At 29.7% G+C, this 60,948-nt stretch overlaps 1 protein-coding gene across 1 annotated transcript; it reads right to left on the minus strand.

Annotated features, from left to right (window-relative positions):
- Nucleotides 1-36,626: 36,626 nt before the first annotated feature.
- On the minus strand, nucleotides 36,627-60,103 carry Iris (iris). The gene is given in 4 exon segments (XM_088191217.1): nucleotides 36,627-36,680; nucleotides 36,897-37,173; nucleotides 37,175-37,467; nucleotides 60,020-60,103. Coding segments are annotated over 4 exon segments (708 nt in total).
- Between the last annotated feature and the right edge of the window lie 845 nt (nucleotides 60,104-60,948).

Genomic DNA, 60,948 nt, shown 5'->3' on the forward strand with positions numbered 1-60,948 from the left:
TATAAACCGCAATTATTTTCCTAGCAACCTAATATTTACGAGTGTTTACCCCATTCAGTCTCTGTGCGAGAGCTATATAAATTAATTTAATTAGCTGCCTGAGGAAAGCGAGCAGAGGCAGCAGGTGGGTAAGAAGCTGGAAAAACGTGTTCGGTATGAAGTTTATTGAGGCAATTAAAGCCGCGTAAAGAATGGTAAGCGTCAACCAAACACGGTCTAATGGGCGCCAGCGCGCAAAACGTGAAACTTTCGGTTCGCATCCTTTTTATGGGCTCGCCTAATGCTTTTTACGGTTACGCCATAGAAATCCGGCGCCAAACCCCAAACCGTTAAATGCCTTAAACCGTTTGAGACGTGCGTCCCGTCGAAAAACTCCAAATTAAAACGATAAAGCTGCGGGCAGGGTCTGCCTTATGAGTTTCAGGCTCTATTGTTGCTTTTTTTAAAGGGCTCACTGTGCGTATATGTGTAAATCGCTAAAGCTTTGTGATGCTATCTAATAACGTTATAAAGTCAATCTTATAAAACCGTGTTTTCTTTTTAACTAAAAAGGCAGTGGCATATGCTTTTAAAGTAGGCGGCTCATAAATATTATATGAAAAATAAAAATAAATTCAATTTTCTATTCTCGAGTGTCTGTGTACGGCAGCTAAGAACATATACGGTTTGGCATAAGCCAAACCGTATATGTTCTTTATTTATGCTCTAGCACTTCTGAGTGAAATCTCAAGTATTTAAATTACAAAGTCAAAAATAACTATATCAATGTGCTAGCAAAAATATAGCTATAAAACAACATATATAATAATAATAATATATTTTAATGCACTACGCATCATATATATTATTTTTAGACATAACATATTCATGACATTTTTATAGCGATTTATATAAATATTTACGTATGTGCATCACACAATATATATCTAAAAAAGCAATTTTGTAAAGAATATTTTTGTTAGCGAAACTTTTAGTGAAAAGATTATTTAAATGCTTATGACATGAATTAAAAATTAGTAAATAACCACCATTAAGAGAATATATCAAAGTTTTAAAAATGTAGGGTCTAGAATGCAACTCGGGCTTTTTTTGTTGACTATTTCTTTCAATTAGGTTAATCGTAAGCAGTATCCAGTGAAATCAATAATATGATTTTGTAGCGATACAAAACACTAGTCAAGAGATATGGCAATCGCGCGTCTAAAGTTCCGCATTTTTTTTATATAGGACTTTTTAATATCGAAGTAAATTCTATAAGCAATAGGTGTGCTGGTGTGACAAGTTTTTCAATATGAACAGTCATTTATAATATGAACTATATCAGTACTTGATGATCTGAAGATGACATTAATTATTTAACTTATAAAATAGAGCAATGTGAAGTATCAACAATAAATAATAATATCGAAGCGACTCAATTATTATATAAATTAGAATAAAAAATAAAATGAGAAATCAATCGTAAAAAAATAAATCTTTGTAATTAAAGACTTATAAATATCTGAAAATAAATACACAGAAATTTTACTATGATTAAAAATTGCATAGCTAATACAAACATGGTAGCTAGCGCTTTTTGTACATCGTATAAATATAATTTTGAACATTTCAAAGTCATTGAAACCCACGGTAGATAACGATTCAATTTACATAATTATCCAATAGTAAATCTTAGATATCATAAAGAAGGTTTGGAATCGACCTATTATATATCACATAAATTAAACACCTTCATAAATTTGCATTCATTATTTAACACACACCTTCAATGCTTGCTTATCATTTTAGTATTATAATACTAAAATGTCTTTAAATGTAACCTAACAACAAGTCAAATATGTAAATTAAGCTCCTTTTTTTATCAATTTCTGTAGTTGAGTCTTACGACATAAAAGATACAGCTCAAGTTTCTCTATTTATCCGCAATATAACATCTAAAGTCCTAAAGAGGAACTTTTGTATTATTGATATTTAAGTACCAAATACGCGGAGAAAACAAAAAATGTATTAAAAGAAAATTTTGACAATTACAACCGATGGGAAAAAAAGTAGGACAGGTGTGAAAAAATTATCATTTTTAGAATATAAAAATAATCACAATGTACTAACGTGCCATTGCTTGATCCACCAAGAAGCGCTTTATGCACAGACATTTCCAGAAAAATTGTAAAGATTATGGAATTGGTAATTAAAATTGCAGCAGTGTGGCACCAGCGCTCTACCATCATCAATTCAAAGAGTTTATAATTGAAATAGATAAGCAAGACAAAAAAGTGCGCTAGCTTTCAAGAGGTAAAGCTTAAACGCGTTTTGATTTTTAACTAAACGAAAATAAAAAAAATAATGTACAATATTTGGAATTAATATAGGATCAGTACTTGCAGAAATTATATATCACATCACAACTAAATTTTATCTAGTAGAAATTATAAGGAAAATGAAACACTACTATTTCTATGCTTAAAGAAGTGATCTTATTTTAAAATAAATAGTACCTCTTTTTTAAGGATTTAAAGAAGAGATCCTTGATCCATTTAAAGAATTATATAAATATCTGCAAAAAAGCAATGCCCTTATTAGCACTGATTATTTCAGGACAGAAATATTAAATATGAGGAAATCTTTTGTGCAGAGGTTCCAAGAATTAAAAAATAGTAAGCAAACCCCAGAAATTGTTTTAAATCTGCTAATTGCAAAATTTTCTTTGTTTAATATTGATACAAGCACCTTTTAAATACAATTGGTGAATTAGAAGAGTGAAAAATAATAACTCTTGCATTGATGATTTAGAAAGAATTAAATGCAGAAACGATACAGTGATTATTATTATTTTTAACAAAATTGCATATGCTTTTCTATGTGAACAACATAAACCATATTGAGTATTTTGAGAAGCCAAATATTTTATGAGAATTTGAAATCGTGCCTGAAATTAAAAACTACAAGTTATACACCAAATACAAAGAAACTGTCCATGGAAATGCAAGGGCACTGTTCACATTAATTTGTAATTCATATTTAGTAAAAACAATATACATACCTTCATAATTTCAACTATAAAAAAACATATTATTGATATGTTTACTATAAAAAATATGTTAAAACTTTCATTATTCACTGAATAAACAATCAATTAGAACCCAAAGTTTATTTACTTAAATAAACAAAATTTGTAAAAAAATATTTATGGCTCTAGAAGGAATTCTAAACTTTTATGTTACTGATCTTTGACTCCTTTGGTCCAAGAGTATGGCGTAAAGATTCGTTAAAATCGTTAAGATTCACCCTTTATATAATCCTGACCAGGACTGTAAAATTCCGATAAGCTATTGCTTTATCAGTTTATTACAATCATTATGTAAAACATTAAAAAAATAATTCTATCGCTTTTAAAAGAATCTATGGGAAATAAAATTATTAACGAACGGTACAGATTCCACAAAATAAATTTTATATATTGACAGAGTATGGGTCTTTTAATAAGAGATATAGATAAAGCTTTTGACATGGCTTGGCATGCCAGTTTAATTCACAAACAATACAAGACAGTAATAATAAGACCTCTGTTTAGATAAATCACTCGTTAATATATTTTAATAAAGCATAATTTCAGTCATTTTAATTAAAAAAGTACAAGCATTTTTATGTTAGATATAGAAAAAGCTTTTGACAAGGTATGATTATCTGCTACACAATAACAACATTTGTAATACCGGACTAAAACACCCATCGCACACTATGAAAGCTTGAATACTCCACTAGTGAGCGATACGGACAAGGTTGGCGACCACTGCTTTAGAGGCTTACAAATACATATTAATGGTTTTATATCTTCAGCCAGATATACTTAAATTAGCACATAATACATTATTTCTTTATTTTTCTTTCACTTATAATGAAAATTCAGAAAGTGATTAATTATTATATTAAAATATATAAGATTTATAAAAAAATATTATTTGATGAAATACGGTTATTAAACGTTTAGAAATTGTACAGAGAGCAAATTAATTGTTTTTACAAAAAATAGATAGTGGAATATAAGAGTTAAATTAAGCAAAATCCGGGATCTTAATATTAGATGCCTTAGTGGTTACAATTCGTCCTCGAAATATAAATCTTTAATTTTTTTAATTTTCTGCACATTGAAACATTACCATTAGAAAAATGCCTAATTTGTAAAAATCCCGCTATTACATTTATTTTTGATCAGACTTCTTTTAAAAAATGCGTGAAAACGTTCATTCAAAACAGTCTTGCATAAAATATTTAAAAAAAAATGTATACCCTTAGGTATCGACTTGCGATATAAAGGCAATAGATGGCAACGTAAGGAAACCATCAAAATAGTTTATGCAAATGAAAACAAGGTCATCGCCATAACTTTTACCGAAGGTGGCCAACCTGTCCGTTTCGCAGCCGGAAGGGTGTGCAATTTTTAGGAAAATAACTCGTCAGTGTATGGCGCTTGAAATTACGACAGGGTCGTGCTCGAACTACAAATTCTAGCGTAAGTTCATATACTGGTGGAATCCAGACATTGACATACGGGTAAGGAAGCTACGAAAATAAACCAGGACAACCAGCCAGACCGAGAGAGCAACTACTGCTACACCCCGTTCGCCGAGTCGGCTGTAAACCAAATTCGTATGGACAACTTAGAAATAGTACACCCCTTATTTTAAAGCACTTTTTATATTGATGTGTATGGGAGATACGAGTGTAGGATTTTATGTCAGTGCCGGCTGTATTGGATGTGACCCATTTGTTTCTTGTTATGCAAACTATGCAAAGCAATTTAAAGTATCTTATGTCTATATATATATAATATAATAATATATATTGATCAATAATATACTTTTAAATTAATATTAATTGCAATTTTGCGGTAGCAATATTTAATTATTTTTTTATTAAATATATCAGTCATACTGATTCTGTGCATTATTTATTGTAAACTTAGTTAATTATTTTACTTGATCGTTCATGCTGTTTTTCTCTTATAATAGAACAGTCACTTAAAAGCACTAAGTGACTGTTAGAAAGCAAGAGACTGCAAGTCCTCTTTTCACATTATCTAAGAATCAAATTATAAATAAACATGCCGTACATTTTATTATAAAAAATGTTCTGCTACATAGATGGCTTATTTTTATATAGCTAAACAGCTTTAGTAATATTCTAGTTAGCTAATAAACTATTTTATGTTTGAGGAATGCGGATTTTTGACACGACTAATGCACTTCTTTGAGTTTACTGAATTACTAAGTTGACAAAAAAATAATATTCTTTTTAATGCACACATATCTGGGTTCCTAAATTTAAAATTTAAATGGTATTAGATGCCTTATTACAATGCATTAGTCATTATTGTAGAAGTGATTTTAAATCATGTTGACAAAGAGTGTCAGAACTCTCATATTCAACAGCTACTCCCAAAAGAGTTTTTCTACCACAATCAAACGCTTTTAAATAACTGACCTATAGAAATAACGATTTTTCCAATTAGTTCATATGTGATATAAGAGCAACAGCTCTGTAATTCACGTAGATTATATAATAGATTGAATACAGATTTTAATAAATATTAGGATAGGTCGCAACATTTCTATATTTACTGCATATATTAAATGTTATAATCAATTCAAGAATTTATTTTTGTAATTTTTTTATATGTGAAATATCAGGTTTCAAACCAAATAAGAGCTATATTATACAAAAATATAGTGTCTTTATCTAGCAATGATTAAGAGCGATTGATGAATAGCATTTATCAATAATCACACCACATATTTAATTATTGTATTTTTAGTTATCCTATCTGCAGTTTTTCAGAGTATCTTTAAAAAAACTTTGAGTTACACGTGTCACAAATGATTTATATTTGATAATTTTTTTATCATTTTCAACAATAAATGTTGTCATTATTATCTATAAGTGAAAACACATGCGAAATTGCAAAACATATGTTGTAACGAGCAAAGAAGATTAAGTTTAAGAAAGAAATACAAAATATATGGGTGGAATAACAGTTCATGTGTCACCCTATTATATTTTAAATATTTTCTTTCTGTGTAAGATAGGTTTTGCTCTTATATAAATAAACGGAATTAGCTTTTTAATTTTATGTTTCTAATACGTTAAAGTATAACATTGTTAAAGCAATGTTAATTATGACATTCACAGCAATTGAAATGCAGTGCAATGTTATATACTATTTTATATGAATAGAAGCAAAGTTAACCAAACCAGTTAAAGAGAACTAAAGCAATGTGGATTTATATGTCAAGCGACGAGACTAGAGAGTTGCTTATTTGATTAATATATTGTAAGAAGTTATTCTTAATATTCATTACAAATACAATATAACCATTGTCAATTTCAGATTTAGCCGATATCTAATGAAAAGATACAAGATTTCAAAAGTATTTTACAATATAAAACATATATGAATGTTTTATTATTGTCGCTTTTATATATTATATAAAGTTTTATTATTAGAAATATTGAATAAAATATTAAAACAAAGTTTTTTCACCGATCTGATTTTATTTTTTTACTTCAATCATTGTCATTTACTTATACATATGTATGATCATAAAATAAACATGCACCTTATAAGTAAATTTTAATCACATTGAGCGATAGTTTATCGTGTCTCATTCACTGTAATGGCAAAAGCAAGACTATTATTAAATTCTGAAAGACGCTTAACAAAAAAATTTTTAGGATCAATGAGATTCTGTAAATCTTCAGTCGTAACAAACTGAAATTTTCCTAATAATTGCAATGAGGTTAAGAGAATAAATACAAGACTTATATCTGTCTGTAAATTAGTGACATACATTATATTTTTTTATAGCTTAAAAACAATAGATGTTAATGTGCACAACTCAACTTAATTTTATTTTAATTATTCATAACAATATTCATACGCGAGACAATGAAAAGCTAGAAAAACCTAATCTATGATAGTGGATCGTAAAAATAACATCTGATTAAAAACACTAAAGTTCATATCGGACTCAAACCCAGGTCATTTGAGTATTAGTTATCACTGGTCTATCTTTCTGGTTAAACATGTGTTTAGTACATTTACTACCAACCACGTTCCATTGAAAAATTTTTAACATCATATTAGAGTTTCAAGGTTAATTCGCCCTGCAAGAATTTACTTGAATTCAGGGAATTTAAGACCTTAAATTGATAACTAGTAGCTTCCTTTACGTACATTATATTGCAATTAATGTAATTGCTATCATTATATTACCAACATAGAATTATATGTTGTGAGTATTTAAACTTTATTGCATATAAATCTGTAGTATAGTATATTGTTTTAATATAAATAAGTACATAAATACATACTCTCGCACATTATAACTTAAAAATTTTTGTTAATCAATAAAATTACACCAGGGAAAAAAAATATTTATTGTGTTACTTGTTTACATTATTAGTAAACGAATTTTTTACGGAGTAGTTTAATTTTATTGATTAACAAAAATTGTAATGTTTTAATGTAATACTTATTTAAACTATAACAACATAGTACAGATTTATATGCTATAAGTTTTTAAATACTCAAAATACAACTAAATAGAAAGATGATATTTTAATATTGTTTTATGTTGACATGAAAGAAAATTGCAAAATGTTTAAATTAATAAAGTTTATTTGAACTTTCAGTTAAATCAATGTGCTTTATTCATACATGAATACTACATACACATGTGTAGATAAGTTGTTCATTCGAACATTCAATTGGCACACGGCGTTTAAACTTTTTCCACTGGCACTGCATGAATAAGCGCATTGTGCAAAAGTTAATAACGTTATTACTTTCAGCTACGTACAATTGAAAAAGTTTTCGACTTCTCAACAATGCAATTATTTTTACTGGGGAGCGCGCTATATCCAACTCTCGAATAACAGTTTCGAATTTGTTCAACATTGAACGTCCGGTTGAAGCTTTTAACCGAGAGCCGATTTCCAATATGCTCTACTATTCCTATAATCATACTTTTTCTTTATTACACTTTCTACATAGAGCTCGTTTTTTCATATGGAAAAAGAAACTTTAACTTAAATTGAAAATCACAGTCGAAAGAGCACTATAAATATAAACTTATTTTATAATAAAAAAACATATTATGCTACATGGAAAACAATATTTATATTTAATATTTGTTCCAGGTAACCAAAATTTGATGTGGTTTTTTTATATTGTAAATCAAACAAGAGCTAATATTTACTTAAATAGCCACAAAAAATGGTTCATATATATGAATAATCACATTTACATTGTATGACTTTGAAATATATGTTTTTAAAACGATGTGTCTAAAAATACAAAAATTCGGAAAAATTTCTTCTTCATTAAAAATTGTCTGATTTTCAGGTAAAAGTTACTTATCTATCGCCAAATAATGTAAATATTAGAAAAAAATATCAAGAGCACATAAAGAATGTAGTAAGATTGGTTTAAATTATATTGCTAGAATAAGATTATGGCATCTAATCACCCATCGAAATCGTAAAAAATCAGATATATCCGAAAATTTTAATTGCAATACTCGAAGATTTAAAAAAACTTATTTAGGGTTATGTCTATATAGTTTAAGTGCTTTCTATCCTTTAGTTTTTGTGATTAAAATATATGCAATAAATCGGGTTAAGAATAGAAATACCTTGGTGAAGATTGAGTGATGTTACGAATGTGCTTATCAGTAAGTATGTACAACCCTAACACATGGTTTAGAAATGCCAAAAAAAACTATTGACCAAAAAATTCGTTTAACATGCAATAAATGAGCTAATATATAAAAAGTTGGACTATTTTAAATTGAGAAAGAGTGGCGCTTTTTGATAAGAGTACAATAAATTTATACGGATCAAATGGGGGGCACTACATTCTCGGCCAAGGTGGCAAAAAAACATTCAAAATACAAAGAAAAAGATTATAAAACTGTCTTAAAAACATTTTTTACATCTTCCATATGCAATTAAAAGCACGTGAAGATAAATTTGGATTGAAACTTCATAGATCTTTTTGCATTTGTTATTGGATGTAAGTAATTTTTCGCTCATTTTGATAAATGTGGCTTAAAAAAATGCAGTTAAAAATAACTTTAAATAATCAGTGCATTTATGTCAATTATTAAACTTCTCTTTACCAAAATATTATATTATTGCATAACTATTATTACCTTTTGTCAAACGCGTTTCAGCAAAAATGCCTCTCAAAACCGGATTACTATAATATTTCCTATATTTTCTATATCGAAATATTTTCTGGTCTCTCCCAACATCCCTTGTAAATAGCAGTTTATTTATTTTAAGACATCACACAAGTTCAGTGACTTTTCTCGGCAAGATGCGTTCATTTCCTCTCAGAGATTAATTGGACTATTTATTAACCAAACATTTGAATAATCACGACCACTAAGTTAAATATTCGAAGCCTGAAAGTTTTACCCCAGCACCAGTAAATCGAGAATTGAAGGGGTAGGCGGGATTAAAGGTTAACAATAATTTACTTCGACTCAGCCGAGGTTGAGATCACACCGGAAGACTTTATCGTTATTTATAGACCCAATGACCCTAATAAAGTTGTCTTCGATTCAATTTTAAAGTTTTCAGCCAAGCAATATAGCATAAGACTGCCATTCAACGAATTATTCCGTTTCAATCGTTATATATTTTTTTTGAGATTAAATAAACATACTTTTCTTACTTTGCATAACAAATTTATTACAATTCACTTTAGATTATTATTATATGTTTAATACAATTTTCGCAATATTTTATAAGAATTTTATTGAGAGAACATTAAAGCTTTGAATTACGGTCGGCCGTAATCCACCCTTGAATATTTAATAGGTATTTTTTCGTTAGAACGTTATTCAAATATTCCATCTCCTAAAATATGCAATAAAGACGAGAAAACCCATTCGCACTTGATTTACTCTCGAGCCGCATGCGTATGTAGATTTAATGCAAAAAATGAGTTTTTATTGAATAAGTGATATATTTCTCTTAGTATTTGTATAAGCATGATGTACAAACCCCCTTAAGACTGACAAGAGACCCTCAGAAAATATGTCTTGAATCCCTGATACTATAAAAATAAATACAATTTTATTGTGAAAAATTAAATAAAATATCATTGAACGTCTAAGAGATCATCATAATGAGATTCGAATGATGAAGCTTACAATGAATAAATATTGTGTTATATATATTGCTTTAACAAATTATTGTTAGATTGTAGGGTTGTAGCTCTAAGAAAGCATATGTAATATGTAAGTTATATTGATTTATTTCGATAAGAGACATTCATTAGGGCGCACTACTATTTTGCGTATTATATAAAATACATAAACATGACTTCCATGCGAACATCACAAAAGACTAATTATTGTCAGATCAGCAAGCTTATAAAGATAAAACTAAGAATACACAAGAGCGCCTGAAGAATAATATCGAACTGTTAGTAGGTATCGTCAACAATTGGTTGCCGTTCAAGTCAAAATAATAAATTAAATAAATCTGTAATAGCAAAAATAACGAACATAAAAAAGCGTATTATATAAAAGCTCCACCAATAAACTTTCAAAGCTCTCGGTTATCACAGATCGGCGAAAGATAAAAGGAGCTAGCAAATAAAGGGCTTTGGCGAGGATACTGCCTGTAAAAGAATAAAGACGAATCGTTTCGTATGTGTTTTTTCTTGGTAACGTTTCAGAAATCTCAATGTCCGCTTGGCAGATATAAATCGGACGTGTCTTGATATTTTTGCCTGAATTTCATGACACGTTCAAATCAGAATATGTCCATTTTTGAAGTAATTTAGCATTTTATCATCCTTTGAAAAGCTTTTGAAACGTAGTGATGAATAGAACATGAAAGGTCTGTCGCGGTCATAAAAATATATGGGTTCACTGTGGTGAAATCAAATTTTACATAGTTGTTTTATTTGAATTTAATAACGAAAAACGATGGTTTAAGGTTGCAGATAATTGTTTAATATAATGCGACTATTTGATTTGAACGAGCTATTAATATTGTGAAATCAAATACGTCCTAAGTGAAACCAAAACGGCGAAAAATAATGAATTTCTCGATAAGAAGTTCGATTAGAGCGTATAACTTTTCAGCGCTTTGTTCGAATTTAATTAAACGTAATATGACACTCGGCGTCTAACCAAACCGTGCTTCGAACTACAGTGTGATCCAATAACAAATTTTAAATGAGAAAAATAAATATAATTAAAATAATTATAAATTTATGTTGTAAAACTTGTCTTAATTTATTTGTTTGAAACAATTACATAGTAGAAAAATATCATGTAAATAATAAAGAATCTTAAATAACACAGCAATCTTACTTTCACTTTTCTTAAATCACCTTTGCTCTAATACACTATTTTTCACATAAAGTTTTTAATATATAAGACTATAATATATTTATAGAATTCCTAATGTTGTTAGTCTATTTCCCATTTCTTTTTATATATTATAATTTGCTCGTAAGACCAAGGTAGACGACGCTTTTTGTAAGTGTCAAGAAGTACGCATACACCCGATTAAGCGTCCGAAAATTTAGAAAAGGTCTACAAACGCGACGAGAAAACTAAAGCTTGACTTTCTTTTTTTTGATGTCACTACAAAGACGTGATCTATCGTCGCCATTGTTCAAAGACCGAACACATGCGCCGATGTCGTCACGCCGCGTTAGGCTTTTGGAAAATTAATAGACGTCTAGACTAGCCAAATGGGAAATTTCCAAAGGAAAAATCGTCATACTCGGCCAAATTTGACGTATTAGCAGATTTATGAGTTTTTTCTCCCTAATCGCTTGGGTATTATATTTTATATAAAACAAACATGACTTTATGTATAAAGTCATAACAAGCTTTGTATATAATTAAGTTCGGGTCTCTAGTTATTTAATTGTATTATATTATTACATTATAGTTAAATATATGTAAAATTATTAAATTTGTTATACATTTTAATGGTATTGCAATAAAATATATAATATGATAATTGGTTTAATATAGCTAGTATGAAGCGCTCCAGAGACATTCATTGTTTAACTCACTACCTGAGAGCTACAATGATTGGTCATCAGTTATTAATCCCACGCCAATCAACCTTAATATTCGGCTGATATACGTACTTTCACAACTGATAATAACTTTGATCAGATGACATATTGATACGCTGACGCCAATGGGCGCGTTCTGGCACCAACGTAACTTTCGACCTAGCCAAAGTAGAGCATCAACTCTACCTAATGACAGTACAAACAGAAACCATTGATTTAAATAAATTATCAAAATGCATACATAAAAAATAAAATTGAGTATTCAAAAATAAATAAGCAAATATTAATATTTTTCCAGTTGTTTAAAAAAATACTCAAAATTTTTCAGAATTTTTTATTGTCTAATATCAGTTTAACAACAAATATTAAAACACTAAAAATCGCGAGAAGAGATTTTTAAACTTTTGTTATTAGAGATGCTTGCGATAATTAACCAATATAATAAGCAAGTTATTCTATTAACAGTCAGATTTTTGAATGATAAGATTAAAATCACAGTGAATATATTCAACACAAAAAATCGTATTGATATTCTAATTTTGTTTGAATTATAGACGCACTGCCACTAAAATTATTGAACACATTGCAAACCAAATCAAAACAACCGTATTTAAAAAATATTGAGGAGAATGCAAAAAATTGTATTATAGTCGACGAAGATTCAACAGTTTCTAAAAACAGTAAAAAGTGTGCAGTACAATCCGCAACTAAACCAGTAATGACTTTTTTTAGATTTAAAAAAATTAATGTCAAGAACAGCAAAAATTATTTTCAAAACATTGGTAGACTGTTTAAGTGAATATGGATTTGATACTGATTATTTTGGAAAAAAATCTCATATCCTTCTGTTCAGATAGTTCATTGGCAATGTTAGGTTAGAAATCAGGAGTATTCACAAAAATAATCCAAAAGTATCCTAATGTTATTATATGGCATTGCTTGGATCACCGGTTGCAATTGGCACTAGATGATAATATAAAAAAATACAAGAGGTTAACCGTTTTAAAATATTTTTGGACTGAATCTATTCAATTTTTTAGCTGTGCAATAAAAATCAAACTGAATTGGAAGATAGCTGAAAAATATAAATAATTAAAATTAATCGACTGGGCAACTAATAGCCTAAGAGCTGCAACTGCTGTGGAGGGCTTACCCTGCAATATATAAACAATTTTCACAAATAACATCACATTAAGAAAAATAGCAAATAGTTGTTCAGAAGCTGAACGAGGCTTAAGCTTAATGAAAATAATATGTACAAGATTGAGATGCAGTCTTACCGTAGGCCACTTCTCGAATTTTATGAGTATCAATTTAATGGGGAAGCCTTTATCAGATTGGGATCTTGCTTCATATATTATTAGCTGGATTAACCATCATATAGCAGCAACAGATACCAAAGTGAAAAATAAAGCCAAAGAGAACGTGTCTGATAATGAAGAATTAAATTTTAATTTTATAACCATTTTAATTACTTTATTTCAAATAAAAAACCTAACTCTTATGATAATTTTTATTTTGATACTTATATGTAAAGTCAGAATACATAAAAAAAGCATATAATAAGTATCTCATTCACTAATTATAATAACTAGGCTTGGGTGCTTTCGTTACGAGTATAAGTCGGTAAATGGTTGACGAAAAACTATCGTCATGGTTTTTTAATACTTGTAGTTTAGTTATACAAAGTTAATACATTTCGAAAAAAATTCGCATGTGACACCAATAAAATTTTGATTACTAATAAAATAGTTAAAATGTAATAAAAATTTTAGAGATACATAAAGTTCCGAAAAATTATTTAAAACTTGAGTAAGCTGTATGCATATTTTAATTAAAATCAATTTTAAAATTAATTCTAAATGTTTTTTCTGTGAATAATATGTTGAAAATGACACTTCAAGTCTTACATTCAAAATAAGTACTTAAAGTTTGCGGGGCTGCTTAAGGGTCGTTTCTACAATAACAATATATTATTAATGAAAAATAAATAAGTAATAAAAAAATAAGAAAAGAGACATTTTAAAGTTTTTATTAGTTTTTAAATTATTTCAGTGTTGAAATTTTTTCTTGAGGGGGGTACCATTTAAAAGTTCAGAAACAGCGTTCATGCTCCTAAAAATTTGGTAAATCACCGCTGTTTTAATAATTACTATATTAATGTTAAGCAGCTCCGCAGCTCTTTAAATGCACCACGCGTTTGATAACTTACACGATAGTAAAAATTATATATACACTCTCGATATTTTAAAAAATCGATTTTGCTCGAGATAAGCCTTATCATAACCAGCGTTTTCGATTTTCGCGCTTGACATACACACACATACACAGTAAAATGTATGGTTAAGTCGTTTCAAAGGGCCATCCGTGTGCACCTTTTATGTGTACGTGCGTCACGGTTAGCAAAAAGAGGATAAAACTCGGCGGCGAGTCGTGTTTTTGAAAGGCTCTCAAAAGATCAAAGGCCCCAAAGTGGCTTAGATTTTTACAGTGAAGCGCAACATTTCCGGCCCGAGGCCCACTCTACATTACTGTCACACAGGGGTGCTCCAACGGGTAGAGTTTACGCCCGCGGAAGCGTCCGAGAGATAAACGTCTATGGTTAGGGTATAAGTATAATCTGCAAGTCGAAACGAAGGAGATTTCAATTATACAAATCCTTAAAAGATACATTAAACACGCTCCGATTCGCTACAGTGTCCATTAGCATTTTCCATGCGAGGAAAAAATATGGGTTAACGTTTTAAACGGCTAAAGCCGGGATTGGTAAATGTCAGTGTTAAACTTGACCCTAAACTGGATAATTTATTATATTTTAAACTAATATTGATACTATACAGCAAGTACCAAACTTTTACTCTATGCAGTTTATTTAATATTGAAAAAATAGTGAGTTGCAAATTCAGCCGTAAAACTTTACTTTATGAATCTTGATACTTACGTTGCATTCAATAGATTCTATTGAATGGAACGTAATAATTAGATTGAGTGTTTTGCTTTTTAAACTAGTCAGACATACTTTTCTCTAATTATTTACTGACAAAACTACTTTCACACAGGCACATAAGCTCTTAGACCTGAAAACTATGTAATATTTATTATTTTGATTGTATCATGCTAAATTAAGCTAATTTTTTACAGATTACTTTTTATTACAAAAGCACAAACTACACATAATGATTTTTTTCTTAAGTAAAATTTAATTTTGTGACTTCTGTGTCTCTCCCTAAAACTGATATTATTTTTAGTTTACTACTTTTATTAAGCTAAACTACTCTAAAGCATAAATATTTTGTGTAGCTTTTTTTATAGTAAAGCAGAAAGTTCATAATCGTCTACTAAATATTTTTGATGACTAAAACAAATTTCTCATAATCCGCTTACATTCTTGTAAAATAAGGTTTTGAAATTAAACTACGTTTGTTGTTGTTATGTAAAAAATACAACACAAATTTCGGTTGAAGCAATTAATTAAACTTGACAGGTATTCTTACACATTTGCATAATAAGTATTTTTACATTTATTATCTGTTCTTAAATATCTAGAAATAAATAATTGCATAAAAAAAAATATTTTATAATAATATACATATTATATTAACATAAAGTCAGACTTTTACAATATTATTCTCACGCGTCCCAAGAGATTAATTAAAACCGTTTGTTTTTATATAGTAAATACATAGAATATCAAAATAATTTTCGAGCAGTTCATAATTATAAAAGATTATATTAAAACTTTTTTAATTTAATGGGTAATAAATATAAACAACTTTTCTTTAAGTTTAACTTTTCGTTGAGTTTTTTTACGATACTGAATAAATATTTTGCATCAAATTAAATTAACAAACAATGTGTTTTTTAGAGCTACGATTTATTTAAATAATCCAAATGTATATCTTACAGTTATATTTCACAAGTAAAAATATAATTTAAAATTTTAGTTTGTGTAACTGTTTCAGTGTAATAATATCCAAATATACTTATTTAAATATATTTATTCGTAGATATATATTTTTACTAGTGAAAATATAATTGCACTGAAAAGCGTTAGAATAATTAAATGCTGCTTTAAAATGTCTATGCAACTCAATTTTACTTTAAATAATTAACTAAACCCATATTCAGTTCCCTTTTGGGCGGCCTTGCGAACGGTTGTGTTCAATCGGTCCCTTAGAGACAAAGCAGGTAGCGACAGCGCCGACTTGTGTAGGCGCAGGCAGGCGAAATTCCTTGCATTGTCTTCCACTGTTTGGGACGACCGTTACAAAAACGCCGACCAGCTGCGGAGCTACATCTCCAATCAATTCCCGCCAAGCGGCGGGAACCTTATCAGGTTGTACCTTTTTATTAAGAAATAAAATAATTATTAAATTGTTAAGGGATGGACAGGTACGTCCAGTACTTAAATTCGGCCAAGAGCCAAAATGGGGAATGGCAGGTCCCGAAAAACCCAGCCAAAAGACCGCGTGCGGGATCGGACGACAATCCGATTCCCATTAAAAATAAATTCACCGGCTTGAAACCGGTAGATAATGAACTGGGCGCTACAGGCGCTATTCTTAAAAACTCGCGCGTTCCCCCGATCATAATGAAGGCGGGAAAATCTCACCGTGAAACGGTAGATTTAATTAAAACGTGTATCGGAGACAACTTCGTTCTCAGATACACTAGAAACGGAAACGTTTCGATCCAGACACGTAGCGTGTCTGATCATGAAAAAATGAGAAATGGTCTCAAAAACACCATGAGGCCATTTCATACGTTCACGCTTAGCGGGGACAAGCAAAGAAAGGCGGTCATTAAAGGCCTCCACCTCGTCGAGGTAGACGAGATAAGAACTGACCTTGCCGGGCAAGGGTTCGAGGTGACGTCAGTAGTCGCCTTAAAAACATCAAAAGGAAGCGCGGGCAATTACCCGTGCTATCTTGTTAATCTTCCCCAAAACACTGATATGGGGAAATTTAAAAGTGTGGTAAAATATGTTTGCCACACAAAAATTTCTATTGAGAAATATAGAAACAAAAATGTAGGCACCCAATGTTTCAGGTGTCAAAATTTCGGCCACGCCGCGAGGAACTGCAATTGGCAACCACGATGCGTGAAATGCGCCGAAGAGCATCTCACCTCCAGCTGCACAAAGGACCGCGAGGAGCCGGCAAAATGCTGCAACTGTGGGGAAGCCCACCCGGCAAACTTTGGCTTTTGTAAAGCTAAAGTTAGCTACGTCGGAGCTATCTTGAGCTCCAAAACGAGAACTACTAGACGACAGCAGCAGCAACCAGCCCCAAAGAAGCAGGAAGACCGCCAGCTATCCGAGAGGGAAAAGAGGGCAGCCTTGGTGGCGAAAATAACACCCATCCCCCCAATGCCGATCAGAGGAACTAGGAAGACTCCAGCTGGATCAGTTGAAATTCCAAGTGGAGCCAAGATATCAGAGGACAGCCCCCCAGCCACCAAGCCAGAAGCCACATTCAGAGCCGTCAGCGAGCTGTCAGAGGTAAAAGAGTTGATGAGTTCGCTTATCGGACTCAAAAAACGGTTAGCAAATTGCAAATCGCAATTTGAAAAAATGGAAATCCTATTGGACTTCCTCGATAAATTAGATTAAATCTAATGGGTTTAAGCGTGGTCTTCTGGAATTCCAATGGGATTCGCCGGAAGGTGGACGAAATGATGCAGATGGTTCACAACTTGGGCGTGGATATTATAATGTTAACCGAAACCCGTCTAAAGCCGGAACATAATTTTAAAGTCGCTGGTTTTAACTGTTACCGTAACGATAGGCCTAGTGGAATCGGTGGAGGGGTCGCGATTCTTATTCGAAACGAAATCAAACACCACGAGGTGAGCATTCCCGAGACCGAGTGCCTCGAAGCGGTAGCTGTTTCGATAATTGTCGACAATAAAAAACTATTATTAATCTCAGCATACTACCCTAAACAAGGAGGACCATTTCGAAGTGATATTCGTAAAATTATCGCCTCTGGCGAACGCGTAATTGTGGCCGGTGATTTTAACGCAAGACACTCGCTGTGGAACTGCGATCGCGCAAACCAAAACGGAAATACTTTGCTAGATATTTTAGGAAAACGCGATATACATGTAGAATTTCCAAACTCGCACACCTTTTATCGCAATGGTAGGCCGTCAACGCTTGACATAGCGATTTGCAAAAACTTCCCAGGCATGGTGCTTGAAACCTTGCAACAATTATCGTCAGATCACTTACCGGTTAAATTTACAATTGGTATCAATGCTGAGAAAATAGATAGAAGTTATTATGTTTTTTCAGAAGCCGACTGGCCCGGTTTTAAAGAGCATGTAAATAACAGCTTACACGTCAACGCGTCCTTGTTCTTTCGTAACAAAATCCAAATAGATGCCGGGATAAAACAATTTACCGAATCGATATGTGACGCTGTAGCTGCTCATACTCCGCGTCGGCCCTTAGACACGTTTAAATTAAAATTAACGTCAGAAATTAAGGAATTAATCGCGACAAAAAATCGTCTTCGAAAGCGCTGGCAAAAGAGCAGAGACAAGGAGTTGAAATCCCAGGTAAATTCTCTCACAGCAGCGATCGCGCGTCAAATCTCAAGTTTAAAAAATCATTCGTGGTCGCGTAAACTCGAAACCGCAAATACGCAGGATAATAGCATTTGGCGTTTATCAAAAGCCGTCCGTCGGAAAAATTGCAACATTCCACCGCTAGTTACCGCTAATGGCGATAAAGCTACGACCGACGTAGAAAAAGCCGAAATCCTCGCGAACAATTTCGAAAAATCACACGGTTTGACTAAAAACATGAAACATGCAGAAACGGATCGCTACGTCATGCAGTCCGTAGAAAATTTTCGCGAACTTGAAATTTTAGAAGAAATTCCTCTTAAGGATCTACTGATTAAACCTTATGAAATCTGCCAAGCAGCTCATAGGTGTAAGATTAGGAAAGCCCCGGGAGCTGATAAAATAGAAAATATCGTATTAAGGTACTTGCCTCAGAAGGCGCAGATTTATCTTTGCAAAATTTTAAACGGCTGTCTTAAAATTGGTTACTTTCCCGTGGCTTGGAAATCTGCCACCATTTTTCCAATTTCAAAAGCCGGGAAGGACCCCACGCAAGCTTCTAGCTACAGACCAATTAGTCTGTTATCAACTCTCAGTAAAATCTTCGAGCGTCTCATTTTAAAAAGGATTTTACCTACGATAAATAAAACAATACCAAATTTCCAATTCGGTTTTAGATCCGGCCATTCGACCGCACACCAACTCACTCGAGTTGTCGAATTTATTTCGAAAAAATTTAATATCCGTAAGGATACAGGCATGGCTCTTTTGGACATCGAGAAGGCTTTTGACACAGTTTGGCACGATGGATTAATATATAAACTTCTTAAAGCTGAAACACCACTTCCACTCGTCCGTATAATCGATGACTATCTACGTGATAGAACATTTACGGTCACCATAAAAGGTGAAAATTCAAACCCAAGAAAAGTCCAGATGGGAGTTCCGCAAGGCAGTATTCTCGGACCTCATCTATTCTCCGTATATATTCATGACGTTCCCGTGCCACAAAATTGTCAACTTGCGCTATATGCGGATGACCTAGCGATCTATACCTGCTCATCAAGCAGAAAAATAATTGCCAGAAGACTGGAATTTGGCTTGCAAAAACTGCGAAATTTTTACAGTAAGTGGAAAATTAAAATAAATGATTCAAAAACAGAAACCATCATGTTCTCTCGCAGATCAAAAGCGGCCATGCCATCACGTATTGTAATGAATGGTGAGGCGATTCCTTGGGCAAGATCAGTAAAATACCTAGGTCTCCACTTAGATTCCCGTCTTAACTGGAAAAGACAATTAGAGAACATCAGACAAAAAGGTCTTTCAGCAATTTCAGCTCTAGCTCCCATATTTAGAAGAAGAAGTGGTCTCAGTAGTAAAAACAAACTCTTGTTGTATAAAACTATGATACGACCACTACTTACTTATGGCGCTCCCGTGTGGTCCAGTTTATCTAATAGCTCCTACAGAAAAATAGGCGTAATTCAAAATAAGTGTTTGAGAATTTCAGTAAATGCCCACCCCAGGATTAGCCTCAACCAACTTCACTTCAGAAGTGAACGTATGGAGAACATAAAGGACTTTTGCCATAGACAGACATTTAACTTCTATAGGAATTTAAAAAACAATAAGAGCACCAACACCTGTCTCACTGATATTGGCAAATACAACCTTAATGACCTACCGTTTAGGTATAAACATAAACTACCTAAACATATCTTAAGAGATGAACCGTCCGAGAAGTTCAACCATCTGCGTCCAGGTGATTACTGCTGTGATACCTGTAAGTCCCCGGAGAGTGTAGGGGCGCCAACTGTTCGATTTCGAATTCGTGCCGGAGGCGCTCGCCGCTAACTTCGGCACTCACGATTAAACCTTTATTATATGTAAACCTCTTAAGGCGAGTACATCAATTTTCCATTATTGAATATATTTTTGTTATTGTTAATTAGTTGTAAGCTGTTAATTTGTTAGATTGCTCGTCTAAGATTGGTGTGAAAGTTATTTTTAAATTTTTTAATTTATAATATAAAAATAAAATTCGCAAAGAGGTTTTTGTCAACTTTTCCTCTATAAATAAATGTAATAACATTGTAAAGTTAAACATAGATTATCTTGATTTTGTAGACTTGATTTCGTAATTAAGGAAATAACTAAGGTTAGGTATTTAATATTGTGTAATTGGATTATTTGTTTTTGAAAACATGTATACGAATTTGAAAATAAAGACCTTGTAAAATTAATTAATTATTTTTTAAACCCATATTGACGTAATGAAATTGTAAGAAATAAATGTTTTAGAATTTTCATTAAGTCAAATTTAGTTTAAAAAATTGTAGCTGGAGTAAAAAAATATAATCAAATTTAAAAACTAGCTAAAATATAATTAAACTTTAAGTTGATTTATATTGTGGCGATTCATACAAAACACCAGTCGAGAGACACGCCACACGCGCATCTGAAATCCCGTGAACTGTACCCACATACATAGCAGCGGTACTCCTACTGCCTCCTTTCACAAGTGAAATGGGAAAGCAATAACGTACAAATTTGACTTACTACAAATCAACCCTTTGACTATTTAATTATTTTAGAAAACAAATAGTGTGGTTCAACCCCTAAGGGACGCTAAAGGTAGGTTACACTCATCCTATTTTCTAAGTAATATATGCAAATACACTGACTTCTGACAATTCAGCTAGAACTTTACTTTCTTACTTAGATGGTGCTAAGAAACCAGTTCCTTTGTTTGAATCGTCTGATTTGTTCCTCAAATCTCAAAAGTTCAACCCGATCCTTTAAAAACTTTGACTACATTACGGCGGTACTATGACGAATTAGATTTTATATTATTATATCATATTTTTATAACAATAGCAATAAGTTTGAATATAAACTATATATATAAAGGTTATATTCCTCATCAAAAATATTACCAAGTATGGTATATGGTAATTTGTAATAGTTAAATTTAATATTTTTGGCAAAATGATCTTTTGTAGAATTTTTAATTAATTTATATAATACGAAACTTTTAAATATGTCACAAATAATTTTGATTTGACAAAATATTGGCAAATCATTTATTTTACTTTATTATCTATAAATAAAAATATATTTCAGAAATCAGTTTATTAAATAAATAATAAAAAACATCCTTTAATATTTTTCCACTAATGATAAAACAGAAAATATTTTTCTTGTTCAAAAAAGTTATTTTTTAGACTGTATAGTATTCAATGTAAAATAAAATTATTAGTATTATTAAATCATATATATGTATTAAATATGTAGGTCTAAATGTTTACACAAATGATAAGATTTAGGGTTTTCACATATTCAATAAATTCTCAATAAGCTTTAACGGTATTATTTACTTATCCGATTGAATGCAGATGTCGTGAAACATTTTAATAGCAGAAATTTAAGGGTCTGGAGCAAGACTTAAAAAAAAAATATGTATGGATTACTATCAACCATTTATTAACATCAAACGTTAGTTTTATTCAGAGTTTACGTAAAAAGCTAATGCCTATTGTATGATATTTCTTGAACCAACGCTGAACAGTTATCTGGCAAGCAGATTTTTTTACAATCTAAATTAAAATTTACTGCTGCGTTTTGGTTCAAGTCATTAAAAATGTTTCGTTATTACTCTGTTGACATTGTTTAGTGTTCTGAAAATACACAAACAAGTTTTACTTTAAATTAGAAAAATTTGAATAAAACAACATTCTTGTTAATTAATAATGCTAGCCCCGTTATTTACTACGCCTGTTTGATTCTGATAGCAATACATTTTTGATTGGAGTGAAAAATAAGAAATATATACGTATAATCGTATAGCTTTGGTTCGTCAACGATTTGCGTAATTGCTTAACGCACCGCTTAGTAATTCGATATTAGAACTTAATTAGTCAATTTGTTCGGGGGCAATTTAACTACACTTGCCCCGGTGTTTTACGCTCAGTGCGCTAATTAGCAAGGGCATATTTTGATAAATTCTGATATTAACTTGAGAGAAACTCGAGACAAACAATCCCAATAATTCTTGTTTGTTTGTCAGATCACGGTAGGTTTATGCGTAGGTGTTGTTGATTCGCCCTATTCAAGTGAGTCACGAAATATGAACACGAACGGGACAATGAAATTACATGTATACACACAATATTGTATTACAAACCAACAATGCAAATTATTATTCAATCAATTGGCAATTCGTGAGTGAATGCGTGGATGAAATGAATTTGGATTGAATGCTTATTGAAAATATATTTTGCTTGTGTGAAAAATATGTGCAATAATTTTCAAAGCTCATATACAACATCCGTCAAAAGTTTACTAATAACAATGCTATGTATGCATTGTATTTAAGAAGTTATATATTTTTCAAATATTAGTACACATTTAATAAAAGTAATAAAAAAATTCAGATAAGAAACAAAAATAAGGACACAACGTATGCTCAACTTTATATTGAGTTTATTTCCAAGACGTTAATAGGACTTCGTATATATTTAAATAAATATGATTTAAAGCAAAATACGTTACACAGAAAAAATAAAGCTCTGAAAATACAATAAGTGATTAAAAAAATTGCAAATAATGATAAGAGGTTGATAGACAATTTTAAATCAAGAGACTCTTAAAATAGTTTTTAACCATTTTTATAGATTTGTTTCTAGCTACAATACAATAAAAATAAAGTCATAAAATAAAACATTGACTGCTACTGGTAGTACCGATACCGGTAATACCGGTATTGGCGCAAAAACTGATCGGTAATAGAAAATGAAATACCGGTATTACCGAAAATATTTTTTAATCGACATTTTTGTACGATATTCGCGACGTGTACACATAAAAGTAATTAACCTGCTTTATTTCAGGCAAATCTAACGGTACCTAGTAGCTCCATGTAATTCTGCCGGCCCCTTTTTTCATGATAGGGAAATCAAAAGCAGGTATTGCATATACGAAATTCTTTCTACTATTTGTACATTTTTATTTTTATATCCAATCAAACATATTTTTACTCAAATAGCTCACGGAATATGCTTCACTAAACGAAGATGTTGAATATTTGCAATAAGTAAATATGAATAATTATACTTAAAAAATATGTTTTTAAAAAAAAACATTTTCAATGGAAAATAACGTTATGCTTTTCTTCTGTTACCAACAATAATATATTGTACTAGACGATATAATTTAAATAAGTTACAATTAAAATGTGCTGATCGGTATTTTTCTACAACAAACTTTATTTATAAATAAATATAAAAAATATTATTTAATTTGTTCTTGTTGTAACAACTAAATATTATTATTACCTAACATCATTGAGAATACACAAAATTTTAAAACACATACATATGTATAAAATAATTTGTATAAAAAACGCAAATCAACGATATTTTAAAAAAACAATGGCATATGTTAGGCAAAATTGTCTGGGACTAAAAAGGTTATGCAGTATTCACATATTTTTTATTATATAAAATTTACATAGACATATAAAACTCAAATTTATATAATGTTACCTTTAACATGAATATGAATAAATAAGTATACGAGACACTAATCTTTCGAAAATAAATATAATTGGGATATTCTATACATATATTACATGTGCAATAATTTAAAAAAATATATAAGATAATCACACTTCAATTTTACAAATATCATTTTTTATTTATTTTTTCAATTAAATTAAGACCATCGTGGCCTAACAGGTTACCCCAATGCGCCACGATGGTCGAAAGCAAATTATAAATTTATAAAACATAAAAAAAACGTATATATATAAATAAATATAACAAAACTTAAACATAACAAAAAAAAATTATAAAATATTAAAATTAAAAGATATAAACCGGATCAGATCCTCGTAGCTAACATTAAATAAATCAATTTTCAATGCCAGCGTATTAGGGAGCCGTATGGCCACAGCTATAGGCGAGTCGGCAAGTGCGGATGTCCTAGCCCTAACTGCCATCAAAAGAGGTCTCGATCGTGATTCTCGAAAATGTTCCGGAACCCAAAACTGGAATTCCTCGAGAATAGCTGGATTGTCGACAGCACCTTTTAGTAGTTTGAAAAAATGCTTAGCGACATACAGCTTTCTGCGAGAATTCAGCGAATCATATCCCAACGCTCCTAAAAGAAAGGCGCTGGGATATAAGAACGGATAATAACCAAATGTCCTTTTGTAAAGGTATCTTAAATACCTTTTTTGAATTTTTTCTACTAAAAGGGAATATTTGGCTATTCGGGGATTCCAAATTATAGATCCCGATTCAAGAATGCTACGAACTAAGGTGTCATAGAGGATGCGAATAACTGACGGATCGTCAAAGTGAAAGGCATTCCTCATAACAAAGCCGAGCATCTTGGAAGATTTATCACAGACGTCGTGTATGTGTAGAGAGAACCTCCATTTGCTCTCGAAAGTGATTCCGAGATCTTTAATGGAAGTTTCTCTAGTCAAAATGTTACCACCGAGATGGTAGAAATAAGCTGATGGCGAACGGGATCGAGAAAATGACACAGTATGGCACTTTCCGACACTAAAGGGCAGACGGTTAACGGAAGCCCATCTCCACAGAGAGTCTAAATCACTTTGTAGAGAGAAGGAGTCCGCAACAGATCGAATGCATTTATATAATTTTAAATCATCTGCGTACAGAAGAAAACTTGAATTTTTAATTGCTGTATTTATGTCATTAATAAATAACACAAAAAGCTAAGGTCCCAGATTGGATCCTTGAGGAACCCCCGAAGGGGAAAAATATTCTTTTGACAATCGGCCACCATAGGTTACAAACTGTCTACGATTGCTTAAATAACTCGAAAATAACCGAGTTAAATTATCTGAACAACCGAGGTTCGACAATTTTTTTAATAATAACGTATGACAAACTTTGTCAAAGGCTTTCTCAAAATCTGTATACACGACGTCTACTTGAATTCCGGCATCGAGAGAAGTTGTCACCGTTTTGGTGAACGACAGAAGATTAGTAACAGTGGAACGGGCAGGACGAAACGAAAATCATAAACATAAATCATTTAAATATGTTTTTAAATAAAATATACAGAAGTTTGAATCAACAGATTTACAATTTCCTATGCACTCCTTTCTCATTCTTTCTGTATTTTGTGCTGTCACTTAAATTTAAGATGAATTCTATCGTAGTATTTAAATACATAATATTGTGTTTTAATGGAGTTACGCAAAATATTTTCAGTGTATTTTCTGGTATGAATATAGCAATATTTTTAGATTAAAGATATATATTGGCTATTGCAAAGTTTTTAGTTGTAAATTAGTATAAAAATGTGTATTATATAATACTAATACAGCTTTATTTTGAGTGATTTGTAACTTAAAAAAAGTAGCAATACTAATGTTACTCCACACCTAGCAAGCATATAATAAAATGGGTGTGATTAAATATTTGTATAATAAGATTATTTATTTTGGTAAATTCATTATTTCAACATGCCTTTTAGAGCAAAGTTCAAACATGTTTTTATTAACAAATATATTTACCACTAAATTTATTTTTTACATTACTACCCTATCCACTTTGGAGAGGCAGTGGCAAAAGATTGTCTACGTATCGTATATTTAATTGACTCTGTTTTATTGTATTAATTTTAATTTATTTTTATTTCTCAAAATATCGTAATACTTGTTTACATAAAATGTCATGTTTTTAAGTTACATTATATTAAAATAGTTTCCAATCGGGACCTTCTACTGTATATCTTCAAAATAAAGATAATATATAGGCCTCTTTTTCCGTTATGCCGTTATTAGGCGATATATCATTAGGGGGTGAAAATTGTCCCCGGCGAAGATATTGCGCCGTGTCACTTGATGGTTATTGCGAAGATTATGCAATGTGGCACTTTAAGAGCTCTCGACGGTGATATATCGGCGGCGAGAGGGTTTAAATTAAATTTTTATACAGTGGTCGTATGTAAATTTCATACAAAACACACGCGGCACGAACAAACATACCTATGTATGCGTGTGATTTATGCAAAGTCGCAGACGGACAAACGAAATTTAAATTGTGCCGCTGTCACGATTTTACATTTTATAGCAATTCTTCCGCAAAATTGAAAAATTCCACACAACAACGCAAGTGTCAATGCAGATTTATGGTACGTTTTCGAATCGAAGCTTCAAAATTGTAATATGAAACGATGATTGAATGTATCGGTATCAAAAAAGTTTAAATAATAATAAAATTTATAAACTTGTTGAATGACTGTATTATAAGTTTATTTTTAATTTTAATTAACTGTATATATTTAGTATTTATGTATTATAATAATTGCAGCATATAAAAGGGAATTTGCAAAAATACTTATCCTAGTTTTTTATTATTAGATTAGAAATTTAAATTAAAAATTATAATTGTAATAAAGTATTATTGTTAATTATATGGCATAGATTAACACTAAGCTTTGGTCATTTAAATATAATATAATGTGGTAGTTTTAAATATATAAACAGTTTTTTTTCAGTCATAATTTTTATTTGCAATTAAAGATATTAAAAATGTTATATTTTAATATTTCAGTAATGCAAAAAAAACGAAGAATTTTTAAAAAAGAAAAATAATAACACAATTTGCGTTGTTGTGTGTAAGTTTACATATTTCACACGTGATATTTTATCTGTATTGAGAAACATTTAAGCTATTATACACTAATTATTTAATGTATTAATTTATAAACATATATATTACAAACTTGTAAATTTTAGAAAGCATACAAGTTCAAATATAGTTAGTCAAAAAACATTCATCAGGTGTTGATTTACCAAACTATTTTTTTTCTTTATTAATGAGTTATATATTCATTGTCTGATGTTACTAAAACTTCTTAGACTAATATGCCCTTAAGTATTAATCATACGCCCACTTGCAAATTATATGCATGTACGTACATAATTAGATTCGGTCGGTTAAAGAGACTGGTTAATTGTTAAGTTGTACGTGATTGCTTAGTTTCGTTTTAGGCCACCGCTTCTCCGCACTACGTGTCTGAAATACGAGCCCGTTGTTTAATTTAACGATCCGATATATAAAGTTTATGACAGTGGTTTTCAATTAGGGACCTATTGGAAATTTATCGGCCCTGCCGAAACTTTTGCGTCGCCCCTCAAGAAATCGATTTTCGCTCAAATGCATATGATAGCGTTAATTGCGGGCATTAACCGCTCGAAAATTCTGCATAAATTTAAGTCACTTTAATGTTATATTTTTTGTGTTTAAAAAAATTATAAACACTCTTGTTGAATAATCAACACGAGTGATAAGCTATAAATAGCTGTGTGTATGCTATATTTATGTAATATGATGTGGCAAGTTCGACGTTGCTGCATGAGAAATGAAGAGTTAATGAACAGACGTTAAACCAAAAAACTTTAACCTCAGACCCGTCCGAGTAACTTCATTAAGAAACTTTAATTAAGAAACGGTTATTTTCATGCAAAATATTTTTTTGTTGTAGTATACGTACGATTATTTAGTATTTAGCAAATTAATAGTTATATTAGGAGATGCATTTTAGTTATCATGCATACATGGCAGGTGATTTTTCAGAAAGAGTACACAAATACAATATTAAATTAAACTTAAGAGTATTATAATTTATATCAAAGTATTTATATTGTGTAGTATAAAATGATAAAAACATATTATTTCTAAGTATTAAAGAAAATAATAGATGGTTTTATTTTAATGATTATTGTATCATATATTAAGCTTCAATTTTGTTTATTAAATATCGTTTCTATATTTTTTTTTAGAGCATAAACTATAATTATAGGATAATACAATGCATAGTGCATGTGGCAACACATTAATTAAAATCGGGTTCATTATTCATTTGCAAATGGCACAGTGGGGAAATCGCTTTGCGAAAAATGGGCTTTAATCTGTACGGATTACAGCCATTTTAGTTTTACACGTTTTTTGCCTGCTATTTCACGTTGGTTTTACTTGGGGTGTAATCGTAATAAATATGCAATTGCTGTTTGTAAATAACAGCGGTAAAAAGTAGGCTTAAAATATCAAGCTTTATACATTTAAAAGTAATAACTTAAATTTAATTTTCGAATTGACCCTGAAACCATAGAAGTATGTGTTATTACAATATATCAATTGCATCTACATACAATTTATAAAGAACAAAGATGGAACAGATTGAAGTAATAGATAATTGCAACTGTTAATAAACGTTGAAAGCAATTTTATTAACGAATATGAGCATCACTTTACTTAACTTTCAATTTGAAGAATCGATCGTAAAGTTTGTAAAAATTTGACAAACCAATTAAGTGATATAAAAATCTACTTAATAAATCGTAAACAGTGATTTCATAGGAATAAAAAAATTAAGTCTATAAATAACCTATTGGATTCTTACCCTGCCACAAGAATTGTCACTTAACACTTAAGTTTTTAGATTTAAATACAGCATATCATAGAAATAATAACGCATGACTGAGTTATGATAAAAAAAAATTGGAAAAACATTTCTTATTATCTAGAGCAAGATTAATTCTTAATGCAGTACTTTTTAAGTAAAACACATTATATAAATTCAATGTGTATATTACTGATTTTTCATCAAGCAATATTTCATTTAACTGTTGTATGAACAATAGATAAGATATATTAAGACAACTTTTCAGCTCAGAATATGAATTAACAGCACCCTATAGTAGTTTAAAGAAATGCTTAGAGACGTATAATTTTCCGCGAGAATTCAGCGATTCTAAAGATGCGTTAGATAACTGGTTTTTAATCTGAAGAAAAATGCCAAATCGAGAATTCTCATAGAGCTTTTTTATGTTTAAAAAATAAATATATTTAAATGTTTTACAACTGTTGAATATTCAATACCACTACATAAGAAAAGGTGGGTCCTTGCCATAAGTTTAAAATATGCATACTATCTTGAAAGTTCTTAATATAGGTCGCAAATATTTAATTAGCAAAAAATTGTTTTTTTTTTTATTTTTTAGATTAAATTAAGACCATCGTGGCCTAACAGGTTACCCTAATGCGCCACGATGGTCGAAAGTAAACTACTTATAAACTACTTATAAACTACTCTAATAGGCCTTTTTTGATTTGGTAATCTAAGAACGACATTATGTATCAGAAAAAAAGAAACCGCTCTGCGTTTTAATTAGCAGATTAAAAAATGTCATATTTTTTTCTTGGCAAACTTTTTTTTAATGATTTAAAGATTTTATTTTATTTTAATCTTGTTTGAAATACGTAAAACGTCAAGTAGCAACAGCTATTATAGACAATTGTTTCTACGATTCGGGTATAAATACGGAAACCCGAAATTCCTTCGTAGCCCGACCCTCCGTAATCAATCGAAGTAGATCAATCCGTTCTGGACCTTCGATTATCTGCGTCCATTATAACAAATCATATTGAATTTTTTATCTTCAACGATCTTCTAGTTCTCTGTTTATAAATAATATTAAGATATTTACAATACTATATAGTATTATTTTAATAAAATATTATTTATTATATAAGAATTTTATTTCTCGAGAAATGATACACATTGAGAAACTATACTTCCTAATTATAATAAAATATTCTAATATAAAGATCTCGTGAATATTTTCTAAGCTTTTTAGATTAAAAATAAGTATGTATTTAGTCGGTGGTTTAAATTATAGATCCCATCATAAATGCTGCAAACTATAAATAAATAAATGACGGATGGTTAAAATGAAATGCTTTGCTCATAACAAAGCCGAGCATCTTTGAAGGTTTTTTTGTTGTTTACATGTAGATCGATATACAAAAATAAACTAAAATTTGTAACAAAAAAAAAAGAGCAGAGGGCCTAGGATAGATCCCTGAGGAACACTTAAAATAAGCTATGAACTGTCTATGATCGCTCAAATAACTTAGGGATAATCAAGGTAAATCATCCAAATATTATAACAAGGGTCAGAAAATTTTCTCACTAACTTAAATAACTGTAGTAATAAAAGTAGTGACTAAAGACATACATATCTATGAATACATATTTCGAATAATTTAGCAGATCAATACTACAACTAGTATATAGTTAGCGATGCACAGTTTTTTATGCTTTAGATGTACATTAATAAAAACTAGGCTTTCCTTATTTTTATGAGAGTTTTAAAAATATTTAAATTAAAATAAGTTAAGCAAGACTAAATGTAAAATTTTCAATCAATAGTATTTTACAAAAGAGTGCTTAAGCTAGGAGATTCCTTGTGATCTTTAATAGACTAACACTAAAACGAAAGGCACCATGCTTCAATATTATGATTCGCATACTTGAGTGTAATATTATATAACTTTTCGTAGTAGAATATTAAAAAAAAAAAAATTATCGCGTGTAAATTATTAATGAACAATTTCGTTTTCGTGAACTGAATTCAAGCATAGTTAATAAACACTTTTCTCTTAAGTTCAACATGAAAAAATGTACTATTGTACAGTTTTAATAATGCTAGATATTCTACGATGCTTAGCGAGACGGCTTAATCTATAAATTATCTAATTTTAAAGCCCCCAATTATCTTATATGTATAACATGTTTGTGTCTGAAACTTCGCAGCTATTTAGTTTTGCTAAATACTGAACTCTCAATACCACATGAAATTTCAGCTTAAATCCCGCAGGGTAGTTTACTCGGGTCGTTTCTCTTTATTCTATACACAAATGACATATTAGTTTAAAAAACTACTGATTTATTAATGTCATACCTAGTACACACGGTCTTAGTCCAATTTCAATTAAACTACTCAAAACTTTATTAAACTTGAAGAATTATTTTATTGAATGGAAAATTTTAATGAAATAAACAATAATTAAAGCAATAATTTTTATAACACTCAAACAACCTCTGACTCTACCCAATAAAGGTAAACAAAAATTGCATTAAATGGAAAGCGAGTAACACTAGTAATTCGATAAGTCATTCAAAATAAAAACAATATATAGCAAATCTTTTCATACTAAGTTCATAAAAAAATTTTAATACCAAAAAGTAAAGAAGATATAATACAAATATTACGCGAATTGAATCTACTAATCTTCAGAATCGATCTTAAATTTAAGTTTGAACACATTGTGCTATAAAGGCATGAATTACATTTTTAGTATAAAGTACTAAATTTATTCTATTTAGGTGTGTTAAATGTTTTTGTATTTTTTTATAAATTTATCTTGACAATTTAAAATAAATTTAGGGACAATGAACAAAGCTCTTAAAATTTTTTTAAAAGTATTACTCAACACCCATCAGATAAAATATCTGAAGACTGGAAACGATTTATTCGTCGTTCGTCCGATAACTGTAAAGACCGACTTTACATATCTATATCTTAAAAAATAAATGGTGTTTACTAAAACACCTAAAATCAAGAATGTTAACCAAGATAAATTATTGTTAACCAAGAATGTTATTTATTTCGCATCCAGCGTTAACCTACAGATCGGAATGCTGAAATAACTAAAAGGGACAAGGAAATAACACTGCGATTTGAGAAATTTTACTACGTATATTTAGCGCATTGTTAGAATGCGGGGTTTGAATAATTCAAAACAACAAGGAACTAAGTGTATAACACCTATTTGAGAACACAAATATACTTCAAGGTTCAAGCGCATATGTAAAAACGAAAAGCCAAAATTAAGGGGATGGTTTATAACTGAAAATAAAGAGCTTTTCAATCCATCCCAAAATTAATAAATTATTTTTTCTACAAAGCATAAAATAATGCGTATATTCGTATATTAAATCATAGGATAAAGCTCCCTATATGATCGACCTCTACTATGTTTTTTATGCTCTTTGAATTAACAATGTTTATTATTAGGCATAATACATTGAATAAACATATAGCAGAGTTAGCATATGTATATGTATTTGTGTACCTCCATTAAAATTGAAATACTTGAGCTTTTAATTACGCTAATAACTTTCAATACCAAAGTAAATGGCTGATTTTAATTACGAAATATCATAATGGTGGCGGATCGTTTCATTTGTGTGGGTATACAATAAAGTAGAGGGAATTAGCTTGGAGTTGTTTTCCGAGCGCATTTTACCTGTAAAGATGCAGTACAACCACAATGAATCCTGGGGTACAATTACGACGAAGACGACGTTGCCGTTTGCGAAATGGGAACACAACATAGACATACGGGAGAATAATCAAAATGTAATAGTGTATTGTATTTTTTATTTTAACTAATTTTAAAAATTGTTGCATTATTTGTTGATTAGGGGTTGATCGATTGACAATCAAATACCACGTTGCCACAGAAATAATTTAGTCAATGACTTGGGAGTGACAATCACTAAATCTACATCTAAATTTTTATAATATGTGGCACTATAATACAGAAATACACAATGGTAAAGGCAATCAAAAATGGAACACGACGTTGAGCCTAAGCACATAATAATAAAAGTAGATAATGAAAATAAAATATAACACAAATACGCACGATTTCATATGCATCCAATTAGTATAGTATTTACAATCAAAACAATGCCAAAAGTCCCGCTGATATAAAATAATATTTTCATGTTATCTGACCTAACCACATTTCCAATTTATGCTCTCGGTCAGATTATGAATTATTGCACAAAAGCTTCGAAGCGCGAAGCTTATCCGTTTTCGAATCAAGGTGGCGCTGGTAATTAAATCGCTGTTTCGTTACCATATTCCCTGTTATGTATATGTATAATATATATATACGGTTTGTGAGGGGTCAGTTCCCGTGGGATCTGCGACTTGATGATAAGCCAATTACAATGTGAAGTAATTTAATACAAACTTCGGCGGACCTTGCGGCGGATCCTTTTCCTTATCTCCTGGCCGCAAGCGGATCAGTGTGCCGGTTTCGTTTCGGATTTGTTTATATTGTAAGGTTTTAGATATTATCCGCAGATTTTGGGAAATATTAATACCGTGTCGTTTGGCTTAATTCGCTTGGTGTCGCACTGTGTTACAAATTCATAATCTAGCAGGACATAAACAATGGCTGAATCCGGGAAATTCAGATATCAAAAAATAATATAAGGGGTGTATAACTAGCTGAGTTTTTAAGCGACATTGTTTTGAAGCATTTTAACTATGTCTGTGCTTTCTCAAAAAAAAATCATATTTAACATTTTATTGCACGTCGCGATAGTAAAGTTTTGTGGCAAAAACATGTATAATATATGTTAGAGACGGACGGAATAACAGTTTCTGCAAATTTTTTTTTAGTATTTTTTTTCGTACTAGGTTCTTTTGTACTTTAAATATTTATTTAATAGATAATAAATAGAACCACATAAAAGTTAATAACTGACAATTAAAAGCAAAAGAAGCTCAACAGACTATCTGCTAAATTTATTTAGACGTAATAAAGCTTAATAAATCCAATATGTGCTTTGAAAAAACTGAATGTAATGCTAAGGGATTGACGGACAACTTTAAATCAGGAGACCCTTCAAAATAGACAATCAGGTTATGAAGTCGCTAATCGAATCAGATCTTTGTAAAATCATTAAATAATTATCAGTAAAATTAATTGTTCCCCGTCAACTGTAAAATATCATCTTAAAAGTCTTAAATGTTGCAAGACGACACGCGACATGAATCACTAGGGCAAAAACAAGGAACAGGTTTTACAGCATTCTTCATATCCACCGATATTGTACTTCTCTTTAGAACATTCACGTCGCAAAAAAAAATTAGGATCTTCTGTATATATCCAAAATCTTTTAAAATATTTTTGAAATTACATATATTATTAACCAATCCTTCAACATAAATATTTATAACCATATTTCTATTACAATTGAGCATATTTTTTTAATTATAATAGTAATCATTAAATTATTTTTATTTATATTTTTTTATTCGCCTATATATATGCATTTAATTAAATCCATTTATTTAGCACTACCACCGTTACAATAAATAAAAATGTCTGCAAACAGATTTATTTATTTATATAAATTGTAAATTTATAATTAGCAAAAATCATATTTTAAACAAAATATATTTAAATTTTGATGTGATTCTATTTCTTGGCAAAAAAAAGCCTGAAATATCTAGAATATATTAGGTCACTTTTTAAAATGGGATTAAATAAATAATCAGAGCTAAAAATTAAAAGCTTTTAAAACAATTTTTGATACATTGCCAATAAACAATATACTTCTCTAATTATTTTACCATTTATGATACTTGAAATTAAGTGTTCAAGGATTACACTATTTGAAAAATGAATCAGATTGAAAATTATTTCAAAATTTTGGAGTTGAAAGTATTGTATACTTCAGATGACGCTATTATTTAAGTATATTGAACTATATAAACAACTATGTTATCCTATTGTGTATACTAATATTACGAAATATTCCTATTAATATTATCATAATACATTTTTTAACTGTTTACGAGCATATATTATGAAAATATCTACAATATCTTATCATTAAGAAATTCTCATTGTACTATCAGTGTGTCGATAAGCTTGCATTGTTTTAAAACCATATAAATAAGCTCGACCCACTGGAAAAGCAGTTTAGAGTAGGATATTGGTGAACGAGGCAGAACGCTGGACATGCCCCGACAGTGTAAATTAAAGTGCTGAATAAAACTTTACAAAAGTGAACTTAAAATATTATTTTGCTCATTAATGACAAAATGAAATTAGTGGCAGCAGTGGGATCCCGACACTCCAACTGAAGGAGGAAACAACAGAAGTGCAGCTCCCGAAACTACAGAGTTAGATTTTCCAGCCTTTTAATCGGGACCCGTATGAAGATCCACTTAAATCGTCAAGCCAAGAAATCACAAAGAAGATCAACATCGCCTGTGGGTATACCACCAAGTTGACTGGAGACGTAAAACCTTCGATTTCCATATCAAGACTGCGTGAAGAAAACTCCCGAGACGAGCAGCCTTCGATTTCAAACGAAATACGCAGAGAGAATCAACAACTTCCCAGATGAAACTTCGTTCGAGCAAAAACCGCGACAGCAGCAGACTCAGAAAACGAGGACCTTCATACAAGCACAGTCCTTCAGAATTCTACATTCCGTTCAAGCAAAAGCCGTGACAGCAGCAGACAGAAGATATCCTAATTGGGCAAACGCAACAACAAAGGGTTTATCGACACACTGATATTTTCATAATACAAATTGGTAAATAGTTAACCAATGTATTATGATAATATGGATAAGACTATTTCGTAATAATAGTGAACACAATAGGATAACACATTTGTTTATATATTCAAGATACTTAAATAATAGCGGCATCTGAAGTACATTTATAACACCTCCCCTATTAAAAGTAAACATACGGGTGGCGTTTGTTTACGTAAAATCTAATAAGTTTGATTTAGGCGTGTACTTCTCCTTAAGGGAGTAGTTCTTATTGACAACTGATTAGACCATTCATCAGGTGGTGAAATAATATTGCTTAATTCTACTTTTTATAACCTTCAGAAGGTTGGTTCTTGAAACATATCATTAAATTATTAGTGACCTCCCCTTTGTTATTTCTATCACATTTCAAACAATTCTTTTTACAACGTTTTAAACACATATAACAGGTACCAATTATCAAAAATGATACAATGGAATATATCGAATATCCATAAGTTTTCAATTTGTTTTCAATTTTTTCTTTTTCAATATGACTTATTTGTTCACTAACACCTCTTAGCTTATAAGAGACTAAATTCAAATTGTCTAGATCTATATTTGAATAAGGTATTTTGTTCAAGGTCAAAATTTTCATAATATAATTTTTTTTCTTGATCTTGATCACAATACTCGTCTTTGACTAAGTCGACTTTAGGAATTATTACAGTAAGATTTGAATAATATATATTAGTAGATATTAGAACGGTATTACTGGAAAATCCTTTACATCCACTGTCAAGGGATAGTATTCCTATATTTGACAACTTTAAATCGGTTATTATTCCTTTATAATTGGGTTATTAACCACAAATAGCCACGTATTATCACTGGTCAATCTGTACCACAACTCGAGCTGTACATTTGTCTGTTGTAGTGTACAAAAAGAGTTCTGTCTCGCATGTTGGATTTGTGTGTGTGGAGTAAGTTATTCCATTGTGAAAACATATATATGTATATATATAAATACTGCAGCTATCATTAGCCTACAGTATTTTAAATCTCCTAATAATGTATATTGAGCGCGATTGTCGGATATCGCTCAATATTTTTGGTTGGGGTGAATTGATACGTATATATTTTTTGTAATCATAGGTAGAGGTATAAGATGGTATAGGTTATAGTATGGACCATCTATAAAAGGAATAAATATTTTAAATATAATTTTATTGTTGTTGCAGAATACTTCTACATTAATGATATTTAAAATAATATGAATATTTGTATCCTAAACTAGTACAGGAAGATTTGGATATTATATTTTGGATTTCTCTAAGAGAATTTAATAGTTGGCTTGGTGATATAATGCTTGGGTGTATTTGCTAATTTCGGGCGAATAGTAAGGATGTTACGATCGTGTTTATTGATCTTTCTACATCAGTAACTAGATAACCTATCTTGAAAAATTGTGAAAGCACTCGTTCAACGAGTGCTTTCACAATTTTCCCATTGAAAATTTCCTGATTTGATTAAAGTTGAGATATAGTTTGGTGAAAGTTTTTGTTAGTTGTCGTAACAATTTGTATTTGATCTTGCAAGAGCTAAAGAATCCTGGTCTCATCTTTAGGGATGTTATCGATTAATTCATCATAATGAGTTCCATCTTGGGAATCTAATATTCCAAATAAACTTTTATCTATTGATCCTATTCCATTTATTATCTCTCGTATAGATCTGACGTTTAAATCTAGATTGACTATTTGAAAAAACGATTCTTTGAATGTCTGAATTTTAGCAATCCGATTTTTTGTTAATTCGATTTGGGTGTTACACTTGCTACTATTAGTTTGATTTGCGATGTAATAGCAAAGATACATATTTTCTATCTAAGTGACCTCTAAATTCATATATGTAAAGTTATATTAATTGATAATATTCCAATAACTATTTATAAAACCCACTTTATCGTAGATTAGTCCGGGGGACTTAACTATTTCTTCTATCTTAAACCCTTTTCATGATATCGTTTTTCTAGAATTTGATAATTTATTGAATAACTTATCAGTGAAAGTGTTTGGACTTCGGTTACTTTTAATTGACCACTTTGAGTCATACATTGCTCGGATTATTTTAAATGGTTCATCTCGAGTTTTGGATCACTCGGACTACTTTAGAATGGTTTATCTCGAGGTTTGATTACTCGGACTACTTTAAAATTTATGTATGAAATATATATATATATAATAAAAAAAGGGAATATCATCCTTAACTTCGTAGGTTCTAAATGAATTTGAATAGTTAATGGGCTATATTTACTCTGTCTGTATGATATTTTAATTATTTTGTTTTTTATTGTAATTGTAATATTTAATGGGTTGTTTACTCTTACAACTTCGTATGGTCCATTAAAATTGGGTGATACTTTTTTTGATCTATTTAATCTTGTTGCGTTATTGATTAGATAAACTTGGTCACCTACTTTAAATGTTTGTAACCTTTTGTCTATGCTAAAATTTTCTCTAGCCATTTCTTGCGATTTACATAATTTTAATTTTAAATTATCGGCGAAGGAATCATAAGTATATTTTGTTTATGGTAGATGGCAAGTATTGTGAGTTACCAAAGATTAATTCGAATGGTGTGAACTTCGTTGCAGTATGCGGAGTAGTATTATAACTAAATATAGCAAAAGGAATCCAGAGATCCCAATCCATTTGTTCTCAAAAATATAATGCCTAAGATAGTCCTTAAGAGTACTATGACTTCTCTCTAAAGCTCCATTGGATTCTGGGTGATATGCTGAAGATTGGATGTGCCGTATTTTAAATAATTTAGAGAGTTGTTTTAGAATATTGGAAATAAATTCTTTACCTTGGTCGGTAAGAATTGAATTTGGAACGCCGTATTATTATATTACATATAAAATTGCTATTGATTTGGTATTGGATATGCTTGTGTATACTGTGTCAATACCATTTAAAATAAATACTAATTGAAGTAATTAGCGTTTTAATTTAGTTATTGTGTATAGTTTGAATAATAACATAATTTATTATAATTCAATGGAAAACCAAATATTTATAATTCAGCTTGTTATATAGACCATGCTTAAAAAAACAATGCATGAAAAGATTGTTGCAAAAACATAACACATACCCATCAAAAAGTTCTTCGTAAAAGACGAAAATAAAGTTTTTATATATAAGGTGAATTTATATTGCTTATTTTATATATTTTATCACTTATTAGTTTTAATATACAATTTAAGCCATAAAATACATTTTATGTGAAATGATTTAATCTTATGTCATTCGTAGTAAAAAAATGTTCTTTATGATTGAGTTATAAAAAACATTGAAATTTATTTTTCTCCAGTGTTTTCCTAAAGTCATTAACTGTTTTTATATATTAAATAGTATATAGGTACATATACATCTAAGCAACAGACTTTAAATTAACTTTAGCTCAGCTTTAAAAGTAATATACAGAGATTCACGAGACATAATTTAAATTTAGATTTACTTGCTTATAATATTTTTTTTGTAGCGCTACTAATTCACGTTTTTAGGTCACAAAACATATAGAAATTTTATGATAGTAATTCATGTTTGTTACACTGTGCGGCGGTCCGAATGGCTGTTAGCAAATCGGATTTGACTAATTATGCGCTCAAGTCTGATGTCAGAATTAATATGACAATACCGTTTTAATGTAACAAAGAAATATACTTTGAATAATTAGATAAAATGTATATATTTATATGTTACAAATATATATAACATACAAGGATGTTTTACTTCATCAATATAAATACAACTCATTGAAAACCTTTAAAAATACGTATTATTTCATTACTTCGTCATCCTTTTAATTTATTATTTTAAGTCTTAAGCAAAAAATAATTGATTGGGGCCAAATATCAGCTGTATAATTAATGAGAAATATCTTTGCTGCCCCTGGTTTTAAGGTCGCAATGACAATCAACGCTTTGTGAACTAGCGAATTGTTGAGAAACGACAACACGCTTTTAGATGGTTTACCAAGACGTTTTTTGTGTTAATTTCTACCTTTAAACAGTATAATAATGAGATCAAAATTTGTCTAGTCATGGTTTTATTATTAAGAAAATAATTAATTTGATGAAATTATCTTATATTATTGAATAATATAGCTATAATATTTCCAGAAAATTAAACGTTTTAGTAGACAGTAAAGATATAGCTTTTAATTCAATTGTAAATATTGTTTTTTATATTTCATAAATTGACCTATGTTCTAAAAATGTATTTTTTTATTTTAACGTCTAGTGTAAAAATATTTAATCGACACTCAACCCTACGTTCTTTCCACCACTATTTAAAAATGTAATTCAAAGAACCGTATTCAATTTTATCTCAAATTATCAGAAATGTTATAGAAATATAAATTTTATATAAAAGCATTTTTTTATCCAAAAAGTTTTTAAGCATAATTCATTTTAAACATTTAATATGTAATAAAACCAACTGGGTCATTTACTTTATTTATTAAAAAGCGCTGCTTATGACATTATTATGTAAGTAAAATTTTGTAAAATTGAATAAGAAATATTTTTTAATAATAAATTTATCATTAAATTAAAATCTGTTTAATTAGTAAGAAATGTACTTCTTACCAAGCAATTAATTTTAATACAGTAAATGTGTATTATGTTTTCTCTTATTACACATTCTCTATTTAAAATTTAAGATTTAAAAAAAAATATAAATCAAAGATAATTTACAAAATTTTCTTAGATCATATTTTTTATAAAATAAAAATTATAAGGCTTGATATTTTTGGATAATTTAATGTAAACCATCAATTCCCAACTATAAAAAATAAATAGTACCTATCTCTATATTCAGCCAAATGTGATGCTTAAACATTGAGATAATTTTTAGACAAAACACAATTTTTAAAGCTTATGTTAAGGAAAATTAATTAGATGACAATTGAGATATTATAGTAATTACCTATTCTAAACTGATATTTAAATTTATTTATTTATTAATAATGTTTGCTGCGCATGTTTTAATGTTTTTATTTTTTAATTATTTCTTCGATAATTGCATCCTATTAAGAACGTACATTTTGGACCCGCCCTATAAGTAGCTTACATAAAATTAATATACCATAAATCTAACTTAGTTTAAAACAAACTAACCTAATCAAAGTTGAACTAACCTAACCCAATATTTAGACTCGCTATTCGCATATATAACCTTGAAATGTAGTTATTCACTATGTACGTACATATGTTATATAATACAACTATATGTAGTCATATCACGTGTATCACGCAGGAGCCAAAAAGCACAGTGTCAAAAGCTCCCAAAACCCTTGTTACGCCACGGAATGACACTGACATTTCACCTGTTATTCCGCCTACGCGAAATTAATTTTCTACGCAATTTAATCAGTATATATTCAACCGAAAATTTGTAATGAAATTTTCGCGTTTATTTTTTCGCACGATTAACCCTCTTGTGCGCCGTAATTATTCACGTCGCTTCCGTAAATTAGCGTTTGAGCTTCGCACCATCACACAAATTAGTGTGCATTTTAATTATCGGATGTCTGAGCTAATACCTGTGCCTGAAAGTCCGACGTGTGCTTTACAAATTAGCTCAGGTGTCGTCTTGCCTCGGTTCAATTATATGGCCGATTGGCGATTAACCATCGAGCGCATTAAAATTATATCACATCCGGCTAATGAAAATAGTCTGCGGTAGGTGACTAAGATGCTAAAAGCTTGCAGAGAGCTTTTGCAGTGTGCAATTTATCACGGCTGCTTGAAAGCAAAAATTAAAATAAATTAATTATTTACCATTTCAATATAATAATATTTTCAATTGCTCCTACTTGCTACAAAATTGACTTATTGTAGTAAGCAATACAAATAATTACAGGATTAGTATAATTATGTTAAAAATATGCAACTCAATAATAAATTTTATATTTAAAATAAATGCTATATAGAGACTTATAGCCTTTGAGGTTTAAGCTCTGCTTGATTTCGGAATCTTTTTATTAAATCTAAAATTACTAAAATACTTTCTGCCTCCTAAAATTTCTTAAATTGTAAGACTAACATTATTTTTCACAAAAAAAAATTATGTACATTTATGCTGCGTCATACTTGACTAAAAATATGTTAGTAAACCTTTTATTACCACTAAGAAAAAGCAATTTGACACTTACTAAAGTAGTGTAACAAATACACTATTGCTAAGTAAATGCATTAAACAACCATATACTTAAAATGCGTTTAATTTTCAGTAGCATGGTATTTTTTGGCTTCTGTGTTAATTGAATGTACTCAAATATTTAAAGAGATACAACAATGAAAAATAATTATATAACTTATTAGAATTATATAACAAAACAAATAAACATACGTCTTACGTCATGTTTTTGGTGCTTAAAGTCACGTTATTATATGTAAAGCTAGACACCTGCCAGTGTGTAATGAACACTTTTTTCAGTACTATTGAATAATATAAGGCTATACGTTCTAGTTACAATACAATTTTAAAATTAGTAACACTTAATAGCATTCGTACTATGAATTGTATTTAAGCAATACAACATTTTTCTTAATCAAGAGTTAAGCACTTTTTCTGCGAAAAATATTATATTTCTAAATAATAAACTACTAGCAAAAATACCTACTTTTACCAAAAAAACTATTTAAATTAATTACACTATACTAGGTAAAATATATTTTACGGTGTCTCTGGCAGATCGCCAAAAGTTAAACTTTACAAACTCATACCTCAAAGATGAATTGACATATTGTTCCTACTACTCTATCTTAATCCCACAGGATTCTTTCGACCTTCGGGTAGCAGATCGATATTCAAATATTTGTAAATATATATATATATATATATATATATATATATATATATATATATATATTAGATTGCAAATTTTTATCGCAAGATATATATTTATGGTCAATATTGGCTACGGATGCCATCACGATCTTACTTGTAAGTGAGCGTCTGACGTTTCGAAGAGTCTGCCACTCTTCATCCTCGGAGACTAACTATCGCTCTCGTTCTCGTCCTGGTCACGTGAGCTAATGGATATAAAAAAATAGTAAGTAAAATTAATAAAAAATGTGGATACATATGCACGCATTCCGTATGTAAGAGGAGTCCCAGAAAAAATTTAAAGAGTCCTAAGCAGGGAAAAAATCAGAACCATTTTCCATTCAAGTGGAAAAATCGGTTTTTATCCTGCCGAATAAAAAAGACTCTATTCCAAATGACTTCCAAAGCATTTATCAAATATTTTTTGCAGACTGTAAAAATTCTATAAAGAACAAACAAACCGAAAGAGCCTCTGAACGCAAAAAAGCGATGCGAATTCGGCAATAGCTGAACATGCGTTTAGTGATGACCACATAATCAACTTCTCTTCCATCAGGACTTTGGACAAGATAAAAAATCCTTTTGTTCGGACTTAACGGGAAGCAGTTCAGATATCAATCAACAAAGCATCTTTCTTGAACAAAAGAGACGACGGAAAAATGATTCCGTCGTGAAACCGGTAAACAAAAAAACACAAATTAACACTATTTCTAACATAATACACAATACAATTGATAAAAATAATAAATTTTAAAATAAAAATAGTGATATTTCAAAAAAAGTGACAACACCGGTGAACCCCTACATGACCAGGTCGAAGACAAGAGTGACAGTTAGTCTCCGAGGATGAAGAGTGACAGACTTCGAAACGTCAGACGCTCACATACAAGTAAGATCGCGATGGCATCCGTTACACGCTGGCCAAGTTACACGCTGGAAGAGCTAATAGTTTATTGAACAAAATATATAATTAACCGAAAATGTGTACAGAAACATGTGGATGTCAGTTTCAGTTCACCGAATAGTCGTCAGCTTGAGAGTATTCGCTGTAGTCGTCGATGATTCATGTGAATGATGTCCGTGGAGTGATTAGCGAGTGATCTTTGAGTCATTTTAGATTGTTGGGTACATTAAGATATTCATATTTTAATGTGTACTTATATTTATAAAGAAAAAGTAACATGTTTTTTTATATAAGTGCATGCTTGTAAATTTTATAATCATATTAAAATAACCGATTGATATAAAAAATATCAGATAGTACCTTAAGCCACCATGCTTCACTGCATTCAAAACGTTTTATACATATGGGCGGCAGAAATCTGAATGAAAAAATTTGTTTTAATGTTTTTTGTTGTGTTTTAATTAAATGCCATATCTTTAAATATAAATAATTAAAAACCTAATTATTCTATCATTGCGCATTTTCTCACGATTATTAGGAATAATAAAATATATAATGCATTCTTAGTATATAATTGCTTGTTGATATCACCCGCGGGATAAATTGCGAAAGCGGACGAAGCATATTTCTTAATCTGGAATAATTCCTTGATAAATTTTCCGGGATTTTCAAATACAAAAGAATTTTTCTCCCGTATTTTCTTAAGCGGCGAACACGCTTCGTTCCGGCAAGTAAAAAAGCAGCTTTGGATTAAAAAAAACTTATTTTTCATTTCATTATGTATTTCTTCAACAAAATCACCGTAATATAATATATTATTATATAATGAATTACTGATATAAGAATCTAAAATACGCCATAATGAAATTGAATCGTAAAATTCCCTTAAAAACAAGATTTGTAATCGAGATTAACCCAAACTTAATTAAGCCTAACCTTAAGAATTGTTGTTTTTGCCGGTTAATGGGTTAAAAGCTGTTTTATAAGAGCTTCACGGTTGATTTAAATCTCAATGAAAATACGTATTCGCTCAGAGAAGCTGCTCCGTTAGATTATACCTATTAGTTATGTTTTCTTAACCTTTAAATTTATTCTTTGGAGAAATCTCTTGTATTATTTCAGACTTGAAATAAATTATTTGTAACATATACAATGTAAAATGTGATCTATATATATTTTTTACTTTTACACTGAGAAGTTTTGGAAACATATAATTTAATTTTTATGTATATTTTATATGACATTTATTTTTATTTTATCAATTTTTTTTATGTCCAGCGTCTAACAAATAAACGTTCATTACTATTGATTTTGTGGTGCAAGTATAAGGGAGTATTAAAAATATACAAATAAATTTAAAGATTATTACTTTTTATTTTTCCGCACAATTTAGTAAGTAGAGTAAATCTTATTTAAATATATTTTTTTCCCGGTAGTAAATATGTTTTGCCAAGCCCCTAAAAACATATGGAAATTGAAAGTGCCAAGATCGGGTGAAGAATAAAATGGAAAAACAATTTGAAAAGTCCTAATGATTTTGAAGATTATTTATGTCGACGAATGAACTGGAATGTGGAACTTATTATAATTATTGTTTATGAAATAATCTACAATAAAAAATCTATGAAAACGTAAAAAAACTGAAGCAAGGACTTTGCCTGCCGATGAACTGGCTCAAAAATTTCATGGTTGTTAAAATTAAAAATAAAAATTATCACTAAAACATCTTGTGCTTTTTGGTCTAAAGTTTCGCGGTATTCATATCGATATAACTTTCAATTAGCCTAAATTTTAAAATGGTTGTACATGGTAATGGTGGCAGGTCTCTACTATTTTATCCAACTTTACTCGCAAATTGCTTAACAACGTATCATGCATTTTTATGCAGTAACTGACATTGAAAGTCACAGAAAGCTTCACGTTCGATAAATTTTCTGCCTTTTTTTAAATTCAGCAATCACTTTTGCCACTGTGTTTTGATTTATTAATTTCTTAAAAAAAGCCAAAGACGTATTATTCAAACTACTTGAAACAAACATTTTGTGTTAAAGCTTTGACAAGATTACCATTATCATAAAAAATAGGTAGAATAAAGCTTAGTGACGATTGAGTTAGTATAGCCTCATCTAAATGGCATAAGTACCACGCTAAATAAAATAAGTATATATATCCAGACACCTGCTTAATTTAAGAGACAAACTTAATATAAAAAAATAAGCTATTTGAGGAACATTGAGATAACTCTACTCGGCTGTCTTGGCATAATTGCTCTGTATATGTATGTATGTAGTATGGCTCAGCTCCGCCGCTTGCCTGCCAGAGCAACGAAAACTTTTTTGATTTATAGCTGTCCAAGCAGATATGATCCACTTTTCGTTTTATTTGCTTTTTGGCCATAGTTTTTCTGGGCGCAGGCTTAACGATGATGGATGGCCGAGTTGTTCCTGAAGGGTGAATGAATATATTTTCGAAGGAATGATGCGCCGTTGAGACTCACCAGCTGTTGATTAACGACAGACACGATATTGTATATTTATGTAAAGGAATGAGTGTTTAATTACAGAATTGAAATGGGAGAATCACGCGATGCAACAATATTTCACATATCGATTAGTTGTGGTTTTGAAATCAGGCGAGTAGCTCCCCCAATAATCATGACCATCAAATATTATATTTATAATATTCTATAATTTTCCTGAAGCTATAGTGGATTACTGGTTTACCATTATGGTACATGAAATGACCCTCCACATTAGTAAAAGTCTCATTATTGTTCCTATAACGTTCCATGTGACTAAAAGACATTTTATGTTGTCGTAAAAATTGAACCATTTTCGTTCATATCTATCACATTGCTATCTATTTTACCCTTGTACATTGGTACCATTTTCTCTTCAACAGATTAAAAATTTAATATATTTAAAATGCGTCTATACATTTTTGTAAAGCAATTATTCATTGCTAATATAGTACTCCGGCATACACTACTCTCGTATTAACGACTGGGCTAACGGATGCTATAACTTAAGATAATCTACGTTAGAATAGACTGCTTAAATCTTATTTATATTTTAATATATATATATATATATATATATATATAAATTTAACTATCTCCTTAAAAAATATGTTTTTTATAACAAAAAAATGTAGATCTGTTGATGTGTATTCTGATGCTTACAAGTGAGCTATGTGTAAACGACTTAGTAAAGTATGAAGTCAAACCTATATCTTTGACTGAAAAAATTCTAATTAACTCTAAGGTATTTTATACTAATGTAAGCCAAGATTTATTTTCCAGTAACACTATACAGCTCGCGGCAGCTTGTAGACAAAGAAGCTATTCAAAGGCGTTCTCATTTAAAATGCAAGTAAGATAAACAGTTTTGAATTTACATCTCGTATTTTTTATTGTATCTTCGGTAAACTGAAATACGCAAATTTAACATATTTGATATATTTAAATATTAATAATGGCGATTTTTCCAATCAATAAATTACTTTTTCATTAATAAAATAAATTAAGAAGAAAATATCTAACAATTAAAATAAATATTTACAAAAAGTCATTGCATACATAAAAATCATTGAAAGACTTTCCAAATAAAGGCAGTGAAGAAAAAATATAATATTTGATAATCTTGAGTTTGATGAGTCGCAGCAAATAAACAACAATATAATAATAAAAGCAGAGCTTTTTATAAGAATTACAATATAATATCGGTCGCAGCAAATTTTCTGAAGGCAACTAAGGCTTATCCTAGAAATGTAAAATAAATATGTATGCTTTAAATATATAAAAATACTGTACTACATAACCAAATATTTACCACTTAATAATTATCTAAGAATAGAAAAAAATATTTAATTGCGAAAAATCAACCTCAAACTTTTTTTTAATAGTATAACAATTAATTAGTTATACATCCCACGTTTACTCGTTGGGCATTTAATTTACCTTCGGCATATTATTTTATTATAAAACATTGTATTAGTTTAATATATTCTCTATCTCAAAATTGTATTAATATAGAATACCAGAAAATTTAGCAATTCTTGATAAATTAAATTTCGCTAAACTATTATATAATAATTTTCAGTACATAAATAATAAAAGTTTCAAAGTTTATATGTATGGATAATGTTATGATAATGAATACATATAAAACCTTTTTAATTATGTATATTGTATGTTTCATAAAGTATATATCTTGTTATTTTTACATATTTTATTTAGTCTTTTAGTATAACAAGTTAGGATGGTAAATTAGCACTTTTGCTAATAATAATAAAATTATTTTAATTAATTTTAGTGAAAAAACATTAAAAATAACTACAAGTATGAAATGATCAAAACCACCTTAAGTAAAGCCGATATTTAATACGAAACTGCATTTTATAACCTAATTATAAAGCTATATTTTTATCAAGTTGTGATTTTAAATTATGAATATTATTATATATATAAAAAAAATATTTTGTCACACAATAAATACTGCTGATAATATTCAGAAATAATATATTTTATATATAAAATTATCATAAAACCAGGCCTCAACTTAATAAAACTTTATTGTGTATTTTTTATATGAATGTATCTAAACATTAATATCTATAAAAAAAATTCTAATATTCAAAATCTTTGAGAGATTCTACATATCAATTTTATTTTAAATTATGATTTTTCATTTAAAAGAATCCATGAGAAGTAGTCTTAAATTTATAAAAATTAAAATATATTCCATTATTTCTATAGATAATAATACAAATATTTTAAAAGCAATTTATACTTCGCAGTCCCATTGTGTGTTTGTTTGCCAAATAAGTTTCGATAAACGCACTTATTTATATTAGTAAAAGGGTTAAGTTTTTGCACACACATATTAATTACGTTTGATAAAGCAATTAACCGCGTGTAAGCAAAATAGAAAACCCGTTTATAAAGCGTTGTCCTGCAATTTGGTTAGGTATCCCTATTGCGAATATTGTACGTGCGGCATGTGAAAAGGGTTTAATGATGCGTTTGGGTCCTTAATTCGGGATAAATGCAAAGGGTCCATATGTGTTCCGTGGTGGAAATCGAATTAGAAAAAACCGAAGAAGCAAAAATATACATACAATGATAAATATATAAAAGCACATTAAATAAAAATAAATGTTACATACCTATATATATTTTTTATTATCAAAAAACATATTTATAATCAAATTTTATGATGCGTTATAAAAATAGTTATTAATATATCATTTAATTGAGTATGACAAAATAATATGCATAGTGCAGATTTTATTGGTTAAAAACTTTCTCGTAACTAAGATCTGATTTTAGTAATTAACACTTACTTTTTTCATTCTACAATATTTAAAATTATCGTCAACAGTAATTTAAAAGTGTATATATTGTATATAAACTGATTTTTTTAAGATAAATCTAGGAGATGCAAATAATGTTTCTTTTAATGAATTAATATGATTCACATTGTACAGTTTACCAGGCCATCTACATAACATTTGGGCTCCTAAATAATTCAGCATGATTTGAATGAATATTTTATCTTTTAATCTTCACGTCATCACATTTAACATAGTGCATGCTTCACATAAAAAATGCTGATTTGACGAAACAGCGCAACAAAACTGTCACGAGAATCGAAAGGGTTTGTTATCGCTCCGCTGGCTGTCAATTGTCTGAACCAACCAACGAGCGGACAGACAGACGGATGGATGGTAGACCGTGCATATGAAAAGTCCACCACGTAACACCTGATACGTAATTACTGTCATACGTTATCACGTGAAACGGGCAACTGACGGTGGCAGCATTAATTTAAACTTTGAATTGAGTTGGCGCGTCTCATGATAAATTGCACTTTTCCAACGGAAAGCGGAAAACTAACCCTTCCGAAATGCCAGGCTCTCGATATTTATGCACTGGCGCACATTTTCATAAATCAAACGCGTGCGCGCTCGCTTTTTTCCAATTTAAAATATGTGTTTTGGAAATTCAGTATTTAGAATTTGTTTTTACCTTTGACTGATTTGGCACATTTTTTAATACAGTATGATAAAAATGCATTGGGCATTAGAGCGACATCAAATGATTATTATTTCAAATGTATCGTTACGATTTAATTAGCTTAAATCTCCCGTAACCTGACATGTGTAAGCCCAAAGTGTTACAACGGAATAATGTGTAATAACTAGATAAGTCAATCAGACATAATGAATACCTACAAGTATGTTTTAACCACCAGACTGAAAGTCTGAAAATCAGTGACATCTACATTATCAATTATAATTTAATATGTGTAATATACATAATCAATACATTTTTTTAAAAGCGCAATTTTTTTATAGGTAAAAACTTTATCGAGCCCACAGTCTCCAAATTAATATTATAAAACAATACTGATTCTCTTCTTAATTTATTGTATGACTGGTGCTACTGAAATGAGTTAAAATAAGCAACGAGATGCAACAAGATAGTTATGACATGTTTTAAATTGCTTAGCTCAATAAAAAAATAAGACCATTAGTTATGCTTTAAATTTAGTTTGAACAGGAACATTCACAGAAACTTACTGAATGCTAACAACTTTAATTATACATATACATAATGTGAAAATTACACATTTCCTTCAAATGTTATGTACTATAAGTAATGTTCTTTATCTTATATGCATTAAGCCTGATTTTAAAAGATTTTGCTTCATAAAAAGGGTGACAAATTATGCATGAAGAACTGAAAACCAGTTGCAGTATTACCAGCTCAAGTTAAATTATTAAAAATATTTATCCAGAGATACGTCTTTAATCATTGTCAGCAAGCTTAGTCCCGCTCTTTCCACTGTTACTAATATTCGGTCTTTCACAAAAACAATTTAGATCCGAGAATACAAAAATACAACAAAATCCGTACATACGAATCTTGAGAAGGCCTTCAAAGTTTGTCATGGTTTACTAGTAAAAAAATTATTGAAATTCGGTTGCCCAGATGATTTAAGATTAATTCTAGCGAATGAAAATAGTTCGTAACATATGACAGCCAATTGTCAAAAAAATATTTTACTATTCAACTTTCGGGGATTCCTGAACCAAATCAAAAATAAATACAGCAGATACAAATTTAATCTTCCTTCTGTGTGCAGATAATTTCAAATAGTCTTAATGGACTCCTTCTATCTATAGAGCTATTTTTAGAGGAGATCGACATGAACCATTTGCCTCTCAGTGTTAGAAAGTACCATATTGTGTCATTTTCTCGATTTTTCAGTTTATTCCTACGTTGAGACACATCCAATAAAGATTTCGGTATCTGTTTTGAGAGCGAATAGAAGCTCTCTCACACGTAACTGACGTCTGGGAAAAATATTCTAAGATGCTTAGCTATGAAAAATATTCTAAGAGAAACGCTTTGCCAATTCGTCACTTATGTGCGGTTTCTATGACACTATAGTTTGCAGCATTCTTGAATCAGAGAGAAAAATTTAAATAGGTTGGTAAAAAAAACATAATTTGTGCTATTTACCAGATCAAAAGCAGAAGCACTAGTGTGTTTTAAAAAGAAAAAAGGAATATTGAAATTTATACGGACCTTAGTAAATTGAATCCAAAAGATCCTAAGACAAACTATTTTTTATATTCAGACGGATAATATACATATTCTTTGAGATACCAAGAATATGTATAATATTTTGAGATATTTTCGTATATTTTGTAATAATAAAGAATATTCAATCGTACTATGATTTTATAATATTATGCAAAGCAAAAATACTTTATATACGGCGCCGAAAGTGAAAAACTTTTTGTATAATATTTTTGTAATATTTATTATTTTTTTACTATTTCCATGAATTGGGATAACCTATAAATCACGATAGTTTTAATTTAATTTAAATAAATAAATAAATAAAATTTAAAGTTTGATTAAGCTTTTATGAGCTTCTCATTTAATATCACATTTAAACTCTCAAGAAAAATATTGATCATGTAAAAGTTAAAATTTAAAACTTTAAGAGCGTTTTGTATAACTTAACCGTAGAAATTTCTCGTAAGGTCTAAATTTCTAAAAAATATTATCATAAGATATGTCCTAATGCTTTTTACATTTTATTAAAATCATAAATATTGAATTGTAATTGTGTTAAAATAATTAAAAATGTGTTTCAATTATTTTATTTCAGGTTGAATAAAATAGCTTCACTTACAAAACCATAATTTAATAAAAAAAAATAATGCAGTATTTATTTTACTGATAGTATTTCAACTTTATGTGTATTATATTTTTTTCGGTTAGATTCAAAAAAATCTTGTTTATCTACAAAAAAAGAATGTACGGATGGATTCATTCTCGCATTCACACAAATATTTATTTACTTTAGCAAAAAAATCGCCAAATATCACGCACACCCCGGCGTTGTTTACTCGCCCTTGCTTTATGTGTTTTTCATAACTTTTTTCCGTTCTCTCTCGCCCAGAGAGGAAAACATCCAAGAAAAACAACTCGGCGTATCAGGAAGAAGATTCTTTGGGTGAGCGATCCGCTATGGTATGTGTTTAAAGTTTATATACTATACATAAACATGTTGCACAGGTAAGTTCCCCTTTGGATTGTGAACTCCAGATCCAGGTAATTCAACACCTGTTCCGTTCTCCGGGAAAGTATGGGCGATACCGTTATCGCCGAGGCGTGCACACCCTTTTGCCCGGGGGCGCCTATTGTTTATTTTCTTTGTTCCCTATTCAGCGTTCCCTCGGGGCGTGTGAATGGGAAATATTTTGACGCTTATGATTCGAATTTTCTCCCGGTGGACCCCCGCGGCGGTCAAAATCATTGGACCTCAAAAATAACCGCCCCCTTTCGCTTGGCTTCAGAAAGCAACCCTAAGATTAAATATCACCGAGCTATTATACATTAGCCTATACGAATGTTATAAATATATTTTTAGATATAGAATAATAACGCAAACATGTCTTATTGGACCGGATAATATTAAATCACTAAGAATGAAATATAAGGTACGGAAAGAACTGACTTACAGTAAATTTAATTTTGTTGTAGACTTTTAGCTTATCCGTATATAGAGCCAAATATTTTTTTGCAATAGAAATGATCATGACAATTCAGCTTATGAATGTCGTAAATCGTAACATCTATAAAAGATATCGAAAGCTAATGGGCAAATTTGTTTATAAAATTGCAAATCTAATAGCAATACAATTTGCACATTAAATAAAGCCAAAGTACAGAATCAGTTCAACATAAAAATATATACAATGACAAACATACTTAAATGCACGTTATAGATATTCTTATTTGCAGTAATTTTCGTAATCAACATTATTACACATTAGTGTTTTGATATAAGTAATACATTTATAGCATAAACTTTTTGCATCCCTACAGAAAAAAATATTTAGTGCGATTAATTCGCACGAGCTTTTCTTACATCACCGATTTTTATACTGTGTGACATTTTACCCTATCATTTTAAAAGCACTCATTGTGCCCATAAAAATTTTGCGATAGCGGTTGGTATTACTATTTAGTAAGCTTCATAATAAATAGCACTATCAATTTGTTGTTCCATTCAACGTACTATAAGTGCCGATATCATATTATCAATTCCATTAATTTCAACTAGTGCGCAATGAGTTTCTATAATTAAACACAAATTTAAATGATACATTTTAACGATTTTGAAGCGTTGTTGAATGTTGTATAGTCCCATAATGACTTGTCAATGTTGACTGATTGCGTTTGTTTCGACAAAACGAAACAAACATTGCTAGTTTACAAATGGGGCTAATGTTATTACTCTATAATGATCTGCGTTATGCCATATAGGTAGATTAGAATCATTACCGATCGAGCTCCACAAAAATACAAAGAATATTGGCTCCGATAAAATATATTTTAAATAAAAAACCTACCCAAACCTATGACAACAAAGACATAAGATTCAATTTTATGAGACACAAAACTAACAAAGCAAATCTAAAATTTAGAACAAAAAATATGATTTCAAAGAGTGAAAAGCAACAAGAAACACACTTAGCCAATTTAAGTTTAATAAATGTTAATCCTGTACATTTATAAAACCTTATAATAAATATTAATAAGAAAAATAAAAATATGCTGCAAAGTCCTGGAGAGCTTTTACTATATTACTTTAACATTTTTAATAGCGATTCGTATGTTATCCAAATAAAAAACTACAGTGGTGATTATTTTAATGTTTCAACACTAAAATGAAATTCATGAGGTGTATAATTAAAATCGACAAGAGTAGAACAGAGGCAATTATATATACAAAACGCATACAAACGTTGCCACCGCCTCTTCAAAGTGAACAATGCAGTTACATATAATGAAAATCTAAAGGTTAATACTTGAGCTTATATTTGGTTGATACTGAAGCATAAAGTTAATAAATATATTTTGAATCGCGATCGTAGGTTTAAAAAATGCAATTCCTATAAAGTTTAAAATAAAATATACACTGAATTATTTAAGTATATTTTATATATGAATATAATATGATTGTTGATCAGATTTAGTTCTTGAATGAAATTATCTTATTCTTTATAAACTGAAATAACTCACGCTATTTATCTGTAATATTTAAACAGTAATCCAAAAAAAATAAAAAATGAAGAAAAAAGATCTATCCAATATACGATAAAATTTTTAAGATAAGCCACTTATATCATTTGAAATTAAAACAAAGATCTTTCAGGTTTAAGTCAATAACTTAAACAACTAATCAATCGTGTTCTTCTTCATAATTATATGCACATTCGTGTGCTTTTATAAGGGTTATTTTTAATATTCTCGCGACAGAAAATCATTCGCGGTGGACAATTTAACTCATTTAAATATTTCAACGTTTTCTCCCGAGTGTGCGAGTTTTCAACTATGATTCCTATATGTAATTACGATAATGTCGATTATCGCGTGTACCAAATCCTGACAGAAGTCCATACATATTTATGAATTTTTACATGTGCCGATTGATTTGGTTTGCGCCTTTGGCCAAATTGATTCCGGTGTGAATGGAAAATACGAACACGTTCCGGAGCACGGCTACCGGGTGGTTAGAGAGACTCGACGACCTTTCATACTCGTCCTGGGTTTCATAAATAATTCAGGGTGGCTTTTCCGGAGCCGGTTATCCGAGCCAGGGGTATAAATTGAAAAACCCCCGTTCCGGCGGTGGTCGCTATCTGCTTTGGCCGATCGTTAAGCCCTGGAAATTTTCCGCTGCACATTTTCATTAATGCACAGGTAAACTCAGGTAGTTGGTGTGAGATTTTTTTTTTCACAACTCGGAGCGCGACGCCTGAAAATAGCCAGATAGACGAGCAAATTTCCTGAACGTTACATTTTTTTTTGAAAATAATTGCAAACACCACTTGCACTTTTTTTTATTTTCGAAATGAAAACTGTAATCTGGAAAAGTGAATAATACAAACAGGTTGATACATCAGTTTTGATTTTTCCCCTGAATGTATGAATAACTTATGTTTTTAAATTATACTATATTGGCAAAAAAATAATACCTTTATTTATATGTACAAGTTAAGGCTGATTTAATTGTTTTTTTTTATTGTTATTAAAATACGGATAATATATATCGATTTTACAAAGTATTTTAATCACAGGAATATATTTAATGATCACATGAATTGAATGGATTACATAAATATAAAAATTAAAAATTTAATTTTTCCTTTAAATTTGAATTAAATCTATTGGCAAAAAGATTACGTTATTATATAATTTTTCATAAAACTTGTAATTATGGATTGCAATACCGGTAATACAGCTATTGGGACAAAAATCAACCTTTGATACTACCGGTAATACCGAAAAGAAGTATTTTTTAATCAAATTTGTATATTTTATTTGTTAAAAATGATATCTCCAGGGCTTAGAACTACAAAGACAACAAATGTCTATGGTGCTAAAATAATGCTCATTGAAATGGATTAACCTAAATACTCTTATCTGCGTAGGTTAGTAGAAATTTTTATAAAGTAGAAAGTATTTACGTTTTTTTATTCTATAATATTTAAATAAAAAATCAAAACTTAAATTTAAATAATGTTATTTTTAACATAAGAAAAAATATATAAGTATACTAAAAATAAATATTTCGAAAATATATATTATTAAGATTCTCCGAAAAAAAATAATAAATTATATAAATAAATACATCTCAATTACATAAACAGATTTACACTTTTCTACGCCCTCTTATCTCAAAATTTCTTACAGAAAATCATAATTGTCAAAAAATATTAATTAATATAAGAATATATTTTATTGGAATTAATTAAGTAATATTAAAATTTAAGAGGTATCCAGAAACGGTCAATGAAAGGTGATATTTTGTCAAAAACGATGTTTATCTAGACTAAACGTTGCAAAAGAAAAATTATTTTGTGGAGGTTGAGCAGGCTTTTTCATCAGCAAACTGCCTAAACTTAGTTCCATAATAAACAAAAAGATCCTCCAATATTCCTACGTGCATATTATTAAAAATAATATTTTAATTGTTTATTGTCTTATTTTATTTAGTGTTTTATTTTAATTTTACCGCTTTTTATTTTTTTAAATACTACAAATACTATCTCCATAAATTTATAGATAAATTAAATGAAGTTATAGAAATTATAGATTATATAAATAAACCATAGACTATGATTGTACGTATAATAAATTATATAATAAAAAATAGTATATTATATTATTTATTTATTTTATTTTATTAATTTATTTAGCTTAATAGCTAATCTTTACATCTAACAAATTTAGTAAACATATATAAAAATATATAAAAAATACATAACAGAAAGAAAAAATAAAAATATACAATAATAAAGTCTTAATATTATAATTTATTTCTATATGTACGAAGGTGTTTTTTTATTCCGTTTATGAAACCCGTTATATTTTTGCTGTTTCGGATTTCTCTTAGAAGACTATTATATAAATCAAAACCTCCGTACATAATTCCCCTAGCCGTACTCGTTTTCTTATACTTAATTATCTTTAAATTTTCTCTATTTCTAGTATTATATTTATGTACATCTTTATTTCTTATTAAATACTTATTAAAATATTCAGGTAACATATTATTTTCTAACTTATATATAAATACTAAAACATTCATACTCAATATTTCTTGAACATTCAACCATTCTAATCTATCAATCATACTTTTACAATTAGTTAATCTATTTTTATTTAAGATTACTCTCATTGCCCTATTTTGTAATTTTTGCAACATTTGTTTATCTAATTTATTTAACATATTTAACAGTGTTGCACAATAATTAAAATGGGGCAATATTATACTATTGTAAATTATTTTTTTTGTATTTATACTTAATATATTTCTTAATCTAGATAATAAACCTATTTTTCTACTAATTTTTTTTAATATGTAATTACAATGTTCTTTAAAATTTAATTTTGTATCAACAATTACTCCTAAATATTTTATATTATCCACTATTTCTATACTAGAGTTATTTATTACTATTTTGGTACTTTTATCTAACACATTTTTATAATTAATAAACATACATTTAGTTTTATTCTCATTTAATTTAAGTACATTATTCTTTAACCATATTTCTAATATAATATACTTAATTTATTATTTAAATTATTTACAATTTCTTTAATGTTATCACCTATGCAATACATTAATGTGTCATCCGCAAATAGATGAATTTTACATTTTTTCACGTTATTAACTATATCATTAATATACAAAACAAATAACAATGGTCCCAATTTAGACCCTTGTGGTACTCCATAAGACACTAATTTCTCTTCAGAATATACATTATTTATTTTAACTTTTTGTTTTCTTTTATATAAGTAATTATTAAACCATCTTAAAACTATATCACTTATACCTATACTCTCCAATTTCTTTAACATTATTTTTCTGTCTATTGTTTCGAAGACTCTCTTGAAATCCAAGAAAACTGCTCCAATGATTTTGTTTGTATCCTTAGCCAACAGCCAATCATTTATCACTACTTGTAATGCAGTTTCAGTCGAATGCTTTTCTCTGAATCCCGATTGTTGTTCACATATTATGTTTTGAGAAGTAATAAATTCCTTTAATTGTTTGATTACTACTTCTTTTATTATTTTTTCTATACACGGTAGCATGTTGATTGGTCTCATTTCTTCAACTTTTTTACTATTTTTTATTTTAGGTATAGGCACAATACAGTACAATTAATATTTGTCTACCATTTTTTTAAATTTTATTTATATATTTAATTTATATTTTCAATAAAATCAGATCTCATGACTGATCCCGGGATCGTAAATTTTTGCTTCAGGATTAGATTCTTTACTCCCAAGTGAGGAATATGATATATTTTGATATTTTTTACTCTAAGAATAGCTTTACTATCATCAACAAAATGTAAAAGATGAAACCGCTCTAAGATCATATAAATAGCAATTTGAAATAATTACCCTACCTTTTTGTACCTTAATTTTTTTAAATGGAGAGGTTTTATAAAAAGTGTAAAAATAAGTTATTTTTTAGTGACTTAGCTTTGACAAACATATTTTTGAGATTCAAGGAACATAAAAAATATTTAACAACTAAAAAATTCTTTGTTATAATTTAACTACAAATTATTAAAATAGAACGTATACTCCCTGAATAATGTATGAACAAGTTAGATTATCATTTATGTATTTACATAGCATATAAATTTATAAAATATTATAGAATAAGTAAATAAACGTGGCCTAAAACACTATATGTGTGTACATTAAGATGAATTTGTAAATGTCACTTGACGCTGAAAAATTGAATTAATCATAATCACTTTGAAAATTTTATAATAGCACTGTGGTCGAATAGTCTTCTGAACATATACCCGAATATTTTATTATATTATGCTAATTTAGACCAACCATCTGGTCTGAAGTGACTTTGGTCCCTAAAGTTGTGGGATTGCGCGGTTTGCTATATCAACATAGACTCGTTAGCAACCCGACAACTAAACCATGAGGGTTTACTTGGCCCTAAATATTCGAAACATTACGTCCAGACAACACACATTGGCTTTCGAACGATTGCTGCGAAATTTCTTGTGCACACAAAATTGATTGTTCTGAAAAGGCCGCGGGTGTCTAGACACCGAATAACCACAAAATTACGCCTGCCACCGTCACAACAAACCGCAATCTTGCTTAAAATGTTTAATATACTATACATCGGGTGATTTAGTTAGTCAATGACCTCAACACTCGATATTATGGATTTTATGTCATTAAGAATAAAACTAAATCTTAATTAATTTTAATCTAAACTAATAATTTAATAATCCTATCGTTTTATTGTGCAAGTAGACAAAAATACTAAATTTATGTTTCGAATTTTTAACACTATGTTAATAAAAAAATAATAATAAATATATAATCCACGATAAAAAAATCCAAATAAGGAATCGCATTACTAAATGTAATATCTTAGTACAAAAGCAATCAATATTCAGAGAGCAATACTTAAGAGAGAGTGCAATCCAATTAGTGCTATCAAGCTGGCAGGGAGATTCAGATTATAAAAACATTATCAACATTGCAGCTTCTTACAATTTTAAACGCGAATTTCAAACGATACTATCATATAAAGTAATAATTTAATTAAAACGTGAGTAAAAGATTTTAAAATGGATTAAATAATTAAGGTAAGCAACATAATTTATACATTGGGTGTGTTGTTTTGTGTACCTTATTCTTATTTGTCGTCTTCACTACCCGCATCGAGTCTTGGCCTCCTTCACGAGTTGTCTCCGCCGCACCCTGTCCCTCGCCAGCACTCTCCAATCCTCACATCCTCTTATTTAAGTGCACTCTCGTATTTTGCTCCAATCCTTCTCGACACAATCCATCCATTTCTCTCTTGGTCGTTTCATTTGTGAGACCAAAGATGTCATTATTTTGGGCACTTTGCCCTTCTCAATTCTTTGTTTATGACCCGCCCATTGAAGTCTTTGAAACTTATTGAACCGCAGCAGTCTCAAATACATATTAGGTATTCTAGTTCGTGGCTCTTTTTTATTTTATAGGAGCCATCTTCGAAATTTTTCCGTCCTGCTACATTTCTTAGCACTTGTTTCCTAAAAACTTGCAGCTTTTCTTCGTCACTTTGCGTTGTAGTCAAAGTCCACTGATTGAATCATTGTCGTATATACTCGTAGTTTGAGCTAATGATTGAAAACGTAGAACTGATTAGGCTTTTGCACGCATATAAGCACATGTTAGCAGCCAATAGAGATGTTTTAATTTATTCACTGTACTTGTTTTGCGCATTTAGAATTGAGCCAAAGTACTTTTACAGTTACAGTTTTACATTTTTCTCTTTTCTTTGTATGAGCTACCATTTTGACGCGTTTTCCTTTGTAAAACCCTTATTTGTTTTGTGTACCGCAAGGTTTTAATTGTGGCCCCAATTAAATTAAAAAACATAGTCCAGATTGTTTCTGATCTACTTTAATCTACTCACGTTTATCTGATAATAATAAATTTGTTTAAACGGACGTAATAACTGAAGTACTAATAAATAATAAACAAAGAAAACAAAAAAACAAGTGAAATTTAATGCAGAGATATTATCAACTGTCAAATGAATTAAATAAATCTAAATATCTGGCACACTTAACTGTAAGTATTTAACATTACTACTACACATTAAAAAACTAAATATTTAAATATAGTCTGAGATTAATATTTTTATTATTTTAATATTTTTAGAATAAATGTGCCAAGCAATGTATATAACAGTGTTGCTTTAATTATAAAAGTAAAATAAAGCTTTTCACTCTCGCAGTTTTGTTCGGTACACGTTCGAGTATTCTAATACGCAGCAGCTTTGGCATAAGGAGGAGATGAAAGAGCTTTTTTCTCCCTACTGATTCGGTACATTGTTCTTTCTTTCTTTCTCATTTTCCCCCATCTCCATCCAAAGCGGATACCAATTTTCTGGATGAAGTACCGAAGAGCAGCGAAGCATAGTGCGAACCTTGGAATTTCAAATCAAAGCTTGTTAATACTGTACGAGGACCCTTTTTAGCAAAGATACAATGGAAGGTAATTTATGTACTTGTAAAAATAACCTCCATTCAGACATTTCGCATTGTGTTCAACGTGTGGGGTATTTATAATATAATAACACATTAATTATATTAAATTGCCAGTATACAACACTAATAAATGACTTGAGTTATAT

The sequence above is a fragment of the Plectrocnemia conspersa genome, unplaced genomic scaffold, assembly GCF_051122295.1.
Source record: "Plectrocnemia conspersa isolate PC_06_02 unplaced genomic scaffold, ASM5112229v1 ptg000009l, whole genome shotgun sequence".
Taxonomy (NCBI): domain Eukaryota; kingdom Metazoa; phylum Arthropoda; class Insecta; order Trichoptera; family Polycentropodidae; genus Plectrocnemia; species Plectrocnemia conspersa.